We start from the raw sequence: 72,089 nt of genomic DNA, 5'->3' as shown, positions 1-72,089 counted from the left end.
GAGGAGGACTATGTATATCAGCCTAAACATGATATTTATGTCACTAATGTATCATCATAAGTGCTCAAAGAAACAATGAGTGTTGTGCCTTAAAACACTCAGCAAACTCATATTTCAAATTTCTGCTTCTGTGCAATGATGGAAAATGACATCATTGTCGTTTTGTGGGGTGAAAATGCAGTCCCAGAGTGAAGAATACAGCTGCCTGATGTTGAAACCCATTGGAATACGCAGGCCAGTTCAAACATTGATTTCCGACATACGGCCTAGTGAAGGATTAAACAAGGGCCTAGTTCAACTTTCAATTGACAGGCACACAAGTGAAGGAAAATGTGTCTGAGTAATGAAAACTACTAGACAATTTCACTTAGGGTGACTAATAGCAGAGTGTGACATTGACTTCAAGGCAGCCCAAGGCTGTGATTCAGAACTCTAAAGTGAGGTCAAACACTTTGCATTTGTCACAAATAAAAAACACTTACTTTCATCATGCAAAATGACCTGATTTAAAAAGAGAGGCCTATTTTTCTTGTAGAAGTGAAAACTGGTTTCCAATGTTAACTGTGGTCTATGGGTGAATTATACCAAAAGAGAACTTATATCTGTTCAAATATTGTATTAAATAAATATTGTAGTTATGAACAGCAGGCGCATATTCAGTACTAAATGTTACATATAAGCACATTTTGCCAATTCAAAAGGCTAACCTTTCAGAATGATGGTTGCAACATGAGTCCTCCCACTGAACTGAAACTGTGACCTCAAGACCTTTGGCTGAGATCCACTAGGAAAAGGTTTTCAGCTCAAAATGCAAAGAAATATAAAGAGTAGATCAGAATTGTGCAGGGTACAGATAAGACGGGCAGTAGAAAATACCTTTAAGGTCAGGACTCCGCATTAACTGTGTATTAGCTTCGAACAGAGACCTTTCAAGACACTTAATGGCAGGGTGGAATAACAGGAGCCAGGTAGATGTCCATGTCATGTGACTGGGGAGAAATTAAATGTTTGAGGAGAAGGGAGCTGGATGTGAAACTCAGGGGCCCATGCGATGCATTGCCTATGATTAACATTTTACTGCTTTTTCCTTTATAAAAAGGAGAATTGTGTGTCCCAGTGATCTCACCTAGGGCACATATTAAAGGGCATAAAAGACCTGTCAGTTCCATGTGAATATTACCCTTGTGTGATGTATAGAATTTGAGTTAGTAAGAAAACCATGATACTGGCCTTCTCATAATTCAGAGGAACTGAAAAGTTGGTGAGGGGATAGACTGTGAAATTAAGGTTTGAATGGTGAAGTGGCATATTTTTCACTATTTCGGCTCAGGAGCAAATCAAGAAAAACAATATCTCCTCTCAGGGAGGGTGTGCCGAAGTGAAATTAGTAGTTCCCGATTCATCATACAATTTAGAATTCAAAAATATATATGTTCATGCAGTTACCTGAAAAATAAAGATAGTTTCCATGTAGGGAGATTTTAGGAAAACCAAAACTATAAACCAACATGTCATTTGGGAGTGATGCATTTTTCTCCTCCATTCAGTCCCCATGATCCACACCTCCCAACTCCTTGCACTATAAGCAGGCAGTGGGCAGAACTGGTGGGGGGGGTGGGAGAGGTAGCCAATTCATACCGTGGGAATATTGATATTGTGTAAGTGTCATTAGCACTACATAATATCAATATCCTATCTAAGAGGGGATTTTAGCAAGGAACTACCCTGGGAGGCAAGGAGAGCTACCAACACAACTGGGGAACCACATTGCCAGGAGAAAAGCTGTCTACCTGGAGAGGCCTTAAACCTTGCAGGGGAGGCAGAGACAGGGAAACCTAGAAGCTAACCGGGCCTGACATTGGAGGAACCAGATGAGGACTGGGTGCTGGCAACTACCCTTGACAGAAGCCTTTGACCACATCTGTGCTTTCCCATGATGAGCCCTGATGTTTCCTTGAGTGCCCAACAACCAAGGTCTCCCATGTAAGTAGATTGATTTAGATGACAACAAAAGTGTGGGGGAATTCTACCAACCTTTGTCTCCTTCTTGCAAAGTGGGTGGGGGACAAAACTGTGTAGACCCTGGCCATATTTGACTAAAAAGATAACTTAATTAATTCCTCTCAGAAAGCCCCCCTATACATTTAAATGTAATTGTGTTGGGAACTACCCGCCTTAATCCTGTCCGGGGGGCTGGGGGGGGGGGGCTGCAAAACAGTATAGACTCTTAGCACATTTAATTAAAGTTCATTCAATTAATTCCCATATGGAAAAGATCATGGGATGAAAGTTGTTACAATTCGAAACTGACACATTTCATGCCCAGTGTGTTGCAGCCATTATAGTCAATAAAGTAATTGGGTGACCCTATTTTCCTGTAACCCCTGACTTCCTTACAGAAGAGGGGTGTCCCTGCTACCAAAATAAGAATCCCTAACAAATCTACCTTTCAAGCGAATGTAGTGTGTGCAAAACAAATGTTCCCATTTATTTCTGTCGTGGTGATTTTCCGGGGCAGGCAGAGCCGTCCGCGGACCTCCGGGCTGGGGAGGCCCCAACTCCTCCTGCGTCCCAAAAGGAGTATGAGGCACACACACAAGAGCAAAGTAATTACGGCTGTTTAGTATAGTAACGCAGGGATAGTCCGTAGCTCGTATGCATCGAAAGAGACTCTCAGCGTTAGTGGGGCTCGCAGGCCCTTTTTACTGTAGTATGACTTGCGTCACCTGGGAAAAATAGTCACAAAACCTAACGCCACTTCGGGTTGGCTCTCCTAGTGGTAGGGTCAGTATGGTTACATATAGCGGAGGGGATTATTGGATAAGGACCGGTCAGGTGGTACACTTGGGTTGTCCCTAACAGTCGTTACACCAAAATTGTTATAAGGGGGCACTTGGTGATTGGCTAGTCAAAATGGCATCAGTGGTGAGCCCCTCGTATTCTGATTGGTTCCCTCATGAGCCCCCAAGCCTGGGACCATCGCCGTTCCCAGCTCGCGATGTACCTGGTGCTGGCAACAATGTGCAACTATGTGTTAGTGGTGGACAATAGACAGGTCTGACTAGTGGCTGATGTGCATGTCTTTCCCATCTGCATAGGTGTCCAACTTGTCGCTTTGTTGTTGTTGTTCCAGACGTGGGACTCCGGCGACTTTCTTTCTCGTAAGCTTGGCATCTTGTCAGTTTGGCTTGATCACGTGTGGAGAGACCCTGGCTGCAGCGGAATTATGAGCATTTGATTTGTATTTCGGCTCTGAGGAGCGCTTGGTGATGGCAGGTGTAACCTTGGCGCTGGGAGCGCGGCATGTGGGTTGCAACATCACAGCCTTGGCTTTGGGCTCTCGTTGGGGTTCGTTCTGCGTGGTCAGCGCTTTGCATTTTCGTCTGAGAGTATTTTCGTCTGAGAGGCTCCTTCCTGGGGATTCTTGCTTTTTGCAGCCTACTTTGGGCCTTGCTTCTGAGTGGCGTTACACAATCCATAATATGGGGTCGTGAGGGGTGCCAGAGTGTCACCGGCAACAGTAAATACATAGGTTGGCGTCTTCATAGGGATAGGTAGTGAGAAAGCGTCTGCAAGCATGTATACACAAGCTCTTCAGGCGTCTCGCGTTTCTGCAGTGCTGTAGGAGCCCTATGTGAAAAATAACAACGATGCGCGTCTGTGGGTGTACCAGTCTGCTGCGTCATAGCACTGAGTATGTTCTTCGTGTGGGTTGGTGTGGCGAGTGACCAGTGTGCATGGTGGCACATGTGTTCTTGTCTGTTGTCTATGTCTTCATGGCATCTCTAACGATGATGGTGCTTGTGGCTATTGTCTAATCGAGTTGGTGCATGAGGCTGACGTCGGCTTGACCAGGACGTGATAGTGGGCAGGCTCCCCGAGCGTGTGGGCCGTGGATACATGGGGTCTTTTCGTCTGGTGATGAAGTGAATGGGTCGAACTCCTCTCGCGGGGGATGCTTGGGCCTTGATGTCCTGGGCCATGGTTTGGATGAGAATGGGGGAAGGGTATTTTCCCATTTTCCCACTTAATTCCCATTCATTCCAAAATCAGAAGCCCAAAGCCCTACATATCATCTGAATGAATGTTGAAAAAATATTTTTCCATTGAGTTTATTTCCAAAACCTTGCCTTTCAAATGAAAATCCTAAATGATTTCCCCAGTGGGTTTATTTCCCAAAACAGTGCCTTTCAAATAAACAGCCAAAACAATGTTTCCATTGAGTTAATTTTTCAAACCCTGCCTTTCCAATAAAAAGCCAAAACGATGTTCCCAATATATTCCCACTCTCTGTACCTTACCTTCCAACTATAGGGGTCATATCTAATTGATGCCTAGAGGCAGTGCTTAATTTGTGGGGGTGGTTGCCGGTGCCCAACACTGGCACTCTTTTTTGGGCACCGGAACTCATGCAGGGCCAGCGCACATGCAATTGCTTTATTTGTTCTTCCACTTCGCGTTGCTTCGATAATAAATCATTGGGATTTGTCATTCTGATCTCGATCTCTCTCGTGCTTGCAGATTGCAGGCCATGGCTGGCTGTGCCTGGGAGGGGGCAGCAATGGCAATGAACAACAAACTGTTACAAACAGCCAATGAACACTACCATTCTGTTGTTACTATGCAGTATTTGATACATTCTGTATAATAACACAGAATGTGCAGTTTTTATTGGCTGTTCTTCTGAGCCAGTGAAATTACATGGTGACGTGTTGTTGTTGCCACAGGAGGCAGCGTGGCGCCACCTTCATTTCACGAGTTACTGTGAAGTGAGGGTGTCGAGGTGTGGCGTCGTCGGTCCTGACTTGTGAGAGAGAGAGCCTGCCCTGCTGCACTGCATGGTGCAGCCTAGTTGCTTCCTGGGGCCTCCTCTGCCTGCTTTTTCATTTGTGCGGGTGCCAGTGTGCGCACCCAGCCCTCCCACCATGAGGCCCGACAGGAGACCAAGTCCCAGCCGGCAAAGCAGGTGTGTCACTTGCGTGCGGTGCAGCCTGACCTGTCACAGTCAAGTGATCAGGCAAGGAAGGCCCAGATCGGGGCCCGGGCGGCGGCACGGTCCCCTGGTGGTGTCCTGACTGCCCAGGAGTCAGGGGTCCATCCGCACCCGGGCTTCTGTCTGTGTGACCTGTGTGCAGTGTGCTACTGACTGCAGTCAGTGCCAGGCCCATGCCAATTTCTGTGACCAGGGGCTGCCGGCTGCCGCGGGCGGCCAAGCCCATGGATTGTGCCCAAAAGTATGTTTTTTACTTTTGTCTTTGAAAAATATGACCTTTCGTGTGGCCGGTGGCCGGGGTCCCGCCCCACAGAAGGTAGGTTTTAAAAGAAATAACTTATTTTGAGTGGCGGCTGTGGCCCATCACTTCAAAAGTGATGGGCCCCAGCTGCCCAAATATACGTTTTTTCTTTTAAAATCTTACCTTCCGTAGGGCCGCTGCGCACCTATTTTTGTCATCAGGCTCAGCATGGCCATGGCGGTGGTGGCCCCATGGAAGGTAGCCTAAGTGATTGAGGCAAGGCGGGGCAAAGCCAGGACCGGGCGGGGCACGGGCGGCAACGTGGTCCCACTAGTGTCTGTCACAAAAGGAATGAATTGTTTGCAACTTTGGCCACTTTTTCATTGGCGCTGAGCCCAACTCGAGACAATTGTATGCCCCAGTTCGAACTTGGATAGCATTCATCTAAGCGAAACATGAACTGTGAATTTGTGCCTGGGTGTTTCCGTTCTTCCTTTTAATGTTATCGGCCTCATTAGTTCACAAACAAGCTTCAGCGAGGGGACCCATCCGGAACGGTGCACGTATAGGGCCGAAACCGAACTGGCTGCACTTCATGAGAAAAGCCCATGCAAAGACGAACTTCTGAAATGCCATTTCAGGCTTAAAGATACGCACCTGGAAACTAGACGGGGATAAACATGGTGCACGTCCCCACTAATCTGTCGTCATAAATAAAAGCACTAATTAAGTATTCGTGTATCAACCATCTTTTACTGTCATTTTTTTACATAATTCCAGCGCATGTTTTCTATCCTGAAGTGTGGTTTATACACCAGATGTGGACCCTTAACCTGGGTACAATACGCTCCGTGTATGTGCTCCGAATGAGAGTCTGTTACACCCAGCGGTTTAGTGAAGTATGTCAAGAACATGTCAGTGGGAAGGAGATATCAGAATATGCATTCTCCTCTGGCTCCTGAATATTGGGTGACAAAACATATTTAGTTTTTTAATATGTGTTAAGGTGGAAAGAGGCCCTAAAGCAGAAGTAGCACAGGCCGTTGATTTCACAACAATGTCTTGCAGAAATGACTTTTTCCAAGTTATCCAACACCATGCTCATGCTTGAAGGAAGGGTGAAGGGGGATGCATTTATGAGATGTGATGACTGATAAGGGCTTGAGAGTAAATTGATTACACAAAACACCTGGATGAGGTGACTGAAGAACAGGCTGAGGGGAGGGTGCTATTTCTGGAGGTAACCAATTAACAATACTTGGTGTACTTTAACAGACTGTTAGATGGGGCAGAAGGGGTAGAGAGAAATACAGTGCAACAGTGACTGAAACAGAATGCTTTTTCATTTATTTGCATTATTAAAGCACTCACACAGCCCTGGAGCATTGCGGCGCAGTTACAGGAGGAGCATGTCTTAGTTGCGTATTTACTACTAGCCTGTGCCAGCAGTTGCTGCAGCGCCAAACATGTGACATGGAGCAGCAGCAGTGCGATGGGCTGGTGGTGGGCCAATCTAGGTAGGTCTAGCAATGAACAGGCGCGGCCGGCACGCCCGCGCTTATAGTGGCGCCGCGTCCGCACTGATGGTGGCGCTGCGCCTGCGCTGAGAGCAGCGCCGCACCCGGCATTATGGGGCCAATATTTTTTGGGCACTGGCACTTATTTTTTAACAAATTAAGCACTGCCTAGAGGGTGAGGTTTGCTGGGGGAAGGGAGCATCGGGATAAACTAAGCAATCATGTGTGTGTTTTCAAATGTTTCTATCGGTTAATTTGCAAAGATATATGATGTAAGTTGTGACTGCAAATGTCTAAATTCTACCTGTGTTGTTGTAGTAACTGAAAGTCTATTAGAAATACATTTCCATCAATTGGAGCAAGGAGGTTTAAGTTGTGATATTGTATTGTGCCACAGAGTTGGTGGCTGCTGTCCTTGTGAGTGATTAATTCTTCATTGTACTGAAATTGAAAAATATATATATATTATTACTAGGGCTGTACCGAACTTCGGCTTCGAGTCACTATTCTGCCGAAGTTCAGCTGAAAACAGCTATCCGGCTTCGGCAGAATAGTTTCTGCATAGTGACTCGAAGCCGAAGTCCACTTTCTATGATTAGCTGCCTTCTCCCTGTTTGGGAGATGACAGACAATCATAGAATGTTTTACAGTGTTCAGGCTGCAGAAGCCAAATAAGCTGTTTGCTTATTGGCTTCTGCAGCCTGACCACAGAGGAACCAGCCTCAGAATGTGTTGAAATAGGAAGTGAGGGAAGGGAACAGTTCTTCCCCTCCCTCGCTTCCTATACCAACTGACGGGCTCCAGCAGGTGCCAGCAGCACCCGGACCCAGAGAGACCACCATCACCAGGTAAGTGACCCCCCCCTATGCTCCCTCATCATGGTGAGGCCACGGGGCACTTTTCCCACCCCGGCGGCCTCAAATTCAAAATTGCCCCCCCGCCCCTTTAGCACGGTGAGGCTGCGGGGCTACAGGGAACCCCCAAGGCCTCACCGCAATATTATACTTGATGGTTGGGCCACCGGTGCAAAGCCGGTGGCCTGACATTGTTATGCAATGGGGGGCCGCTCCTAATGGAGCGGCCCCCAGACTCACAAGGCCGCTGGGGCACTTTGCCCACCCCGGCAGACTCGAATTCAAATGAGCCCCCCGCCCCTTCAGCACACAGGCACCCCCATGGCCTCACCTCAATAATAATATTGATGATGGTTGGTGACCCGAGAATGTTCTCCCATGTCCCCCCAACCCCTCCGTTGTCCCGCAATGTTCTCCCATGTCCTCCCACCCCCTCAGTTGTCCCACAATGTTCTCCCATGTTCCCCCACCCCCCCGTTGTCCCGCAGTGTTCTCCCATATTCCCCTCACCCCCTCTGTTGTCCCGCAATGTTCTCCCATTTATCCCACCCTTCCATTGTCCCATGATGATCTCCCATGACCCCCCACCCCTCCATTGTCCCATGATGATCTCCCATTTCCCCCCACCCCCTCTGTTGTCCCGCAATGTTCTCCCATGTTCCCCCCACCCCTCCGTTGTCCCGCAATGTTCTCCCATGTCCCCCCACCCCTCCGTTGTCCCGCAATGTTCTCCCATGTTCCCCCATCCCTCTGTTGTCCCGCAATGTTTTCCCATGTTCCCCCTCCCCTCCATTGTCCCATGGTGATCTCCCATTTCCCCCCACCCCCTCTGTTGTCCCGCAATGTTCTCCCATGTTCCCCCCACCCCTCCGTTGTCCCGCAATGTTCTCCCATGTCCCCCCTCCCCTCTGTTGTCCCGCAATGTTCTCCCATGTCCGCCCACCCCTCCATTGTCCCATGATGATGTCCCATGTCCTCCCACCGATCTCCCATGTCCCCCACCCCTCCATTGTCCCATGATGATCTCCCATTTCCCCCACCCCCTCTGTTGTCCCGCAATGTTCTCCCATGTTCCCCCCACCCCTCCAGTGTCCCATGATGATCTGCCATTTCCCCCACCCCCTCTGTTGTCCCGCAATGTTCTCCCACGTTTGCCCCACCCCTCCATTGTCCCACAATGTTCTCCCATGTCCCCCCCACCCCTCTGTTTATAAGTGGATCTCAGTTCTGCTGGCTGTCATGGGACTTCTGCGTCCCAAAGAGTCTCATAGTTTGTTCCTTTTAAGCCATAGAGTTTCTTGATCTTCTGAATTCTATCTTATGATCCAGTTGTCCTGGGCCATTTATTTGTTCTTGTAGACTTGTTGTGACAAAATGTGATGAGTACAAAAATTGTGCATTTTCTTAATCCTGCAACACTTGTCTAGCAGTAACATCATCCTTTTCTTTACTTTAGTTATACCACAGCCCAGAAAAGTCACAGCACCTACCAAGGAAGCTCACCCCTGAGACTGACTTACACCACCTTGATGCAGATGCCTGCTTAGTGCCTACAATCCTGGTGAGTACTATGGGGGTTTTACTATTCAGGGGAAGCTTGAGGTGGGAGGTTACCACTCACTGCATATGCCTGATTAAATGAAAGACTGCTATATTATGTTTACCGCCTTCAATGGATGTACATAATGGCTCCTTCAACTCCTGGCAATTTCAAGTGTGGTTTTTGTCGTTCATATTTTGTTTTTTACATAGTTATTTTTGATAAAAGGCTTTTTCAAAAACATTTTTAAAGGGAACCCCAATACCACTTCAGAGCCCAGAGCCATCATTCGGTACTGCCCTGCCAAAACTTACTCTTAAGTTTGACTTTTGCTTTACATTTCTTTGTCACCAGTATGAGCTTCTGATTTACCTAAAGGCCCACAAGCAACAGCTAGGAGACGTGCCCAGCAGAAACCCTATCCCTCGCCCAGAGATGCAGAACTCCCTTTGTTGTCGGCATGAGTAGCACCAAGGAGAAAACCAGCCCTGTGTGGGATTACTTGACCATTAAAATGGATGATACCTCCAAGGCAGTGTGCTCTGTGTGCCTTGTGGTTTTGTCTCGTGGATCTGCAAACTCGAGACAGTGCAGCACATCAGCACTGACCAACCATCTGTGATCCAAACATCACAATGACTATGTCTAAAATGAAAGGAAAAAAGAGGTCGTTGTTGGGAGAACCAACAGCAATGTGTTTCCCGCAAAGTGCAAGAGGGCATTGTAACAGCTGTCCATTAAAGATTGTCTGGACAAAAAACAAGTGTGGCCTCTAGACAGCCCTTCCGCACATGCGGTGCATCGCAGTATTGGCGAAATGATAGCGCTAGACTTGCAACCATTTTCTGTTGTTCAGGATGTCGGTTTTGTGCGTTTACTCCATAGGTTGGAGCCTAGGTACAAAGTACCATCACGTAAATATTTTTCAACACGCATCATCCCTGACCTGTATGAGAAAGTGAGCCAGTGTATTGCTTCAGAGGTTCAGAGGGCTGAGAAAATTGCATTTACTGTGGACATTTGGACATCTGATAACACTGTGAAATCTTTTATGGGCTTAACAGGGCATTGGCTGGCCAGCGACATGAAAAGTCATGGAGTTTTGTTGCAGTGCGAGGCTTTTGGCAGAAGCCATACTGGTGCCAAAATAGGATTAGCATTCCAAGAAATGCTAGAAAGGTGGCAAATTAGCCATTCCAAAGTGCACGTCATTCTTCAGGATAATGGCGCTAACATGTGCAAGGCCTTCAGAGAAGCAGACTTAGCTAGTGTGGGATGTTTTGCCCACACCCTACAGCTTTGCATTCATGATAGCCTTTTTGTGCAAAGAACTGTGTCGGACATGATGGCACATGCAAGAAAACTTGTAGGCCACTTCAAACATTCTAGTTCTGCCACATTCCGCCTGTACGCACTGCAAAAAGATCTAGGGTTGCCTGAATTGCAGTTGATTCAAGATGTGTCAACACGGTGGAACTCGTCCTTTTTGATGCTGGGGCGACTGGTAGGGCAGAGTCGGCCAGTAGGTTTGTACTGTGCGGAGGACGATAAAGTGTCAAATCTTTCTGCCTGCCAGTGGCTTTTGGCAGAAAATGTTTTATTTTTGTTGGCAGCCTTTGCATAGCTCACAAAGGAGATTTGCTCCCATGCATAAAGCATCTCCTTGGTGGTTCCTGCTGTGAAAGCCTTAAGGACCTACCTGAGCTCTGGCGAGTCTAGGGACACTGGTGTGAAGCTAGTGAAAGCAGAGTTATTGAAGGCTGTAGAGGCAAAATTCAAAGACATTGAGGCTATACCCATCTACTGTGTGGCGACAGGCATCGATCCGCTGTTCAAATTAACATTTTTCAGCAATGATGTTGTGGCGAACAATGTGAAATGTTCTATGCACTCTACTGCCTTAGCCCTCTGTGAGCAGACCTCCACTCCTGAGGGGCAACCTGCAGACCTTGACCCACAAGAGGACAAGCCACCACCCAAGAAGAGCGTTCCACCATGTGGCATATGGGCATTCTGGGGCAGTGTTGTTCAGCAGTCCACGGCTGGTGTGAGTCAGTCAATAAGTTCCCTGGACACTGAGCTCACTGTCTTTTTGAGAGAGCCGCTGCTCCCTAAAACTGCAGACCCGCTGGAGTGGTGGGACATGAACAGTGTTCGGTTTCCATGGTTGGCAAAGGTTGCGTGTGTGTACTTGGCACCTCCTCCTACCAGTGTGGACAGCGAGAGAGTGTTCAGTTCAGCTGGAGATATTTATTCTGAAAACAGAAGTAGCCTCTTAGCTGAAAATGTCAAAAGGCTTGTTTTCCTAAAATACAACATTCCCCTTACAGGTTACTCTTACTAGGAGTGAGGGCTTTTCCCAGAACTTTTTTTTTGTCTTTTGTCATAAGCTTACAGAGATGTGTCCAATTAATAAATATGTACCCATGCAATAGAATGCCTCCTTAGTTTATTCATTGAAATTGTGTTTATTATGCTCTAGAATATGTTTGCCAAAAAAAACAACTATTCGGCTCACTATTCGGCCCTGGCCGAATAGTTGACAAACTATTCGGTATTCGGCCGAATACTAAATATGCTATTCGGTACAACCCTAATTATTACTATACACCGTCCTAGTTCCTAGCTTATTGGTGTTGCAGAGGGAATCTGCAAAATGGTATTAAATAGGTTGGAGGCCTCACTAGAGTTGAATCTGCTAAGCACTTTGTTGTGCACCACCTTGCTTGGGGGAGTGGTTGTCCAATAAACTGTGACAAATTGGGGGCTCATAGCTAGGATTTAGTGGAGAATTTTCACTTTTAACATTGGCAGTAGCAGCAAACTATTCATTTGGGTGTCATTGCATTACAGTGGATAGAAAGTTGTGTTTGCATTGTTAAGGTGCCACTCAGACTTGACCCTGGATCACAGGCGGTGTACAGATTGAACAGTGTTGATTTTAAGTTGTAATTGTTAGTGGAAACCAAGAAGGAAGAGGGTTAAGATTTTGCCCCTGAATAGAGAGTACATAAGCTTGCAGAACACATTTCAAAATGCGCGCTGTAGAAATCAATATGGCCAGGAAGCACCTTGTATCCAAATTATTTATCAAATGTTAATGGGTGGAGGAACAACATGAAATGTGGCAAGCCAAATTATGCAGGAGGTTACCTCTGCAAATGTTGACATGTGGCAGGATAATGGTCTGTTGCATCAAGCTCTAACAGACTTTTATATGAAACAAACTACTAAAGATGAGCAGACTAAATTGGCTCAGCTCACAGCATATATGTACCTCAATTTGCTGATAGTGGAAGAACGACACCATAATGGTGTGGCCACTGTGCAGAACCAGGTTGGGCTTTTGAATGAATCCCAGCAAGGGATTAAAAAATTAGAAACAAAGGTGCAACAGGGCCACATGTGAGAGTTAAAACTAGAAAGGCTCATTGAGCAACTCACAAATGAGTTAAAACACAGCAATGAGAAAATGCAGAGTGTGCAATGCAGTTCTATGCACTGCATGAGAAGCATAAAGAATGTGTTGAAAAGATCTGGGATCATCACAACACAAATTAAATGATCAGGTTAGTCATAATAGAGGACGTGATCACAGTCCAATCGACCAATAAAACAATTGAAAACCAGAAATAGCCTCTCAATTATCAAAGGGATGGAGCCCCGAGGAGATTTTGATCAAATGCCCCAAACTCTGGACACCTTGAAACAAGAGAGGAAAGCAATTGACAAAAGTAAAATACCTATTAAACCAAGAGAATAGTGTCCTCTCTCAGGATGTGTGTCAGTAAAAGACATATGCAGAGAAAAATAAGTCAAATTCTCAGGAACTGACCGGCATTAGGTGAGAAAATACACAATTAATGGAACATGTGAGGCAAGCAGAAATTGACTTAGTGCAGGCAGCCCATGGCAGAAATGCAAGATTAGTCTTCTGAAAAAGAAATGCTCTCAATATGTGTGCATGATCTGAGCCTCAAAAAATGAAAATGAGTCCAATTATGAAGAAATCAAGGGATTATAAGATTGATTAATGGCCCAAAGTAAAGTGTTAGAAGCCACTCAAGCACTTGTTCAGAAATAAAAACCCATTTCTCTTCATCCCACCAAGAGATAGGGACTGATAAAAAATAAGTGTGAGAGGTTGGCAAATGAAATAACTAAATACAAACAGGCTTTGAGGTACCCTGACCAGTCAGGGTATGGAAAAGCACCTGCTGATCATGCAGTGGTGACCTTTCTACCAGGGACCTCAGGCCAATTAGCCACTTCATATGTCCATAGTGCAGCGTACTTCATGCATACCACTTATCAAGAACAAGGAAACATGAGGCAACTGTACTCACCCAGGCCTAGTCATACTGTTCCAGAAGGCCAGTCCTTATTTGACATCAATGAGAATTCAGGGTTACCAAGCAGAAGGGAAGCTGGCCAGACCAGTATGTGCTGGGAAATCAAAAATACCCTAGCTAGTACTTCTGACCAAGAGGACTCCTATGATGAAAAGATCAGGGAGTTGACCTGGCAGAAAATGGCGCTACAAAGGGACCACATCAGGGTTTGTTTTGCAGAAAGAGAAGAGCCATATTTTTGGCCTCAAATGAGTATTTTAAAAACCTTCACACATTCAGGAAAATGGAGGGAATTCTCCAGCATACTTTGAAGGAGGGATGAGGAGGATGAGTAATCTCCTGTGTGAAAAGGGAATTACAAGGGAAATTACCCTGAGAGTTCACAGCACCACAGAGCAGAGCCCAGACCCCATCATTATGGGAGGTTTTCCCAATCTGATAGAGGTAGGGAGCACCTAGAGGACTGGGCTGGGAATGGACCCCCAATAGTAGCAGCTCTGAGTCAGAGGGTGAATGGAGTCAGGTGCAGTGGAAAAGGAAGCCTGCCAAACAGAAGAGGTCTTGTGAAAGACCCAATTCATCAGATAAAGGCCATAAAGAGCTTCGTGACTTCCTACTATAATAATGCCAAATATTGGGTATGGGAGCATCTAGTGCTTTATGAGCAAAATATGACATCATTTGGAAATAAAAATGATAGGAATTGCATGTAGTTTATCAAGTGGGTATTCTCCCCTGCATACCCTAGTTCTTTACAGGGATGGAGAACCAAGATCACCATAAATGGTCCCCCTACAAGGGGGCCTTTTTAAAACACTTCTCCATTCATAGGAACCCACAGAAGGCCCGCAAGGTCTGCAGTGTGTGGAAGACCAGGCGCCTAGAGAGTTCATGTAGGAGTTGAAACGAGCATTTGGCCAGACTTCTAGGTGGGTGAATAACAATGGCAGCGAGTTCCTGAATACATACTTCCATGCGCTCACAAAATATATTATGAACCGATTAGTAAGGGATTTTCATGAGCGTAGGACCCTGGATTTGGTGATTGAAGAGGCCACCAGAATCTATGAGGTCCAAAAGCCATCTGAAAATAAAAATAACCCTAAAACACCCAAACCATCCAACACACCTGCCACTGCAAAAGTGTGCAAAGGTGGCAGAGGTATACAATATCCATCCATTGGACTTGGGCAACAGGCAGAGCGACAGTCAGAGGAAACCCTCTGATTCTACCCAATTGAGGGAGTGTCAGGCATGATACCAGATGAATGATCTTTCTGAACCTGCCTCCTATGTAAGTCCAAAATAAAAAGGTACAAGACCTATACCCGGGTATATATGGACTCCCCCGGCACAAGGGGCGGATACAGTCAGTAAGTACCACCCCAGGAAACCTCCCTCCAAACATACCTCCAGAGGGAAGTAATACTCCACTTCCCAACTTGAACTTCTTTCCCAGGTACCCCCCCCTCACCATAATTTGCAGAATAATCCTCCTCTCTCTCTCCCTGCTTTCAGGACAATAGATTCCTGAACCCCGGAGAAGGGAGACCTAGGATGGAAAGTTATCAGGCAAACTTCCAATACCTGAGCTACTGGGGGAGAAGGGACAGTTACCCTTTCCGGATGCAGCAAAGGTATGAATCAAGACCTCCCTACCAACCAGAAACAGTTTCACAACTGGAGCGACTGGTGCAACAACTACCCAAGACCTGGGTTGCATGCTGAGGGCTCAGGCGAACCCTTAACTGGAACCTGCCACCCAGAATAAACCAACATCCAGGTCTGAAGCCCATGGGGGAGTGACTGGAGGAAAATTCTGACAACCAACAGGTTCCTGAGGAGGAGGGCTGGGTGGAGTTGAAGATGCACAGTCCTAGAGGAAGCTTCCTTTCCCAAAGGAACAAAACCCATGGAAACCTCTGAGTCTGAATATGAATCTCCTACCCCGGAAAAGTTTGAACCTAAAGAACAGAGGGTAAGTAGGAGAAAGCAAAAGAAAACCCACTTTGTGGGGGAAGTCTACATCATCCCTTTTGAAGGAGAAGAATCCCTGGAGGATTCAGGTAAGAAAATATTTTCTTTCGGGGTGGAGGGATGGGTAAGTATAGAGACCGACCCAGAGCAACACTTTCTTAAACCCTGTAAAGGTCGCTCAGATGACTCTGAAATCACAGAGGTATCCTCCCCCACAAACAGGTTCTGGGAACTGTCTCCAGGGAAAGGGAGGCTGCACAGAATCAGGAGAGACAGAGGATCATCCAACTCCATGTTTGTCTGGATGCCAAATCTTTTGTACAGATTCCTAGACTCCGGAAGAAGATAACGGAAGAAGCCTCATCAGCGAAGCATTATTCAGGAAACTTCCAAAAGATCTGACCATTCCCACATTTAAATTGATTGATAAGTGGAAAGTAGGCCTGGAAATTGCAAATTCCAAACATCTCCTGCCTAGCAGGTGTATACTAAAGGTTTTCATTGGCGACAAAAGCATAGAACATAATTGTTGGGTGGTGAGAGATGTCCCTTACGCTTTTTATTTAGGCAGTGACATTCTCAATTGATTCACTATTAATTTGGACCTAATTAATAAGGATGTACGTTAAAATATTGTATCCCAAAAGCCTGAATCACTAAATCACGGAGCCAACTATCCCGCATTTTGTGATTCAGACTTTTCGGGTACTGGCCGTTTGCCCCCGAACTGCCTATAATGTATGCGGGAGACACCCCTGCAGCCCATAATACCAAACTGGAGGCGCACCCCGGTTTGGTATTATGGGCTTAGATCTTATCTACTATGCCAAATGCGCACTAAACATGCATTCAGCCTTTTAGATACAATATATATTTGTCCGATACCATTATTAATGAAGCCGGGTCCCCACTGGGGGGTAGCCCCATCGGCTTCGACAATACTGAAAAATGATTTTGGTCAGCTGAATTGCTGCCTTATGTGTTTGAAGTCCAAATGAGAGAAGAGGTTACCATCCCAGGACAGGTGTGACAATTAACAATTCCCCTAAAAATTAAGCAAGGACAGAACCTCAAAAATCAGGATGCCTATATAAATTTGAATTATCCTCTGCAACAACAAGGTTTGTATTTACATGCAATACCCCTAATCGACCTAGAACATGCCACCATTCAAATATTGGTGGATAACTGCGACACTCGAAATATCACTTTGGGCGCAGACACCATTATTGGAATTGTGGTTAATGCCCAACATTATTCTATTGATTTAGGTAATGAGATCATTGGACCAATCCCAAATGACTGCTTCAGTATCAACAACGGTATCCCTCCTGAAAAGGTTTTCACCAGACAAGGGGGAATTTCTTGGTGTACTCTTCCTGCCCTTATGGAGTGGAAGGAGTGACCTGTGACATAAGGATCGATGAGGTGGTGTTCCGAGTCAACAGTGACTACCTCCCATCCTTGGAACCTTCTGTTTGGGCCAACTCCGTAACAAGAGATCTCTCCACCCAACTGGAGGATACCACCGAAATTGCCAAGCCCAAGGACTTTCCAGGTTTCAAGCAGATGGTCAAAGAGCGGAACAATCTTGCTGATGCCTGTGAGACCGAGGAGTAAAGACAAAAGCTAAAATAGGTGTTTGTTGATTTTCAGGATATATTTTTTTCCGTGGACTCATATGACTGTGGATGCACAGATATACCTTCAACCACCATACCCATGGACCTCAAGATGGCTTTAGTATTTGTGAAACAATACTGGTTACCTCTCGCAACACTCACTGAGATTATTAACATCCTAGGATCCCCTGGGATAATTTGTCCAATCCACTGTACCTTTAGCAACCCAGTTCTAGGGATAGTTAAACCCAACAGCCAATGGAGACTATGTGCAGACCTGAGAGAGTTGAACAAACAGGCCCACAAGTCAAGATGGCCACTTGCCTAAATCAATTTAAGGGCTGGCACAGACCAAAGGGTCAAAGGTGTACACCACCATTGACCTGACTGGACAGTACCCGTGCATAGGGAAGACCAGTAAAAACTTGCCTTTACCTTCAGGGGGCAGTAATACACATGGACCCAAACCCCCTTTGGATACATAAACTCTGGCAATGAATTTAACATCTTCCTGCCCGATTTGGGGAAAAAAGGGCAACCTGGCCTATGTAGATGATGCCATGATCAAGTGCTCAACTGTGGAGGAACATATAGTAGAATTACGCTATGTTCTGACCCAGTTTCAGAAAGATGGAGCAAAACTGTCCTTCCAGAAGGCACAGTGGTGTAAGGCCTGTGTGAACTTCTTAGGGCACAAAATCACCCCTGAGGGTCTCAGTGCCCAGGCAAAAAAAGGTGGAAGCATTATTGAAATTGAAAGACCCTACTGCTCTGCGAGAATTAAGAAGCCTTCTTGGACTCACTAATTATAGTAGAAAGTTAATTCAAGACTACGCCAATGTCACTTGACCCCTGGTCCATTTATGAAAGGCTGGGGTCAAGTGGGAGTGGGGTCCAGAACAATCTGAGGCAGTAAAACAACTAAAGAAAAGACTTTCCCAAGCACCTTGTTTGGCTTACACCATCAAGAACAAGGTGCTCTTCTTAGAGACAGGGTTCTCAGATACTTGCTTACCAGTGGTATTTTACCAAACACACAAGGTCAACAAAGTAATTTTATACACGGGCAAATTTGTCCTGTGTGGAGGAAAAATGCAACGATTGCAAAAAGGCACTCCTGGCAGCGGTGTGGGCGTTGAAGAATTACCGTCCATTCATCCAGGGGGAGCACATCATTGTCAAGACTCCTCACCAACCCTTGCAATATCTCCAAAGTGACAAAATCCGAACAAGGAATGTAAGTAATTCCAGAATTACTTCCTGGATTCTGTCTATGCATGGCTTTCCGTTGCAGGTCAGATGTGGCCAAAACAAGAAAGGTCATTGAGCGCAAGGATTGGCTGATTTGCATGACTGTGCTCAAGAAAACTGTCTCTAAGACAGAGGTCTAAAGGACCAATGACAATGTGGAGGTGTACCTAACTTCCCAGCACAAAGTCAATGAGGAAAACACGTGTCAGGGGCTACCTACAGTTTATGTGGATAGGTGCTCCTACCATGTTGACAATAACAGGTGGAAAGAACTAGTGGATATCAATGGGAATGCCTGGTTGAATGATATCCCAGAACCCTCTACTGGTTAAAAAATAGAACCCTGAAGTAATCAGGTGGCAGAGTTGATGACTATTTATCAAGCCATCCTCACTGCCATGCACCACCAACTCCAAGAACTGGTAATAATCACTAATTGATTCAGATTATGTCAGGAATGGGTTAGTGGAACACCTGCTTAACTGGAGAAATCATGCATGCTGTGTGAACATAATAAACCGCTAAAGCATGGGAAATTAATTCAATCAATCGATGTTCTGGTTACCTCTAATGAGATGACCATGTATTGGAAAAAGATTAGAGGTCAAAATAGAGGGACCAGACAAGACTGGTAATGACTTGGCTGACCAGTTGGCATAAACCAGAGCCATTCACAGGGATCTCATAAAAACCAAATCCCTGTTGGGGGAAATCCAGGTCACTGCTGTCACCAGGTCCCACACCTATGCCAATAATTAACTCTCAACTGCCCAGGCGAGTAAAGAAACCCCAGATGCAGATTTGATTACTGCACAAAAAGAGGGTCCAATTATTGGGTCATTTTATCAACATATGAAGACTCCATGAATTTTCCTCTGACCGAATTAAATTATACCGGAAAAGAGGATCTCCGGGTGTTGATGAAGTTTCCCCAAATGTTCTGAATCCAAGACGGTCTGTCCCTATCTGGATGTGGCCAGTGGGTGGTACCTACCTCATTTCGAAGCCTGATGTTGAGTCACACCCATGACGCAGCCACTGCCGGTCATAGGGGGTTTCATACGACATTAGAAATCTTGTGCGAGGTTACATACTGGCCCAAAATGTGTCAGGATATCGATATCGACATCGACGTAAAGGGGAGTCTTTTGTGTGTTCAATTTCAGACAAGTTCTCTCATACTCAGAGCTCCCCTACAGAAAAGGGGAATGACACTGCCTTGGTCAGATTTGCAAGTCGTTTTCAAAATGGGTAGAATGTCTTCCGGCCCCAAATTGTAAGGCAGAGACAGCTGCTGCACTACTGCTCAACCACATCTTCTCTCGTTTCCGCTTCCCTCAAAGGCTTGATTTAGGCTGAGAATGTCATTTTACCAGTGAGGTGATGACCAAGATCGAGGTTCTAGAGGTAAAAAGAAAACTTCACATTGCCTACTGCCAGCCTCGAACAGAGGAGTTGAGAGGTCCAAAAAACAATTGTGGGCATCTTTTAGAACATTGTGGTGGATTCTGGACTTAGTTTGGACATCTGATTACCGCTCATCCTTCGTCCTCAACAAAATGTCTCAATTTGAGCTCATGAGCGGACAAAGTATGGTGCTACCTCAGCATCTGCACTACAGACCTCAAGAGCAGACCCTGATAAACGTATCCACCACCCATTAATACAATGAAAATTCAAGGAAACACCTTCAGCATGCTTTTGCTTATGTTCAGCGCAATTTTGAAAAGTTGGCAGAAGGAATAAGAACCTGCTACGACTTAAAAACTACCATGAAGGAGTACGAAGTACGGAACAGGGTCTACCTCTACAAATTTCAAAGGTACCAGACAAGGAGTGGAAGTTCCTTCCGTCTTGGCATGGTACCTTTAAACTTGTCGATAAAATTTCAGCTGTTCCCTATAAGATCTGCATCCCTAAAGGAGAACATACGGAAGTGAAATGTGCCCGTATCAATCAGTTGAAGAGCTGTCACCCCAGACAGGCACTACAAATGATTGAAGAGCCCAGTGAGGGTAGATCCCAGGAACCATCTGAAGAATGAAAGGAAAGAATGGAAACCCGGATGGAGAATATCATATGTATACAGGGAGTAAAGTAATTCATACTCATAAAGAATGTATACAAATCAGGATGAGAAAAATTAGGTTTGTAGAAACATTCATGTAAGGGAAATAAATGTCAATGTGTTATGTGATGTTGTGTTTTTCAAATTGTATGTCTATAATACCTGGGAAAGGAGTACTGTATAATATACTTAACCTCTGTTTTTCTTTCTCTGCAGACTTAATAACTCTTTACCTTCACAGCCTTGGGGTAGGAGGTTTCAAACAGGGAAGGGTCTCAGGACCAAAACCCAAAAATCCAAAGAGAGTGGAGTGCAGACCAGAGCACCCACACCTTCAAGATTGGAAAAAGAGCAGACATGCTCCAATGAGGAAATTTATGGAAATAATAAGGAAATATAAAACAAAAACCCCGCTCTTCCTTGCTCTTTTCTATGGTTATCTGAGTCAAAGACCCGGGGGGGGGTCTTGTGGGTTGAAAATGCATCTCCAGAGTGACAGAGACTGAGAGGTCATGCAAGGCCCTATTGTGAGACTAAAGCTGGCTGATGTTGAAACCCATTGAAATGTCAGTTCATGCATTGATATCCGACATAAGGCCTGGTTAAGGAACAAAAACAGGACTAGTTCAACTTTCCCAAAATGGACAGACACTCAAGTGAAGGAAAATGTGCCTGTGAAATTGAAAACTACTGGAGGTGCCCAGTGCATGGAGAAAACACACATGTGGCTGAAATTCTATTTTCATACAATATGGAAAGCTACAATCTCCCTTAAGGTGATTAATAGCAGTGTGTTACATTGACTTTAAGAACTCTAAAGTGAAGCCAAGCACTTTTTATTTGTCACATATTAAAAAGAAAACATATTTTCATCATGCAAAATGACCTGATTTAAAAAGAGAGGCCTATTTTTCTTGTAGAATTGAACACTGGTTTCCTATGTTAACTGTGGCCTATCGGTGAATAATACCAAAAGTGAACTTAAATCTGTTCAAATATTGTATTAAAGAAAGATTGAAGATTGTAGTTATGAACAGCAGGCCCAGATACAGTACTAAATGTTATGTGCAAGCACATCTTGTCAATTTTAAATGCAATCCTTTCAGCATTATGGATGCAGCTTGTGTTTTCCCACTGAACTGAAACTGTGACCTCAAGACCTTTGGCTGATGCCCACTAGGAAAACAGGCCTGGTTTTCAGCTTAAAATGCAAAGAAATATAACGAGTAGATCAAAAATGTGGAGGGTACAGATAAGAAGACCAACAGAAATGACCTTTGAGGTAAGGCCTCCCGAATAACTGTGCATTGGCTTCAAACAGAGACCTTTGAAGACACCTAATGACACGGTGGAATAACATGAGCCAGGCAGATGTCCATGTCATGTGACTGGGACGAAATTAAACTTATGAGGAGGGGGGGAACTGGATGTGAAACTCAGGGGCCCGTGCAATGCATTGCGTATGATGACCATTGTACTGCTTTTTCCTTTATAAAAAGAGAATTGTGTATCCCAGTGAGCTCATCCAGGGCTGATATTAAAGGGCATAGAAAGCCCCAGTTCCATGTGAATATAAACCATGTGTGATGTATAGAATTTGAATTAGAAAGAAAACCATGATACTGCCCTTCTCATAATTCCGAAGAACTGGAAAGTTGGTGAGGGGATAGACTGTGAAATTAATGTTTCAATTGTGAAGTGGCCTATTTTTTACTATTTCGGCTCCGGAGCAAATTGCAAAAACCAATAGCTTCTTCCAAGAAGGGTGTGCCGAAGTAAAATTAGTATTTCCCGATTCACCATAAAATGTAGAATTCAAAAATATATGTGTTCTTACAGTTATCTGAAAAATAAAGATAGTTGTCATATAGTGAATTTTAAGAAATCCAAAATGATAAACCAACATGTCATTTGGGATTGATGCATTTTTCTCCTCCTTTCAATCTCCATAATCCACACCTCCCAACTCCCTGTCCTATCAGCAGGCAGTGGGCGGAATTGGTGTGAGGGGGAGATGTATCAATCCATACCGTGGGAATATTGATAGTTTGTAAGTGTCATCAGCACTATGTAATATCAATTTCCTATCTGAGAGGCGATTCTAGCAAGGAACAACTAACCTGAGAGTCAAGGAGAGCTACCAATATTAGTGGGGTACCCCCTTGCCAGGAGAAAAGCTGTCTACCTGGAGAGGCCTTAAACCTTGCAGGGGAGGCCGAGACAGGGAAACGTACAAGCTAACCAGGCCAGACATTGGCAAAGCCAGATGAGGAAAGGGTGCAGGTGGCTATCCTTGACAGAAGCCTTTGACCAGATCTGTGCTTTCCCCTGATGACCCCTGCTGGTTCCCTGAGTTCCTAATAACCAAGGTCTCCCATGTAGGTAGATTGATTCAGATGACAACAAATGTATGGGTGGATTCTGCCAGCCTTCATCTCCTTCTTGCATAATGGGAGGGGGCGGGGGTAAAACTGTGTAGACCCTGGCCATATTTGACTAAAAAGATAACTCAATTGATTTTTCATAGAAAAAAACCCATTCCATTTTGAATTGTGTTGGGAACCACCTGCCTTAATCCTGTCCATTTAATTGTGAAGTGAGCGAAACTGTGTAGACCCTTAGATCATGTAATTAAAGTTAATTCAATTAATTCCCATATGGAGAAGGTCACAGAATGAGTTTTGTTACAATTCTCAAAACGAACAAATTTCATGCCCAATATTTTACATCCATTATAGTCAATAAAGTAATTGGGTGACCCTATTTTCCTGTAACTCCTGACTTCCTTACAGAAGAGGGGTGACCTTAATCGCAAAATAAGAATCCCTAGAAAATCTGCCTTTCAAGTAAATGTAGTGTGTGCAAAACAAATGTTCCCATTTATTCCCAAATCAGAAGCTCAAACCCTCTATTTCATCTGAATGTTTGTTAAATGTTAAAAAACGATGTTCCCATTGGGTTTATTTCCCAAAACTTAACCTTTCAAATAAAAAGCCAAAACTGCCTTCCCATTGAGTTTATTTACCAAAACCTTGCTTTTCAAATAAAAAGCCAAAATGATTTTCCCAGTGGGTTTATTTCCCCAAAGCTTGCCTTTCAAATAAAAAGCAAAAACGATTTTACCATTGAGTGCATTTCCCAAACACTTTCTTTTTAATAAAAAGCCCAAACGATGTTCCCACTGTATTCCCACTCCCTGTACCTTGCCTTCAGACTAAAGGGGTCATATCTACTTGATGCCTAGAGGGTGGGTGTTGCTGGGAGAAAATAGTATTATGATAAACTAAGCAATCACTGTGTGTGTTTTCAAATTTTTCTATTGTTTAATTTGCAAAGAAATCTGATGTAAGTTGTCACTTCAAATCTCTAAATTCTACTTGTGTTGTTGTAGTAACGGAAAGTCTATTAGAAATACATGCCCGTCAATTGATGCAAGTAAGTTGAAGGTGTTATATTGTATTGTGCCACAGAGTTGGTGGCTGCTATCCTTGTGAGTGATTTATTCTTCATTGTAGTACAATTTAAATAAATATATATTATACATACTATACATCGACCTGGTTCCTAGCTTATTAGCAGTACAGAGGGTATCTGCTGAATGATATTATATATGTTGGAGGCCTCACTAAAGCTGAATCTGCTAAGCGCTTTGTTGTACGCCACCTTACCTGGGGGGGACCACCTGGGTTAAGAGTGACCGTCATTAAACCGTGACAGTCTTCCATTATAAAACTACTGGAGTGCAGTTCCAGTGTACACTGCAGGCACCTACTTCTCCTCCTACCCATATGCATTGGATGATGCACCAAAATTGGAGTCTTTTGACACATTTAATGTGTTCATGTGCACCACAAACTTGATATGGCCTATCTATGTGCCGCTAATTAAATCATGTTTCTTGGTGAGGGACGCGTACCCGGTGTGCGCTACTCTTGCAGAGATACGCTAGGGCTGATCTACAATGCACTTTACAGGCAGCATGTAATGTTCCATCACTGTCAGCCATGGTTTTCATGCCGCTTGGCACCAAGCTTGGATATTCAGTTTCGAGCAGCATGGCCTCTAAGCTACGGAAAGTGGCTGTCGTGATCACCATCTCATGTGCTGCTGCTGTAATGAAGAATGGCACAGTGATGATCTGGCAGTGGTTTAGGTCAGGGACACTGTGGTAGTCCAAGCACAGGGCCCAGTGGTGATCAGTGCACACGTGGTGGATACGTTTATCAGGGTCTGCTCTTGAGGTCTGTAGTGCAGATGCTGAGGTAGCACCATACTTTGTCCGCTCATGAGCTCAAATTGAGACATTTTGTTGAGGACGAAGGATGAGCGGTAATCAGATGTCCAAACTAAGTCCAGAATCCACCACAATGTTCTAAAAGATGCCCACAATTGTTTTTTGGACCTCTCAACTCCTCTGTTCGAGGCTGGCAGTAGGCAATGTGAAGTTTTCTTTTTACCTCTAGAACCTCGATCTTGGTCATCACCTCACTGGTAAAATGACATTCTCGGCCTAAATCAAGCCTTTGAGGGAAGCGGAAACGAGAGAAGATGTGGTTGAGCAGTAGTGCAGCAGCTGTCTCTGCCTTACAATTGATCGGGCCTATGTGGTGGTGCCACAAATACTTGACATCATTCGTGTCATAGTTCTGACCCATATACACACAAATGGATTCATTATGATATACTAAGCATCAACATGTAATTGTAATAAATGGGAGTAGGGCTTCTGGAATTTGCCTCTAATACTGATTGCATATTATCATTATTTTGTGCTAGAGCCGACATCTGCCACTGTAATCTAGGACTGTGTCCCCAGAAACATAACACTGATCTCATTCAGACTGTCATGTTCACATTGTCATGCTAACATACTTACTTTGAGGATAGTTCCCTAAAATACATTTACTTCCCTAAATGAGGATACAGTAGCCCTAGTACAATATAAATCACCATACAACTCCACTTGTCATTTGTCAACAGGTAGAAAGTTGTAGTGACCTGTTTGCTTTCTATCTCCACTGGTGCAGAAAGGGCTGAGGCTAAGACTTGGGCTGAATTTGGGAGGGAAATATATGTATAGCTCGGGAATGGGAGAGCATGTATGAGCTTTGAAGCAAGCAGCAGCTTCATGTAGAGAATATTTATTGAAACTTGCAAGAATTTGAAAAGCCAATCGTTTTGGCTTGTGCAGTTGCTCATTTAGTTGTACATTAATAGGCATGAATTAGTAGTAGACACAAAGAACAGGTCCAGTTCAAAAACCTGCAAGCTGAAGGGCCAGTTCTTTCATAACTATTATTGTGTGAGCTGTTAGTCTCTGCAATTTGATTAATGACTTCTAATATTTCCAATCAGCTGCTTAGGCATGATGCCTGCAGCTTACATATCTTGTTATGAAGGCCCATAAAATGTGTTTAATCTCTGTACCACCATAGTGTGGCATCATTTAAAATGTTAAAGCATACCGTCAAGCCCCAATTACCCTGGGCTGTAAACAATGTCCACCAGAAAAGTATAATACCTAAAATTCAATTTTCTCCAGGCCCAAAAAGTAGGACTCTACCACTTGTAAATAATGTGATGTTATGTTTTTGCTACTTGCACCACGCACTGCTGCGATTTTTCATGGTCTGGTCTCTAGGCACTCAGGTGGATCTGAAAAGGAAGGGAGTTGAGATGATTGGTTAGTAGGTTTGAGAAGGAAAACCGCAAGAGAGCTTTGATGTGCTGTTGGTAGCTTCAGTTCGGAAAAAAACAGTCACTGTGTGCTGGTATGATTTTAGTTGATTGATGTTCCTGTGATGTTTTGTAGGTCGTTGTATGCAGGTGTTTTGTGTGCATCTTGGATATTGTGGAGAGTTGGTAGAGTGCCTGTAGCTTGGGCGTTTTGTGGCGAAGGTCTGCATCATGTTATTTCTGTGTTGGGTGCATGGACGCCCTTTCACCAAAATGCCAGGTGTAGCGTAAGTGACATCACACAACCCTTGACCTCTTATGGCATCACAGGAAGTGTTGTCATTTGGCCCCACCGTGAAGTGACTTCATCAGAAGCGATGGAACATGACCTTTCACCCCTTGACAAAACAGGAAGTAGCATCACATAGCATTGTTCCTAAGTACACTAGGAAAAATATGGTTATAATATCACTGTAATGTGATATACTTTTCATAAAAGAATGGATCATCATATGTATGGTTAATATCAGTGTATATACGCCCAAATCACTGTGAATGCAAGCAGATGTCCAAGGCCAAATGACAATGATGTATATAGCTAATGATTATATAGCACTTGCGCTTAAGCGCTTTATATAGAACAAATATAGATATTGTGTTGGTACTCATTTATCAACCTCAGAACGATGAAAGGCTGAGTTGGCCTTGATGAGATTCAACCTGTTACCTGCAGATCACACACACACATCACAGCAGCAAGCGCTCAACCCACTGAGCTATCTTACTGGCTATAGCTATCTTACCGGCTATAGTAAAATGAGCAATTACATTAATGTTCTCAAAGTCTGAAAGCAAAGGACACTCTGTGGTGGATACCATTAAACTGGTAACTGTGATTTAACAGCAGGACAGTTCATCTGCAGGTCTGGTGAAAATGTGGCCACGTGTCAAGCCTGCGTGGATCAACTTCTCAGGCGTCAGAGGTTGGTAAAATACATACCATTGGGAGGTTTAACAGTTCATAACTGTGTATTAAAGAATTTAGAGTAGTGCAGAGAAAGCAGTGCACTATTTATTTATTTATTTATTTACTTATTTATTTATTACATTTGTATAGCGCACAGCAGCCCTTAGGCATCGAGGCGCTGTTACTTGCAAGGAACTTAGTTACAGGGTGGGAACAGCAGAGATGGCTTTACATTTATACAAAGGGATACATATTTGCATACAGTTGTACATTAGTGTGCATATATACATGATACATTTAAGGGTTAGCTGGAGACCTTGGCGCAAGTCAATTGAAAAGCACTCAGAGGGCATCCCGTAGTCTGGGCACTAGGTACCTCATACATGCAAGCAAACATCCTGAACAGCATGCCATGGAGATAGGACACATAATTGTGGCACAATTAAATCAATGGCCACTTTATGTGCTATGATCAAACATTTCTTCACTGTACACAAGCTTTTAGGCACAAGTATTTTAATAAGGGACCAAGGACACCGAGATGGAATGTCTTGTGATGATCGTAAAAGAAACAACAGCAGAAAAAAACATGCTAAAACTGCAACTTGCGAAAAACAAAATGCATAGTCCAAAATGGATGCTTATTCTACTCTAAATGTTTTTTGGACATTTTTGTCTGCATTGTGAATTTGAGGTGTTTAAGAACAGACTAAATCAATGACTCATCCCCTGAAGTGTACCTGAAATAAACTTTTAATTAGTCTAGCAATTATTGTATAGAATTCCAGAAAGACAAATTATTTGTTATTCCTATTGTTTCTTATTTAGAGCCCCTACTCAAAGTGTTATATTTGTGGAAACCCTGTTTTTTAAGAGCCCTTAAAAAGAAAGCCAGCCACATAGTGCGGGCCACAGTACAGGAGCTTCCATTTAAAAAAAATTTACATTTGTTTTTAAATTTGTTTTAGGGGTAGCAGGGGAGGCCTCAAGGGTAGCAAGGGAGGCCTCAGTGGTCGCAGGTACAACCCCCAAATGACATCCCTGGTTAGGAGGTGGGTATGTGGCGTGCCGGAGAGTTTTTCTTTGGGGGTCCAATTTTGTAGATTTCTCTTGCATTGTGGTGGCAGGATTTCTCCCTCTAGTGTTCTTTCTTCAGCTTGGTGCATTAAAGAGTATTTTGCATAACAGTTTCCTACATTTTAGGTGATCTTCTGTTGTTCGTATTTCCTTTGTGAGTTCCAGAGTTTCACCGCTATGGACAAAAATGCTGATCCCGCGTATTTGTTTGCGTATTGTTGTAGCTTGAGGCGAATGTCATTACTGGGCCTTAGTTTTCGAATTGGTTTGTAGATGGCCATTTTTTCCTGTATGAATTTCGCTCCTTGGCCGTGGATCAATCTGTGTGTTATCCAGAGAGTTTTGAGGGAGATTCGCTTTTTGAGTGGTAATAAGTGCAGTGTTCTTATCGCTGTGGTGATGTGTTCTCTTCTAGAGGAGGAGTCTTGTTGTGGCATTCTGTATTCATTGAAGCTTCCTCGTGAGGTAGTCTGACATTCCGAGATAGATACAGTTGGCATAGCATATTCTTGACATAATGAGAGAGATGGCGGCAAGTGTTCTGTGTGTGAAGGAGAATCTTCTTGATTGCGTGTAGGTGGAAGAAGCATTTGTTAACTACTGCATTGACTTGTGGTTCCAGTGTTCCTTTGTTATCCATTAGGATTCCAAGTTTTATGACCACTTTAGTCATCCGTTTCTGGCCCAGGATTCTAAAATGTATGACCACTTTGGATGGTTCATGAACCAGCTTGGTGGGCCATGGGATGTGATAGTTGTTCTACAGGTGCGATCATGATTTCTATTTTGTCCGGGGTGAGTTTAAGGCTGTTAGTGCTCATAATGAAGACATGCATGTTACGTGAGACCATGTGTATGGGGGTGTGTACTACTTGATAATTATCAATATCAGCAAGATAACAATAGTGTGATGTGCCAAGAACCATCATTAGTTTACTTGTCATTTCCATGCAAAGAGGGCATCAGCCTTTATGTAAAAATGGCAAATATAACGGAAGTAAGGAAGATCTGATAGCATGAAGATCTTAGGCCTATATCGGTGAGAACATTTTGAGCAGTATTCAAGCCTTTGACCATTGATCCCCGGGACAACTGAAGAGGCTCATCTACTCAGTCCTTGACTTCAAGTTTCATGTTCAATAACATAACTTATGTTCCATGCATACCTCAAGCACTCCAACCAAGAGAGGCTCCCTGATACGAGATGCAGAAGTACCACATGAATACATAAGCAGTCTGCGGGGTTGGTAATTTCAGCATAATTGATATGATATGATATGATAGTTTATTTATATAGCGTCTATACACATTGTGTTTCAAAGTGCTTCAAGGCAAGGGAGGAAACAAGGGAAAATACAATTACATTCTTACAGGCCATGAACAGTAAGGATGTGAAATTAACTATTGTACTTGGCCTGACGGCATTTCAGATAGTGCAAGAGCTAAGACATAGATAAGGAAGGGAGGGAGTGGGAAGGAAATGGAAACAGACAGGCGACTACCGTACTAGGCCTGATTACATTTCTGGTAGAGCCGGAGAAAACAAAAGGTGAGGGTGAGGGGTACAGAAAGGGAGGAGAGGAACAAAACAAGCAACTATCGTACTAGGCCTGACGACTTTTCAGATAGTGCTGGAGGGGGTGGCAAGTAAGGGGAGGGGTGGAAGGAGACAGACGAGGTTGCTATCATACCAGGTCGAGGGACAATTCTGATAGAGTAAGTGCATAGAAAAAAGTAAGGGGAGGAGGGGAGGAGCAAGGAAAAGGGAGAAAGGGAGAGGAGAAGAGAACAGAGAGTAAGCAGTCATAAAGAGTGGAGAAGCTAGAGGAGAGAGCGTATACAATTGCAGAGGTCAGTAGTAACACATAAGCCCTCATTACAACACCGGCGCTAAACCATGGCGCTATTAGCACCATGGTTGGTGCCGGTATTGTAACGAGTCCGCCAATGTTCAATGGGGAATTACCACCCCATTCCAAGGTTGGCAGGGCAGTAATTCCCCATTGAACATTGGCCCTGCCCCATTCCCATTTTTGCCCCATAGGGCTCAATGGGACTGGGGAAGGCGGTAAGTACGGTACCGCAAATTGCAGTACCATACTTACCTCGAGAGTCCCTTTGCGGGTCCCTACTTTAACGGTTGGTCTAAACCAGCCGTTCAGGTCAGGTCCCGCAAAGGGACCTCGTAGTAAGGCGCTAAGTGGTTAACGGCACCGCAGCCTTTTACGGCGCCGTTAACCACTTAGCGCCAGGGTCGTAATGAGGCCCATAATGTTGCAAGCCTGGATACAAGATGAAGATGGGAACAGCATGATTCAGGGCCACCATGAGAAAGGCTGACACACCTTGAATCAATTAAGTCCATAAAAGTCAAATCCTGCACTGGCCACAAGACGGTGATGGTGGAACCAGAATATATCAGGACAGATTCCTGCAGAAGTAGGCTGGGGGGCAGGGTAGAAGAATCAAGCAAAACAGGCAACACCTGTGTGCGAGAAAGGGGGGCACAAAGGAACATCACGGGGGGACCAAAGGGGTGGGGATGTCCTGTGGGGACAGAGGGAGTAAACACATGTTGGTGCATGGTTACCTGCTGTCTGAGCAGGGGTTCGGGCCCCGGATCTCCTGGTCCGAACAGGTCCAAACAGGAATTGCCCTTTTCTTTGTCTGCCATTCATTTCGGACAACCTTGATCTAAGAGTAAAGAGCAGTAAAGAGCAGGAAGGAAGAGGAATTAAGCAAAAATCTCATAGATTATATCATGTGTTATACTTTCAACATTCAGCCCCCTTACAAACTCTGTAGTTTGTCTTTATTCTTTCTTCACCTTCCTTTGTACTGTTTTTGAATTGCACTCTACTGCTCAGTAAGAGGAAAGGAAACAGACAGAGACAGCAAAAAAGAGGGAGAGAAAAGGGAGAGAGTGAGATACTGATAGAGTGACAGAAAGTGCTATGTGAGGCGGAAAATAAAAGATAGGCAAAGTGATACAGTGGGGGAAGAGGGTTAATGTGACTGTGGTTGATTGAGGGACTGTGCCAGAGAGATGGTCAGAGTAGGAGGAAGCACAAGGATGAAGGAGAACGACTAGCATGGAAGAGCAGGACTAGAATGATGAAGACAAAGTAAAGTTGAATTAAGAACTAGGAGGAAGGACTGGAATGAAATATTGGGATGTAGAAGAAAGACTGGGATGAAGGAGAACTGAAATGAATGACTATGATGATAGGTTATTTATAACACGCTTAATACCCAGAGGTTTCTAAGCATGGACCGGGGATCGAACCTGTGGTGCTCTGTGTCATCTTGCTTCCAAGGCGAGCACGTTGCCCCTGAGCTATCCTCCCAAGACAATGGAGGAGATTGACTAGAATTAATGACTTGGGTGAAAGCAGAAGTCTGTGACAAAGTGCCATAAAGAAGGCCTATGACCAAGCACCACTGTGACCAAGCACTGTGGAGAAGGACTATGCCAAAGGAAAGGGGCTATGGGGAATGTCATGAAGAAGGAACAGCATAAAGGAGAATGGTTAGGATAAAGGATTATGACAAGAGATTATGATGGATTGACACAAAAGACTCTGATGGAGGACCAGGATGAAGGACTGTGTTGAAGTACCAGGATGAAGGAGAACAGCTAAGATGAAGGACTGTGGTGAAGGGATATGACTGTGACAAAGATCTATACTATAATGAAGGACTATAAAAAAGAATAGCCATCTGAAGGAATATGACGGACTATGATGAGGGATTATGATGCAGGACTGTGATAAAGGATAAGGACCATGATGGAGAAGGACTATGATGAAGGGAAAGAACGATGATGAAGAAGAAGGACCTGGTCCAAGGAGAAGTACTCTGATGAAGGTCAATGATGAAGGAGAAGGACTAGGATGAAGGACTACGATGAAGGGCTAAGATTTAGGATTATGACACAGAACTATGATGGAGAAGGCTTATGATGAATAAATATGTTTATGGGAAAGAACAATGATGAATAAGGGCTATGATGCAAGATAGGATCTATGTGAAAGGAGAGCTATAGTGAAGGACTATGACAAAGTGGAAGGAATAGGACGAATGACAATGGCAAAAGAGAAGGAATATGATGAAGAACTATGAAGGCGACAAAGGACTATAATGAAGGACCATGAATGAGGAGAAGGAAAGCATGAAAGAGAAGAAAATGCGAAGAAATGTGATAAATGTTTATGGTGGAGGACTATGAGGAAGGACAAGGTCAAAAGAATAAAATGAAGGAAAGGGAATAGCAAGAAGTAGACAAAGAAGAAAGACAATGCGGGAGGAAAAAGACTATGACGAACGAGAATGAAAAGGGGCGGACAAATGTGAAGTACTGTAATGAAGGTCTGTAACGAAGGACTGCAACACAGAATAATGAGAAGGACACACAAAATAACAAACTTTGTTGATATCAGTAGCACTGCCGGTTGCCATGCCAACAAAATATTCTCCTGATCAATACACTTCCTCTGCTCGCTATAGCAATGTGTTGGCCACTAGTTGTGAGAAATGTTCTACTATCTGTGCCAAAACCAATACGCAGCACACGAGATGTGGAAAGGCTTCCAGCCTCTTGATTTGTGTATTAATGGTTTCAAAGCCGAGTCCCCCGTCGACTCGCCCGTTTAGATGATGTTTCATTCATAGTTGCCGAAAAGCCGGTGCCACCCTAGATCAGGGGGATGTCTGGAAAGCGGCGTGTATCCTCCCCATTGTTTTCTCCTCTGTCCTCCTGTCTGCTCTGCCATCACCTCATTTCCCCTGGGAGCCGTCTCATCTGCATGTTAAAGATATGCGAACGGACCTTTCAGCGAGGTGTGAAGCGGTTCGGCCTACTTTCTTTCTTCACCGAGTACCTTTTTCACACTGCGTCACAAATTCTCGCAGGGGGCCTTTTTCATTATTGTTTGCTCTTGATGCCCCAGGCTCGATTAAACAAGACTTGGCGTGGTCGTGCGATACCTGGGGGCTAGTGGGGGTGGGGGTGGGGAGGGACGGGGGAACTTCTGTTATGACGACGGCAAGTTGTTAAATCACACACCCCAGCCCTGTCATCAAACGCTCCTTCAGAGGGTGCTCCCTTCAGGTCTGGGAGGAGACAGGCCCGCGGGGCGCATGAGGCATTACGCATATTACTCATGTGTGGTTAGACTTTAAATACAACCTCAATCCCACAGGCAGGAGCCTTTCACATGGAGCATGTTCTCAGAGAATAGAGGCTAATGAGGGCTGTATCATTTAATTTTTCCATGTCACGTTTTCCATCCAGTCACGAGGATCAAAGAGTCTTCTGTGTGAAAATGCAGACATGGCAGAAAAAAACAGCTGACTGCCTGTCAGCTGTGACAATACAAGGCGCTCAATAATCAAAACACAGACCCTGCTTAAGCCCTAACCCGCTCACAAAGCACAGAGCAAACACACAAATGTAGCAGTGCATAGACACGGACGTGCAGTAAGTCTCCGTTCACACAGAGCATGAAAGGCAAGTCCTAGTCATTCTATGTTTGCAAAGTTTCAATTTCGCCTCAATAAAGTATTCATTGGAGTAGGGCTGAAAGTCTCGTAACATGTTCTTTAATTTGTTCACTGCTGTCCACAAAGCCAGTGCGAATCAGTGCACAAGAAGTCGAAACATGTTTCACACGATCTTGTGCACTTCCAATGAGGGTTATGCTCATTTACACTAAAATGTACACAGTCAATCCTGCCATCCTGACTAACCAGGTCCATGCCACCCTGGGCGTCACAGGCCTGGCACTGGACTGGTTGACCTCCGTCCTTTCCAACCGACCTTCCCAGGTTCAACTTGTCCCTTGTCTCTCCCCTGTTGCACTCTACACCTGTGGTGTCCCTCAAGGCTCTATCCTCTCGCTGTGGGTTTTCAACATCTACCTTACCCCTTTGTCCCACTTGATTTCCTCATTCTCTCCTCATTTCCAGTGTTATGCAGACGACAGACAGCTCTCCGTCAAACTTCCCTCCTCTTACTTCTCTCTCATCCCTGACTTTCTGACTGCTATTCAGTCATAGTGTACTGCCAATGATCTCTGCCTTAATGCCAGTGAGGCTGAGATCCTTTTCATTGGGACCCCTCTTCCCACCTTCCCTCCCTCCCTCCATCTCACCGTCCACTATGGGTCCTTCCCCTCACCCTCTTGTGGAACAAAAAACATTGGTGCCATCTTTGATTCCAGTCTCTCCTTCCCTCCTCACAGACCTTGCCAAGAAGGCTCACCATTAGCTGCAACTCCTCAAAGATATTTTCCCTTTCCTCACATTCCTTCAGAAACTCAATGTCTCCAGAGCACTGGTCCTCTCTAGGCTTGACTACTGTAAAATCCTCTTCCTCAATCTTCTTTCTTCCTCTCTTCGTCCCCTTCAACGAATCCAAAATACGACTGCAAGACTTATTCTTGGCCTCAAGCCCAGGGGCCGTATCTCTCCAGCCCTAATTTCTCTCCACTGACTCCCGGGTTCTGCTAGGATCAAATTCAAGACCCTCTGCATCATCCACAAGGCTTTCTGGGGCCTGGGAGCCAGCTACATTCAACTCTCCCTCCCTAAATACCTCCCCGCTAGAGCCCTTCGGTCTGCTAGCTCCAACTCTCTGTGAATCAGACGCTTCTCTTAGCAAAAAGTTGGGGTTAGATGGCTCTCCTCAGCAGAAGCCTCCCTCTGGAATGGTCTCCCTATCCCTCTCAGGCTCTCAGCCGGATCTCCTTAAGTTCTGGAAGCTCCTCAAGACCCTCCTTTTCTCCTCCTCCTTCACTCTGCCCCCACCCCTGCTAACACCTTCTTCTGCCTCATTGACTGGCTGCCTGGTTCCCTCTGATTACTATAGTACCCTAGGGCCCTCTGTCCAGTCCCCCATTCCCTGCGCTTACCTGCATTCATGGGCATAATTAAAGGGGGGATGAGGGACTTTGTCCACCCCAACTTTTGTGGCATGCCCTTTTGTCCCCCTCATCTTTTGGAGGGAGGGCCTGGGGCCGCAATCATCAATTATGTAATTGGACAGCGCCAATCTGCCTGGGGTGCCTAGCAAGGCTTGCACTGTCTCATTACATAATTCTGAGGCGCCTGGCAGCTGCGCTGCAGCATATTCAGGGCTGGCATGCCCCGCATGGCTCAGTTCCTCAGCCTGGCTGGCCTGGCTCAAAGTCAGCAGACAGGGTGCTGAACTGGGCGATGCAGGGCCCCGCCACTCCTGCTGTCACATTAGCAGCAGCACTTCCCCTGGACGCGGCGCAGAGCATTGCTCTCCGGCTTCGCGCTCGTGCGACACACAGATAGGAACTAGGAAGTTCATTCAGCTTCCTGGTTTCTGCCTGTAGGCGCCTGAGTGTGAAGAGTTTAGGTCTGTGTAACTTGAGACATGGCCGGGCGGCATTTGAAAGCAGAGCAGAGGTAAATTTAAAAGAGAAATAATGTTTTAATTGTGTTTGTGTATGTTTGTTGGAGGGCTGGGCTGTGGGCTGAAACCAGTGAGGACCCGGGTCACATTTGGAAAATGTGAGTAGAGCTCACATTACACATTAAGGCCTCAGGTATGAAGATACATTAACAATAACACAAGGGGCATTCTCTGTGGCAAGCCACAGCTCTGCAACAACTCTAAACTTAGACTTGCCACTTTTCAGGTGCTGCTAAAGCACCATTATCCTAATTTCAAAATGAAGTTGACGGAAGGTGCGCCCTCCCCAATCAGAGTGGAAAGAGTCAAGCCGAGAAAACATGTGACCCAAAACTGTCGCATTCTGCACATTTTATGAACTGAAGCTGAGTGCAAACACCTTCCGAACATGGTGAACATTTGAGAATCATCAATCTTTGATACATTTGAGAATCATCAATCTTTGATACTTGGAGGCACCACGGAAGTCACATTAGAATAAGTTGTCATAAGTAAACCAAGTGGCAAATAACTTTGTGGTGCAAAATACCTAAATTGCACTATGGTTATATATGGAGCAACTAAATAGCCATTAGGCTTTTTTTTATTACAATAGCATGATAGATTAACATAAGCTTTGAAGTGAATCAGAATCACTTAAAGAGCTACAGATAAGGCACAATGTGATTAAATGATTTGCCCAGGATCACACACTTTGGTTAAATGGAGAAACTGGGAGGTGGACAATTTAAGCAACTGCGCACATCTTCCCATGTTTAGTTGATATAGATATTAATTACAGTTTTGCTTTACATTTCATGTGCTTAAATAATTATTTATAGCAATGCCTTGGAAGCAAACCATGTTACATAATAAACTAGTCCTTCATAGTAAACTAACCATACACTATATACATTGTCATAGAAATATGTTGAGCAATGAGAAGATGGCTTTAGTTTTATTCTCCCAATCCTGCATGCACGGTCACAACAGCATCATGCAGATTAATGTGAGCCTCACAAATCCCCCTTGGGCTTTAAAGCCATAGTCATTATTTCACAAAGCATTCACCATTATCCACCCTTCTCACTACTAATCACTCCCTCCCATTCCCATTTCTAAAGGGACAAATGTCCCTGCTAATAGTACCCTCCTCTTTCCCATCAGTGCCTAATGGCTCACATTGTAATACTCTTTTGACACAGAGCAACGTGGCCACCCTCTACTGCCCGGAGCTCCTTGGGACATTGTCCTGGCAGCAGGATACCTCTGCCCTTCCAAATGTGTAAGGTGCCAGGACAATGAGTGTGCTGAGCCGGAATTGCTTGGCACACATTGTCCTGCCAGTGGGACACCTTTCCCATAGGGCACCCTATTTGAGGTGCTGAACAGGAGAGGTGTCCCACTGACAAATGAACCCTGTCTGGCTCTTTAAAGAGCCACAGGGGGGGGCAGGTTGCCCCCCTGCTTCTCCCGCTCAGTACTCCACTGCTTAGGGCCATTTGAACACTAATTTTAATCAGTCAGAATCTTGTGCAAAAGATCTATCAGAACACACATCTAAGGTGCTGTGCAGAACCCACGTTTGGAGATATATGGCATTTAAACATTGATACCAAGTATACTTGGCCACCCACTGCACTGCATTAACCAATGGCTTCTGGTTTTGAATGAATGGAAAAATCAAGGGAATTGCTGACATCCTAGTGAATCTGATCCTTTCTGCCAGGGCTTTATAGAGCTAGATCAAGTCAACGTAGCCCAACATTTCAGGGATCAGGGGGTGATGATGCCTGGTCTGCTCAATGGACGTTGCACCAATGTTTCCATGTGTTATTGTGTATGTACATCTATATGTTGTGTGCACACAGTGTATGTCAATGGAGGTGCTGGGTGCATTTGTCTGAGAGTGAGTGAGTGAGTGAGTACAATCATACGTGTGTTGACTTCTGTGTCTGAATGAATTATAAATAATGCATTGTTTGTATGTTCAGGGTGGAATAAAGTTTGTAAATGTTATGTTGTGTCACTGGGTGCATGGCAAGCCCAGCTGAAGATGTGTGGGGGCCCAATTGACTTTTAAAGATACGCCACCAGTCTTATGAAAGTTATAACAGAGCATCAGCAATGGACTCTTGTGGTGTAGTAGTTTAGTGTGATCCCACAGAGCCACCAATCGACCTTCCTCGATCCTACCCCTTTCCTTCAGTTCTCATGTCCCACCCAACATTTTCAGCAAAGTTACTCCACTGCCTGCATTCCCTGCCACTGGCCCTCTGGCCTCCCCTTAACACTTGCACCTTGCCTCTTCACCCTTTTCCATTCCCACCATAGCTCTTATTAGTCGCAGACGACATTTTTCCCCCTGCCCCTCCCTTGCACACCTTGTTCTGCACTTGCACGATTCAAATGTCACAAGGCCTAGTAGAACCGTTATTGTATCTTTCTACCTTGCCCCCCCCTTTTATTTCTTGTGGTGCCTTGGAATACCATTTGTTATCTAGGTGCATTACAAATAACCAATGAATAAATACATACTTAAATAAAAACAGGGGTGGAATGGGAGCCAAAAGAGGCCCTGGAAATAATTTTCAAAGTGGCCCCATATTACACCTTTTCAGCAAGTCCGACCCTTTTCCTATGAGAGAACGTGGAAATAAAATAGGGAACCACACAAAAGAGGCCCAGGGTGCGGAGGCCTACAGGGAAATTTCCAGAGTTCCAAAAGGCCAGTCCACCCCTGACTAAAAAGACAGTGTTTGTGCTGCAAGGTGAAGTTACTACAGCCGGAGTCAACAAGTTTAGCACAGCATGGGTCATAAGAAGGATGTCACAGTGGTCTTCAAACTGTGGGGCTGACACCCCTAGAGGGGACCACATGATGTCCGAGTGGTGGTGATGGGGTGGGGGGGGCTCTTTCAAACTGGAGGATAGCAACTGCTTTTAATAAGAAAGAAAAGTGGGGGGGGGGGAGGGGTGAGGGGCGGTAGCTCGCGCTATTTGATGCATTGAACTCAAGTGGGGATTTCCCCCTGAATTTCTGGTGTTTGGGTCAAAGGGCAGTTACCCTCACAATTTATAGAGAAGGTTTCTAAAAATAAGATTAAAATTGTAAAACATATTAGAAAAGGAATTTGCAAAGGAATGGAAGAAAGACCCAATGAAAAAGTTCACCCATAGCCCAAATGGAAGATTACCCCGATACTGGATTTAGTAAACGGTCACGTGCAGCCCGTCCTTGGAACCGCTGCTATTGTTGTTGCACTGTGGTTAAAAAGTGAATGCGTGCCCTATTGCATACGAAAAAATATACCCAAGGAAAAAAGATATCTTACAATGTTTTTGTTAGCAGATTCAAAATAAAATGTAGCTTTGTGGGAACATTTCACTCCTAGTGCAGAGGGGTACTCACTAATTTTTTTGTTTTGCAGCATCTCTTTAGAGGCCTTTTTGCTCAGACCTTGGAATTTCCAAAGCGTCCCAGGCAGCGCAAGCATACCTCTTAGCTCGCAGGCTTTGGGTTGCAGTCACCTGCCGAAGAGTCAGTTTACTCATACATCAAGCCCTTTCTTTACCGGTCCATAGACTTCAACGGGCACGCCCAGCCAAAACAAAATGATCTATTTTCACCTGCCTTGCCAAAGGGTTGAGGAGTGAGCGTGCGCGCATGCGCTCGGACAAACGCATTCTATGTCTCATGACAAGGAACCGAAGCATGTTTTACTGACATCGGACGGGGTCTCGATTTTGCCAGCGCTTCCTATGGTAAGATTCTACTCAATACGGGACAGAAGTAGAGTATTTTGGCGCAAAAATCTAAGTGTCCAGTTACAACTGCTTTCGATTGAATCCCGTTGCAGCATGATATGGACGTTTACCGGTCAATTAAATAAACACATAGAAACCAACAGACGCCATTAGACAACCATAACCAGTCACAAGATGCACTGGAATCAGATTCCATGTTCTCTGCAGCAGCTGAATAGATGGAATTGATATGCCGCAGAAGCCAGGTGGAATTTCCACATCTTGTATGAGCAGGGCTGGATGCAACCTGGCATGTGAGCGCAATGCCGGACCCTGAAACGAAGGGATCTAATTTATTTTACTTTATTATGGGTTTTCTGCAATGCGTGCAGGCCATGAGTGAGCCACGTTCCGATTCCTTAAGAGCCTGGGGAGGGAAGTATCGCCTGTTGGTGGGATTGGATATTGAAGAAGAGCCAGGCTGCTCAGCGCTAAATGAAGCTTCTAAAATGGCCAGTGTGCCCAATTGACTAAGTACATCATGCATACTTTCTGCATCGGTATTAACAGAGGCAATAAGCCAATATTGCGTTTACATGAACACCAGTGTTAAGAACTGTATTCCAAAACATTTCATCAATGAGTGCTGTAAGAGTTGATCTAACACATCAGTATTATTATTATTATATTTGTTCTTTTGGGGATTCGAACCTGTGCTGCTATGCGTTGTCTTGGCGTTGCCCCTGAGTCATCCTCCTGGGGATCGATGCATAGGTGTATGTGTATTACTAAACTTCAAAATCATTCTTCAGCATAAACATTTTGAAAAAAGTCCTTTTTCACTTCTCTTCACTGGATTTATAGCTGTTGTCAGATAAAACGAATCTATTCCATTTCTTGAAAAACTATGTTTAGCGATTACATAGCAGGTTGGTTACCAGAATTCAATGCTTTACACATAGAGTGACTCGTGTTTTACCATTACGTAAACAAGTAATTATGTCAATTAACCAAACTTTGCTACGTTTTTAGAAAATATGATGGCTGAAGAACAGCCATTGGCCAGCCTCCTTGCCTATGAGTCTTTGCTTTTGTCTTCCGCCCGGCTGTACCTATGAGTAACCCTGGCATCCTAATTATTGTGCTGTCTCACCTATAATGCATTGACTCCTGCTCCTCTTGTTGCTTTTTCTACTCACGTCTTCCTATGCTTTCTCCAATCACGCTACAACTTCCTCCTTTCCTACTCCTAGTATGAAGCTCACATTTAGATGCTCCCCCTACTCCCGCTCTCTTTCACCTACTTCAAACAAAGCCAACCAGATAATCATACCTCCCTTAACACCTATCCACCTCGCTTCTCTTCCTATGAGACTCAACTTCTCTACTCTTCCTTACTGCATCAACCAAACATTACACTCTGGAATGCTCTGTCTGTATGCAACAAAACTTCCTTTATCACTGACTACTTTCACGCCAGTCCTCCTCCCTTAAATCTTCTTGCTATCCTTGAAAACTGGATTTATCTATCTGACACTGCCACCGGGGCAGCCCTACACGACTTCAAATTATCCTTCATTCACTCTCCTGGCTTAACTGGCAGAGGTGTAGGTGTTGGAAGCTTACTTCCTTTCCACTTCATCGCCTCACAAATCTCCAATGCCATGTCCGTTCTTACATCGTTTCAATTCAACATCTCTACGATTGCTGCTCCTCACTCGGTTCACATCATCTCCATCTATCACCCTCCTGGTTCCACTGGACCATTCCTTGATGAACGTGGGCAACTCCTTCATTCTCTTTCCACTAAACATCACCTCAGTGTCTTAGGTGACCTTACCCTTCACTCTCCATTCACTTCTCAGAAATTTAAACTTCAGTCTTTTCTTAGTGGCCTCTCTCTCCACTCTCTCCATAACCTACCTACCCACACCGGGGGTTAAGCTTTGGATCTCTTATTCATTTCCATTTCTCTTTCAGCCACTAATACTACTGTGACACCATCCATATCTGATCACTCCATTGTTTCCACCCCCATCTACTTTCCACCCTCTGACCTCTTCTCAACACTTGCCTCACCTATTACAAAAAGGAAATGTAAACCTTCTGCCATTCCTCCATTTCTCTCTGATCTACAGTTCTTATTCTCCTCCCTCACACATGATGCTTCTTTCACTAAAACTGCTTTCTACAGCTTCCAATCCTTACTCCATGAAACATTCTCCTTTCACTTACCATTGCTAACTTTCACCCCTAGGTCTCAGCATCCTCAACCCTGGGTCACTCAATTCATAAGCCATCTCTGCACAGACATACGTCGGCTGCTGCGCAAATGGAGGCGCACCCACTCGCATGAGGACCTGCAACTTGACCTCTCTGACCTGAACTCTCTGATGTCCTCGCTTGATAGAACATGTTAGGGAGAATTCTCATTCAATGGCTAATTTCCCTTATCTAATGAGTCCCCCAGCAGCTTTGCTGGATTTCTGGAGTTATTTTTTCCACTTGGTAAGAGTGTGAGCTTTTCCCCCACTCTTACCCTTGTTTTGCCATGTGTATTTCATCTGTTTTGGTGATTGTGCACTCTGGAGTACACCACTTCAGTAGTCCCCTTCTTTTGTGTGTTACACAGAACCTTCATTGCAGTGACACTGGGTTGTCTTTTAGACTTCCCACCAACTCCATTTCTGGGGCTGACTACTGTCCCTCAGAAAAGGGTAAAGTTGCCATTAACTTTACCTAGTCACTAAACCATATATCCAGTACACCCCATGTTACATGGAGTACTGGAAAGGGTTACCCCATAGCCCTTTTTATCTGTACCTCCTAGAGCCTTGTTTTGCTCTTTTAACATTTAGGCATGGCTGGTGGCAGTGGTATCTACCCTAACTTTTCTACCGTGTTTGTACTATATAAACTTGGTACTGTTTTAGGCTATTATATTAGCCTCAAACATAAACCCGCTTGACCAAATACTCTTTCTTTTGGCTCCGGACGGGTTTAATCGCCATTTCTTTTTGTTAAAGTCCTTTTTGTGTTTTACTTTATGCGGTAAACCAAGTTTGCCTCCTTTGCTCACTGTCTTTTGGCGGGCTTCTGCCAAGACCCTTGGACTGTAAGGATACAGTTGCTTGAAGAGCCAAAGGGTCTTCAGCAAACAGGTGAACGAGGGCAATTCAGAGGACCTTAGGGATTCGCTTTCTTGCTTCAGTGGAGATTGGAATACAGCACTGTTGTTCTGTGTGTGCGGACGCCGTGAGGACGTCTTTCTTTGATGCACATTTCTGCCTGATCAATGTAAACAGAAGAAGGTCCTTGCCAAACACACGTCGATTCCGCCCCCAGGGCAGCAATGCCCACTCCTCACGTAATAATTACCCAGGACCCAGCGCACCCACGCGCGCACCCACAAGTACTTTAAGTACTGTTTACTGGTGCGGCGTGCTGGGCGCTTCAGAGGACCTTGGGGATTCGCTTTCTTGCTTCAGTGAAGATTGGAATACAGCACTGTTGTTCAGTGAGTGCGGCCGCCGGGAGGACGTCTTTCTTTGATGCACATTTCTGCCTGATCACTGGAAACAGAAGAAGGTGATTGTTTACAATGCTGATGCACAGCACACGTTGTAAACGTTGTGCTACATTGTGCCTACTGACAATCCGACCTTAGCTTAATTGCTTAATCACCTCTTCCTGTAATTTATTCATAGGTCCTTGCCAAACACACATCGACTCTGCCCCTAGGGTGGCAACGCCCACTCCTCACGTAATAATTACCCAGGACCCAGCGCACCCGCGCGCGCAGCCACAAGATCTTTAAATACTGTTTACTGTTCATGGTACGCGGGGCGCAGGGGTCCGCATTGAAATGCTCTTTTCCTCTAGCAGGTGATCAAGCGCATATTTATAGGGTGATCTATTGGTGTATTTAACAATAAATTCTCTGAACACTAATCCTAGAGGGGGCTTGGGAGTGTATGAGACTCACTTGAGACTCATAAGGGTTAAGTAGGTGTAAAGGGATATGCAGAGCTGTCTAGTCACTGCAGAAAATATGGAACAGTGACCCTGAAAACCACTAACGTACTGGATGGGGCTTTCGGGGGCAAATAGTGGGAAGTGACTGTTTATATTGTAACACATAAGCCTTTCACTATATACCTGGTAGCAAGGACTTATCGTGTGGGCTGAGCGTGAGGTTTTCTGCGCCTAGCTGGCTAAGAACAGTCTTTTACGGCTTTGGCAGAGCATGGTCGGCATGCTCCGCAGCATGAGTCTGTTCGACCTATTCAGCTGGTAAAGAAAACATATTCATTGGCAAAACCTGTTTTTGTGTTCAACATGGACAGCATTGAGATGGGAGGTCACTCGTCTGAACCTGAACTTTTACAGAAGGATGTATCAAGCAATGTTAAAGACATAAGCGATCAATTGCCACTACGGAAGTGCAAGGCGACCGATACAGGTCCGGCTCTTGCACCACAGGTGGAAGTGATTATGGGGGATAGAGGGACAAATACAGGCTCAACCTCGATCCCTACTCTAAAAAGTATACTAAGTGTACAGGAAAATCTGGGTAGCCCTGCTATTGGACAAATAGGGGAGGGAGTGAAAATGAAAATAGGGGCTGATACTTCTCTCCTAGCGCCTGTGGTACTTGCTGAATTAGATAGAAGGGTCCGTTTGTCAACAGGGCCATCGACTCCGGCCAGACCCAGAGCAGGTGGCTTTGACAACGTATACTTGCACAAGGCCACCGAGGAGGCACTTCGTTATCCCCTGCCCAACCCTACTTCAGGTGCGCCGGTTTTTGACACCAACTCTGGGGTAGGGGAGAAAGGGTCACCAAACAGGGACAGAGTGGGGTTGGGTAGCCAGGATATTAACCCTTTTAAATCTCCCAGCCCCCCTTCCTCCTCTTCCCCCATACAATATCAGTCCTTTGGCACAAAATATCCTCTCATTAGTCCATTCTTTGAAGGTATCAATCCGGAGGACACAGTTTCAACATATGCCTCATTTCCTGTGCTGACAAGGATTCTTAATCTCCTGGATAAGGGCCATGAGAGGACCCATTTTTATATCCTGGAACTTAGATCCTTGACAATAGCTAATGCAGAGAAAACTTGTAAATTGGAAGGGTATCTTTTGGCCATGGACAGATGTGCTGTGGCAGGGGTGCAATGCAAAGCGCAAAGCAGATTGTATTACCACGACCAGAATTTGCAAAAGGGACCTGAGATTGAGGCGTGTCCCAAATCCTACGCAGAGGTTCTCACAAAGGGGAATAATGCACCTGTCTTGCCTGCCATATTGAGTTGTCTGTCTGAACTAAAACTAATGGTGTCTATAAATGGCACCCAGATTAAAAATTTAGAGGAGAACATCAGAGTAGTGCAAACTAATTTGAGAAGAATAGAAGAGAAGCTGACAACCAGTGACAGTTTCTCTGATGACCCTCAGATAGGCATCAATCCAGACAGCCCTTCAGCACTCTTAAGGGCATTGGGGGAAGGAGGTTATCCCAAGGGGGATGAAAGGGTTCCGGGGCGGGGGACTCTTCCGAAGAGCGCTCAAACACTATTGATCAGCACATCTCTCGTAGGGAGAAAAAAATGATTGCTAGAGCCATCAGGCGTAGAGCTTCCAGGGCGCAGGGCTCCTCTAAAAATCTTCCAAAAAAGCAAGAATCTACCCACCCTAAAAATCTCCAACACTAATGCCAATATAAAAGACATGTGTGGTCTTTCTAACGAAGGTGGCATAGATTTGTAACAACTCGACGAGGAAAGCAAAAAAGCCCTTGAATTGAAAGAATTGGGGACACCAAAAAAAAAGAACCCGGTCCTAGACAATTATCTTGTCTTTCGCCCATTGGTGCCCATTGATCAGAGGGGGGCGAATATGGGGAAGCCTCAGACACATTAATGGAGGCTATGAGCCACAAGGGCCATGAACAAACACTTAAATTAACAAAAAAAGAAACCTCAAAAGAGAATGTCCCGATAAGAGAATAAGGTAACATGGGGAGAAAGCCCCAGCAGGGCCTCAAAGATTGAAATGATGCTAAACCCTACAAAAAATAGCGCAAACAAAATAAAAAAAATAAAAATTAAGCACAAATGACAACACGGACATTAAGCTTTTTTTTACACCAAAATCTATAAATAGTCTAAGTAGTGGAGAGGAATCTATGGGTAAATCACCTGCTCCACACTCCATACCTCCACCCAAAGTGTTGAGAAATATCACCCCAGCACCTCAAGAGAAGGCTGAGTTAGTAGAGCTCCCTGCGGGAGGTAAATATACCTCTAATGTTGGGGGGGCCATTATTGCAGGGGAACTCAATGCCAAAGGAGCACCTATGGGAAGGAGTGGGGAGGGGATTGGACAATGCCTTCGGTACCTATTCTGATTCCTAGCGAGGACATTAATATCCTTGTAAAACAAGCGGTGGAGAAACTGTTAGAAGACTCTAGCATACCCTAGCGGGTTCTCATAATTGGACTCTAGAGGACCCTAGCGGGTTCTCATAATTGGACTGAAGTACCTCACTATCCCACTGAGAAGAAAGACAAAATTGAAGGGCCTCCTAATGTCATTCAAAAACCGGAGACTCCTCAAGATTTTGTTGGGACAGAAACATTTCAAAATGAGTCCTCAACCATGATTAGGCCGGATCGGGAATCTAATAATCCATTTTATAGCTCCCATAATCCTGTAAGGCAGGAGGGCATTAGCAATGCACCTCCAGCTTCGCTAAATTACAAAACGCATCTCATGGAAGGACCTGCAGTTCGGCTTAATTTACCATGACCAGACCCCTTGAAATTTAAGTTTAATTCGATGTCTAAACAACAAGAAATGAGAAATATTCCTGAAAGAAATAACAATCCTCACCCGACTAAACAATGGGAGAATTTGGCACAAGCTGTGCACTCAATAGAAGAGGAAAATTGTAAGCCATATAGGCCCGACACAAGGGCTTCTGATAACTATCCACAGAATAAAGAGGAGTCTTGTGAAGGCCCCGAGTACCAAACAGGTGGAGAGAATCGTAGTCCTCATAGATTAAAGAAACTAGCCCTAAACAACAAGAGGTCCTTTAGAAGTGACTGGAGAACACCACATTTTACTGACTTCCCTAGCATTATGCTATACTTTATGCTTCCTCAGGGAGGTCTGGTTTCTTTAAGCCGCCCAAGAGTCTTATCCCTTTTTAGTGAAATTCCTAGACTCTCTATGATTTCTTCGGGTGATATTAAATTGGTGGACTTTATCCACCCACTGAGGTTTGACTATGTTAGACTCGTATTCTATTCACAGACCATCATGGAACTGGTAGTCTCCGAAATTGATTCTCTCCACTGTTTCGGCTTTGATCTAGAACCCTTTAATAATAGATTTATTTGCCGAGGGGTTGAGGCAGAGGGGATCAGCTCGCTGGATGCTTCTTCCTACTCACTCCTACAAAAGACTGAGGGGGAAACTGCACAGATTACAAGTCCGGAAACAGATCTAAAACCGCTGGTACAATCATTGAGCAAATCTGTAGCTAAAATTCAAGCTCTAAAAGTGAAACCATAGACTACCTCAACATATACAGTGGTATCCTGGAACTCTCGGGGAAACAAATCTCTTAGGGTGGTGTCTGCTAGCGCTAGTCATCTTATCGAAGCAAGTATTTTTTGCCTCCAGGAGACATGGGCAACATCTCCCCTAGTGCTGGATGGGTATTATATGCATCAAGTGCTAGCAGAAAAAAAAGCTATAGGGAGACCGGCGGGAGGCATGCTTATAGCTATTAGAAACTTGTTGCCCTTTGAGTGTCTTAAGCTGTTCACCACACACAAAGATTGTATTGCCATGTTGGTGCATTTCTCCCCCCCTGTGCCATTCGGTCAGCTGTTGGTAGTTAACGTATATTGGAGTCCTGAGCTCGACTTAAGTAAATTTATTGACCTAATTGATGGCATCATACATGAATGGCAAATGTTGTGCAAAGTTCTGAACATCATGGTCTTGGGTGATTTTAATTCTGAAGCAGGTTTGTGTTCAAAGGGGGTACCTGGAGAGCTGATTCTCTGTCCCAATAATGTTGGCTCCTATAGAAAACAAGTCCAAGGATTACAGTGGAATCAATTCCTGAGGAGCTGGGGCCTAAATTGTGTAAATGACTGCCTGAGTAAGGAAGCTATATGTTACACTTGGACAAATGGATATGAAATCTCAACCATAGATTATATCTTTGTAAATATGCATATACTTAACTGTTGTTCTGATTTTACAATAATACCTTCTGTGGTCAGTGATCATAATATGCTTAAACTGACCCTTTTGGCCCCGATGGTGGCCGTTGCTATGGATGTGTACCCATTGACGGTGGAGACTAATACTGCTGGGAATAAAATGAACTGGGATTGTGATAATGTTGAAAAAGTAAATAAGGTCTTCTTGCAGGATTATGACAGTAAAGGTTGCTGAAAATAAATTCTTAGCATGTACACACATGGGGACTTTAATAACTATGTTAAGGGTGTGATAATCAGGCCCAAAGGGATCAGGAGGCCCAAGAAACAAGGTCCCTCTCATACACACGTGTTTGATCCAACCATGTATCAACTTAAAAAAGAGAGGAATTGTGAGATTTGTCGTCTAGTTAAACAGCCATACACTTCAAAATTAGTGTAAGTGATAAAAAAGGCAATAAAACAAGTGGAAATGCAAAGCTCGAACATTAAAAGCAAAAATCTTTCAGCAGGATGCGGAAAGCATACTGGAAGCATTATCAAAAACCAATATGAGAAATGTCTGGACCTTGGTCAATGGGAGATGTGAAAGCCAAGTTAAAGAACAAGGTGGGTTCATCTCATCGACTGTTTGGGAAGGGCATTTTGGTTCTTTATACTGCCAACCTACCACCAATTGGCTAGTGCCGGCACACATATTAAAATATCATTGGAATTTCCCTTTCACACTACCAGACATACAAAGACTCATATCAAGATGTTCGTCCTCACAAGCTCCAGGGCCAAATATGCTTGCCAACGTACTGTTCAAGGGGAACTTAAACCTGTGGGCTAAAATTTTGTTTCTGTTCTTGAAGGACATTGTCATATCCAGGGTATTTCCTACAAGCTGGCATCTGTCCTACGTGGTTCCCATTTATAAAAAGGGCGATAGGTCCTTACCATCCAGCTATAGACCTATTGCCCTGTTGGACGCTGATTCCAAAATCTTTGCATCCTTGGTCTTAGAAAATATCCTTTCCTGGATTGATACAGAGGCAATTTTATCTCCCCAGCAATTTGGCTTTAGGAAAACAGTGGGCACGGATGCAGGGGGCCTTCATTTGTCTATTATGCAGCATCAGACCAGGTCAAGAGACAGCCAACCAATATACTTGGCGTCTGTAGACTTGAGTTCCGCTTTTGATTTAGTAAACAGAGCTACGCTGTGGACCAAACTTTATGCCCTTGACATGCCTGCCCAGCCTCTATCTATTATCTACCACCTCCATGCTGAAACTAAGATTAGAGTCTGACTAAACACGGACGGAACCCTCTCAGAAGAAATTATCACAACTAATGGTCTCAGACAGGGATGCATATTTGCACCAACCATCTTTAATTTGTACTTATCTGATGTGGGTCCGGTTTTAGAAGATGCATCCTTTGCTGCCCCTAAAGTATAGGGTACTAAAATTGTATGGACGGCATATGCCGTTGATGTATTACTTTTTAATCTGACTCCCATTGGTCTGCAGCGTGTGCTCTCTTCGTTTAAGAAATAAACTGATGAAAATTCATTGGCTATCAACTGTACCAAAACATTCATCATGCAATTAAGTTATAAGAAATGTGCAATTAGATTTGCCTGGTTTTCTCAAACTCGTTATATGCCACGCCTTCCACTATCTAGGATGTCCTATTTTTGAGTTTGTAACCACGAAAAATGTATGTACGTTTCTGGATAAGAAGATCACGCCATTGATTGCGCAATTGCGTAAATTGGATAACAAATATGGAAAATGTTCAATGTTACCGTGTTTGAAAGTGTGCTGTTATAAGACCCTGGCCCAGCTTTGCTATGGAATGGAATTGGCCCCTTCATGGTTTAGAAATGAATTTCCAAAGAATGAGGCGCGCTTGCTGAGGTCCTTGGTTTGGTACCTGCCTTAATGTGTCCCATTAGCAGCGATACGCTAAGAACTTGGGCTATTCATTATCAAGTATAAATCTTTGGCGTAGAGTATCGCTGTATAGGAAACTGCTTGTTGGTAAGATGTCCACTATGTACGGAATCATGGGAAGGTCATTGGTAGTGGGCGAGGGTTCGTCCACAGTCCTACGGGAATTAGAAAGGGAGGCCCAGGAATTACTTGCAGAAGTTGGGGTTTCTAAAGATCTTCTTATCAATAATCCCGTGAAGGTTAAGAGGCTCCTGCAGCATGCGGATTGGAATTTGACAGTCAGTATAATTTCCAGCAAAAAACTGTATGCACACTTGGTAAATAACAACAAAAGAATGGGTACCACGGAACCGTATCTCATCAAATTCCCAAGCAAATTGCTTAGACAGGAATTTATGAGATTTCGTTTTAATGTTTTGATTACAGGTCAAATTCTTAGCATAAAACAAGGTCCGCAAGCTGAAGCTGCAGATTCGGAATGTAGATTCTGTAACCTAGATTCCAGGGACGTAACACTAGAGCATTTGCTGACACAATGTGGGACTGAGACCAGCACGTATTGAATATTTTCTTAAATATGTGGCCAACCCAGAATGTGTTAATCTTGAAGCACTCTGGATGGACATGCTGCATGGTTCAAGGGTCAAACTACAACTGGCGGTGTTGCGCTTTCTAAAAACAAATGTGAATTATTAGGCTGATGGATGATTATTAATTAAAATCGCTATGTTAAAATTTGGATTTTTCCTAGGATCTCTGCCGTATTAAGAAATGTACTATAAAACATCATGAGTAAAGAAAAAAGTTATGTTTTAAGTCTCAATTGTACATTTGCTGAAGAACAACATAATGATAAATTTGTCAAAACGTATTGGGATATTGGGGCTTGTTTTTTGAAACATCTTGAGCGAAGAAAAGCCTCCAAGTGTAAATTGCCTGATGAAGAAAGTGTTATGATATTTGTACTTGTTTTTAATCTATTTGAATTTTATGTAATTTTATCTAAGATGTCTATTTTTGTAAAGGTTACGATGTAGCCAAAACAAATAAAAAAAACACCAAAAAAAACATAGAGATGTGCATGACTCAATTCCTGAAAACTCTAGGGAGTATTATGTGGACAGTGTTCTTGTCAATGGTCAGGACACCCCTGCCAGGAGAGACACTGGGGCAGCAGAACAGTTGTAGACGAAAGATTTTTCAGGCCTGAGGATATTGCTAAGGCACCAAAAGGCCCCACCAAACTTTCTGGAAGCCCTGTTCAAATCGTTCCTATTCTACCAGCTCTCATTCAGTACAACCAAATGATAGTGAGGATCCCTGTCAGTATTCAGAGTGAGGTGCCTGGAACAGTCCTGTTGGGGAATGATCTAAAAACTCTAGGAGTAGTATCCAATACCCCCAGGCCTCCCAGTAGGGAGAAGCAGAACCAAACCAAATTGGCTAGAGAGGCCACCTTAAGGGACCACTCTGAGCCTGTGGGAACCTCTACAGAGAACCCCACTACAAGCCCTGGTGTTAGTAAGTTGACCTCTAACCCAGGCACATTTCAGGCTGGTATGTTAGGGAAATGGGAGCAAGCTCCATCATTGTTCCCCAAATTTTAAAGTCTCTGACTCCCCCTGCTTCTGAGGAAGAGGTGGATAGACCAACTGGACCCCTCTCTAGGCCTAAGAGAACTGGTAATTCTCAGTGCTGGTGGAAAACCAGAAAAGAAAAGTCTAAGGCCAAAAACCTTCAGGCTGTTGGACCTTCTACAGAAGACTCCAACTCAAATCCTAATGTTAGGAGAGAAGCTCCTAAAATAGGTAAGGGTAGATCTAAAAGGAAGGGGAAGCATGTACTTTGCTTATCTCCAGCCCCTCCAACCAAGATGCCTGAGACCCAACCTGCTCCCAAAGGAGAGGTGGTGAGGAACTCTGGAGGCCCCTCTAGATCTAAGGGAATCCTTTATAAGGACCCCTTGAAAAAGCCTATCACAGGTTCAGGAGTTGTACCAACTTCTGAGGGACTGGTCAACCAGCTCCCCTATAGTAAAAAGAAAGGTGTCTCTCAAAGGGTGTGTAGGTCATATAGCTTACAAAGGAAAACCTTTGATTGTAACATTGAGCACAGAGCAGGAAGTCACCACCAAAATCCTGATGGTCTCTCTAGGATGTTTATACCCGACTAGAGGTATGAGCACCATCAAGGAGTGGATTAAATCCTCCTGTCCCTTAGTCTGTGCGAGTGTTAGGGAGAATTCTCATTCAATGGCTAATTTCCCAAACCTAGTGAGTCCCCCAGCAGCTTTGCTGGATTTCTGGAGTTATGTTTTCCACTTCGTAAGAGTGTGAGCTTTTCCCCCACTCTTACCCATGTTTTGCCATGTGTATTTCATCTGTTTTGGTGATTGTGCACTCTGGAGTACACCACTTCAGTAGCCCCCTTCTTTTGTGTGTTACACAGCACCTTCAGTGCAGTGACACAGGGTTATCTTTTAGACTTCCCACCGACTCCATTTCTGGGGCTGACTACTGTCCCCCAGAAAAGGGTAAAGGTTGCCATTAACTTTACCTAGTCACTAAACCACAGATCCAGTACACCTCATCTTACATGGAGTACTGGAAAGGGTTACTCCTTAACCCTTTTTATCTGTACCTCCTAGAGCCTTGTTTTGCTCTTTTAACATTTAGACTTGGCTGGTGGCAGTGGTATCTACCCTAACTTTTCTACCGTGTTTATACTATATAAACGTGGTACTATTTTTGGCTATTATATTAGCCTCAAACATAAACCCGCTTGACCAAATACTCTTTCTTTTGGCTCCGGTCGGGTTTAGTCACCATTTCTTTTTGTTAAAGTCCTTCTTGTGTTTTACTTTGCGCGGCAAACCAAGTTTGCCTCCTTTGTACACTGACTTTTGGCAGGCTTCTGCCAAGACGCCCTCCTCTGGCTGAGGTGGTTGTCCGGGCTGGACAACCCCCCTGCTTCGTAATTGACAGCCAGGCTGTGTGAATGGGGGATTTTCGCATAAAAGGCAGGACTCTTGGGCTGGAAGTCAGAGTCGCCACTGGAACTACAAGGAACCGAAGAGAAGTGGAGAAGAAGATGGCTGCTGCAACTACCCCGTCCCGGTGAAGCCCTGCTGCAGTCCTGAGCTATCTATCCTTTGATGACCAGAGGAGATCCAGTCTGGAGTCTTCTTCCCTTGAGCCTGGTGGGGTCAACCAGCTCATTTTACACAGCCAGAGGATCCTCTTCGTGGTCGAAATCGCTGCACTCTGCTGTAGTGGTCCGGATAGCCACCTGAAGAGCCTCTCCTGTTTTAAAGGAGCGCACCTTTTATTCACTGTCGCTGCTGCTGGCTTCATCCCTGTGTGGTGCAGACCCCTCCAGACGTCCTCCTTCTCGCCTCCACGACCGAAGCTCCAGGAACCGTGGGTCTGCAGGAAACCACCAGGAACAATTGCTGTGGCACCAGCTTCTCCCTTGAATAAGGTACTGTGTTCTGCTTTGAAGAACTAGGGTGAATCCCTTTTCTCCAATTCCAAGGCTTGTCCTTATCGTCCCTCCTTCTTATAACTTTTTCTTCCTCTGTTGACAATATCTAAGTACTCCTGGCAATGTTGAATCTTGAACTGTCCGACTGTGTGATCCTCGACAACAGGAACCCGGTTCCACTTGACACTGGCTCCGGCCTATTGACTCTTGTATTTCTGTCAAGGAGTGTTCTCTGATTCTATCTGCCCTGACAAATGTATTGCCTATGATTTTTCCCCCCAACTCTCTCTGGTTAACTCAGGTGCTAAGTGTGTTTTTGCCCCGGTAACATTTCTTGCCGCGGATACGCGTATCTTTAGTAAGACCAAACTGTCATTACTGTCAAAAAGTGTTCGCATATGTATTCCCGGTAACGTCTTTTGTTTCACAACACCGGTCCGTTAAAACATAGGGTACTTACCTTGAGTTATACTGTACCAAGTGAATTGGTTGTGTGTAGTGTATTTTACGTGTGGTTTTGAATTTATAGAAGTGTTGTGTTTTATAACAGATGGTTTAAAAATAAATGTACTTATATTTTTTTACCTGAAACTTTGAGTCAGTGTTTACTTGAGTCACAGTAATTGTGTAATCTCTACTAATGCTCGTATACTCTTGAGATAAGTCTGGCGGCTCCGCTACTGCTACCACGTTAACATAGTAATACAGGCTTGTACCAAAGGTGAACTTGTATTACCACTTGTAGTCTTAATTGTGTGTAGTGGTACCTAAGGGCCCTGCACAGGATTCGGCCTAACAGAGCACAAAGGGAATTCTACTACACCCGCATTGACACTCACTTCAACCATCCCACCACCTGCAAGGCACCCTAAATTCACACCTTAATCCTCCCAAATCTATGACTATCAACTCCACTCTCACAGCCAATGGCTTATCTGAAACCTTTGCTTCAAACATTTGCAAACTTAGAGACTGTCTCCTGACCTTCCTCAAACTCCCCCCTCCTACATTTTACACCTGGCCTACTCTACCATCATCCTCTGCCTCTATCTCCCACTTTAGTTACACTAATACTGAAGATGTCCTTTCTCTAATGACAAGGCTAACCCCATTTGTGTCCCATCAGATCCTCTTGCTCCTCAGCTAGTCAGGGCTATTTCCCCTTTATTTGCCTCTCACCTCACTGAACTCTTTAACCTGTCCTTCCACTCTGCTTGCTTTCCTTCTATTCTCAATGCAGCTATGGTCATCCTCTCCTAAAAAAACAAGGGGGTGACCCGAACTTAATGGCTAACATTTGACACTGTCAATCACTCTACTCTCCTGAATACTCTCTTTCTTCTTGGGATTCGCCATCAAGCCCTTGTCCGGATTGAATCTTACCTTGCACCTTGCCAATTCTCTGTATCCTGGAACAAAAACACCTCTTAACTCATTCCTCTAACTATTGGTGTTTCACAAAGACTATGTCTTGGTTACTGTCCTCTTTACACTCTACACTTCTGCTCTTAAGCATTAATCTCCTCCTTTGGGTTCTCATACTAACTCTTCACGGATGACACCCAAATCTTCTCTTTTCCTGAACTCTCCTCTGATCTCTCTATAGAAATTCCCAATTGCCTCTGTGCAATTAAATATTGGATGGCTACACATTCTCTGATGTTAAACTCTACCAAAACAGAGGTGTTCTTCTTCCCTACAGAAAGCTTGCTCTCATCTCTTCCGCTGCCTATTTAGTTCCCATCTAACACTCTCCCATACTCTTCTTAAGCCAGAAACCTCAGCATCATCTATGACCCTTCTGAAACCATCTCTACTGTTATCTCCAAAACAGCAATGTCAGCTCGCCTCGAGCTCATAAATATTAGGAACATTAGGCACCTCCTTTATTTCAACACCATGAAGCATCTTTTAACCACTCTTGTCTTCTCTAAACTGGACTACTTTGCCAGCATCCTCTTTGGTCTCCCCAACTACGCTTTCTGTCCTCTCGACAAGATCATTAACTTTGCGATCAGGGCTCTCTTTGAACTCACTTCACTCCTACGTCCTTCTACTGTCACATGGAGGGATGGCTGACGATGCAAAACATGGCCAGATTTAAGTAAGACACCACTGTATCTATCTTCCTCTATCCAACTCAGCAAGCTGTCTCATAATCTACACTCTGCCTCCCCGACTATCCTTGTGGTACCTCGCCCTCCCTGTGCTTCCTCTCGCTTCCACTCTTTCTCTCTTCATTCTACACTTGCATGGAATTGTCCTCCCCCGGACATCTGAGAAATAGCCCACATGGATTTGTTCAAAATCAAACTAAAAACCTACTTCCTCGCTTCTGAGTTACCCTCTTAACCTACCACTCATCTCCCTTCTAGCTAACAGTTTCCCCTCGCTTCTAACCTGCCTCTGTCCCTTACCTTCTCTGCCTTCATTCTACCACTTCATCTATCATGGTCACATTCCAAACACAGCTAATAGGCTGTACCACCTTTCTATATGTAAACATGGCTAATGTTGGTTGTCCTTAATCCATGTATGTCCAATTATGTATTGTCCCATATGACTGTTCCATTTGCTCTCCTTCACAACCTATCAGAATGTCACTCAAACTCACCCAGTTGTCAGAGGTTCACTGCTTCCCGTCAAATCTGATTTCTTATCTATTGTACGTTCTTTTGGGATCAACAGAGCATTGCTCCTCCCTGTATATATATATATATATATATATATATATATATATATACATATATATATATATATATATATATATATATATCTGTTCAGGGAACTCGAGTGCGCCCCTCTCTCCTGTTCATCACATTCATGGATTTCTGAAGGGTGGAATCTTCACATTCCAATAGGGTGGTGCACCAGGGCAAAGCAAAATATGCCCTGCTTTGGAGTGCCACACTGTGGGCTACCCCCCATCCCCCTTTCCCCACGATGGGTCTGGGTGTGAGCTTGTTCCTTGATAACCTGATTACTACGGTTACCAGAAGTCCTTGCAGCAGAATCATCATTGATTGTGAACAACTGCACTTGCTCTGAGCTGCACGCTAAGACTGCCTCCCTGATGATGTGAAGAGCACAGAAACAGGTAGGAGAACATCACTGGCTGAGTAGGTTAACTGTGCAGGGAACTAGAGTGTGCCCCTCTCTCTTGTTCATATATATATATATATATATACACATACATACCATTGTAATGTTTTTATGTTAACCAATTGGCACATATTTAGATTTTTTTGATAAGTAGTGCTAGTACCGCAGAAGTAATGGGAGAGCCATAACAAGATTACTACTTTAATTCTGTTCGAATTTTACCATATATTTGTATATATTTTAGTTGCCCAATTGTGTATCCATATTATTTAACTGTTTTAGGTATATTGTGTGTATCTAATTTCCAGAGTGTGAAATTTGTACCGCCCAACAAATGGCACAATCAGATTTTCTTCATTGGAGGTGATGTCCCCATGTTGTGTGAGCATCCGAGTTTAGTGAGGTAGACCAAACTAACATATATATTAGGGATCAAGGCACAATTTCTCCTTGCAAACATTTTTCAAATAATGGGCTGTAATTGTGCATTCTACAGCACAATTATTTGTCGAAAACTGAGTAAATTACAATCAGTTCTGTAGGAGCATACATGAACAAATCTGATAGGTGGATGTCAGGTCTCTCTAACAGTACACAAAATGTTAATGATTTCTGGGCCCACGATATTTGCCAGCAAAGAATGCCACTGAAAAACCCAAGAATAGTACCCATAATATATGCCTGCACTGTTGGTGTATAAGTTCATGTTGTTTGTTTGTTTGTTTGTTTATTTGTTTGGTAATGCGCACCAAGCCCTCAGGTAGACGGGCGCAATAGAAAAAAGAAGTCTTAAAACTTAATTACAGTACAAAGGTAGGAATACATAGAACAATGATTGTGATAGGACCAAGATACAATATTAAAAGATACATTAAGTGCAAAGCAATGGTCATGGTAAGTCAAGGAAGCATTATCACAAAGTATCGGTGTCTGCACACCTGCGTATACACTGCGTGCACAGTTAACCAAGCTATTGAGTAGTTTGGTGAAAACATAGGGTCGTGTAAGGGCTGGAGGGTAGAAATGTAATTTGTCAGTTAGGTGTCATTAGTGTGTAGCCAATAGAGTATCTTGTGTCTGAATTTAGGGTAGGGTTGTACTTGCCTGATGTCAACTGGTAATTTGTTCCAATATTTTGCAGCTTTAACAGGGAAGCTGGTTCCTCCTGCTGTCGAGCGTTTGAACCTAGGAATCTCCAGCATAAATGAGTTGGGAGATCTCGTGGGGCGGGTAGCTGTTCTCCTAGTAATTTCATCCATGAGGTATGGAGGTGCTAAGTTATTCAGGCATTTGGAAGTGAGGGATTTTGTTTTAAGGAGAATTCTGTCCGTTATTTTCAGCAAGTTAACCTCTTTCCTAAATTTGGTGATATGCTCTCTGTAGGGGATGTTTAATGCTGCCCTCAAGGCGTTGTTCTGTAGTCTTTGAATTTTGTCTGTAATATATTTCTTAGCTCCTGAGTACAGGACATTACAGTAGTCTAATCTTGACATAATAAGAGCATTGGCTAGTGTAGTGCAACTCGCTCTTGAGAGGTATGGTCTGGAGTCTCTGATGAGTTTGCAAGTGTACGTTGTGGATGAGGCAAGGGAGTTGACTTGCTTTTTGAGAGTGAGAGAGGAGTCCAAGTAGAATGCTAAAGTTTTAACTACAGACATCATCTTGATAGGGTTGTTATCAATGTTGAAGGATGCGTAGTTTGGGCTGAGTTTTTGGATATTAGCTTCAGAGCCTAGGATTAGTAACTCTAGTTTTTCGTCATTCAGGCAGAGGCCATGGGATGCCATCCATGCCTGAATGAGGGTGTATATTTTGTTCACCAGGTCTGAGTCTGCCTCGAAGTTGCCTGAAAGGGGTATGAGGATCTGAGTGTCATCTGCATAATTAGTGTAAGTGACACCCAGTCTATCCAACTTGTCAAACAAAGGCTTGGTGAAGATATTATACATAGTGGGGAATACGCAGGAGCCTTGTGGGACCCCACAGGTTATTTTGATAGGGTCGGCACAGGCTAAGGTAGAGAAGACTCTCATGGTCCGGTTAGCTAAGAAAGATTGGACCCAAGCTGTAGCATCATTAGTGAAGTTGGCGGCAGATTGGAGGTGATTGCATAACACTGCATGGTCCACCAAGTCGAATGCTGCCGACAAGTCCAATAGGAGGAGCAAAGCTATATTTCCATTGTCCTTTAGTTCTTCAATTTGTGTCGTGAGGTCTTGTCAGTTTCCACAGTATATGCTGACATATCCCTGTGAAACACGTTTCCATGCTGCTTGTGCCCCAATACATATCTACATTGCCACTGTAAAACACTTTCATAATGCTGCCCACAATGAATGCCAGCATGCTGCTGTAAAGTATAAGTTCATGATTCTGGTTTCCACAAAATATGCCAGTGTAGCCATGTCAAACACAGCAATTTTATCATTCTTTGTGCAGTAACCAGCAACCTTTGGTCACCACCAAAGTCAGCTTTGTGACAGTTGCAGCACACAAGACCCCCCTCCTCCAGCTACAGGAACACCCAGTAATCAGAAGGAAATAGATACATGTACCCTGGCCTGCACTAGTACAGTAGGGCAGAGAACAAGTGCTTTTATTTGCTTGTAGTTTTCCATTGTGTTCAAAGTAGATCCACCATTGGGTTCCAGGCAGTGTGAACTATCAGTGGTCCAATTGTAAAATTCATCATCATCAGTGCACTCTCTGTGAGTAGGCGGGGTCTGGTGCAGATGATGCATTTTATAAGATGGTTACTAATGGCCTAAGAGTTGTCTTGGTAGAAGTTTAGGTAAATGTATGTTTTGCCAGCCTTCTAGATTTTCTTTAGTCTGGATTATGCAGAGGTGGTAAGGGGCAATGCACAATTTCAGGGGGTAGAGCTTGGTAATAGAGGGAAAGTTGAGGTGGGAAAGGCTATTTTGAGCTTGCGACCAATTGTCTATGGTTTGATCTTGTAGATCAACATGGATCCCATCTCAAGGTAGGTTAATCATGTGCAATCATGTGGGCGCTCTATAAAACTGGAAGACTCTCTCCTCAACACATTCCGGAACAGCAAATGATAATAGGCAAACCTAGTGGTGGCACGCACTTGCAACAGGAATGACAGAGCAGCATCGACTGCAACGCTCAGGATTAGGGTTTGCTGCATTGGGGTAGATCTATGCAAGCATGCACATGAGTGGAAGTGAGTTTGGTCCTACTAGAACTATCCGAAAACCATCTCACTTGCGTACATTGACGGGGGAGGGATTGGCTTTAATCCACCCCTCAACTTGTATGACACCATCGGCCATATGTTGGTGCCCGCCATTGGTTTCCTGCTGTTTGTTTCCTGTGGTTTGAGATGTAGCAAAGTCTCATCAGCACACACGTCGTACACTGCATTGGGACGGTTGAGGATACATGTAAGTGGTGGCATGCACACGTTCAAGAGTTTCGGTGCTAAGTCCGATCCCTGAGGTGCCCCATAGATAAGTGTGGTGAATGAGGAGGTGATGCATCACATTCTCACTTGCTAGGTCTGTGTGCAGAGCAAAGTTGTTGGGCTGGGCCAAAGGCATTGCTCTCAGGGCAGTCCATTTACCCCCTTTTACCTATGTATTTCTGTACTTCTCAATATTTCGTATTTATTCCAATTTAATTTCACTAGAGGAAGGGAGTTTTCAAAAACATTCAACTACATTTAGGTAGACTCCAAAAATGTTACCTTATAAAAATTAATGAACGTTATTGAAAACATAATTAGAACATTTAGCACTGCAAGTACACATTCCTTTTAACTCTTTCAGACCCAACTCCATAATATCTTCACCATAGTACAAATCGCATCATGCATCAAAACTACAATTCCGCTGTGCCCAGCCCTTCTTCTCTTCTAATTAAGTACAGCATCTACTGCATGTTTTCATAAAATGCTTTATATTTATATATTTTATCGAATTCAGTGGAAATGTCCAAATAAATCTTAATTGGCATATTGAGGACTTGCAACTAGCTTGGCATGACTACCAAATAGTTGTGGAAACGTGCTCCCAATCGCCCGCCTTCCTTTCCTTATTACACTGTTCGTCTCAAGACCACAAGGAATGCAACATCTCTCATTGGTTCATTTACAACAGAAATGATGTTACCCGTTGAAGAGCAGACATTAACTCTTCATAGTCCTGAACACTGTCAATTCTGCGGAGGTGGGTGACGGGGGGAGCCATGCGTCCATGCAAACCGAGGGGCAAATCAATTGGTGCCCAGTGTGCCATCTCAATGCTGTTAAACAAAAATCAAAGGCACTTCTGCCCATAATATGCTGATTGGCAACTTGGTTGGGAATCGGCATTGGAAGAGAACCATTGAACACAAGTATTTAATAGCAATGCTATGGAAATGTCATTAAACATGCACATCCCTTCTAGCATGCCTAGAGTTGGTGGTACAGGCCTCGCGCTACAAATTGCTACCCACGCATGGGGTACTGCTTCCCCATGGTGCACCAGGTGTAGCCTGAGCCACGGGTAAGTGCCTCATCTGGACCCATCGTAAAATCCACTGTCTTTCTACTTTTGAATAATGATATCTGTATAGGGGAGGGTGGGCGACTGGAAAAGAGGGTACACTCATAATAGCAGGGGTATTATGGGTGGGGGTAGTAGAATCGCCTGATAAAAATATACGCACAGTAGCCAACTGAGATGTAATATTAGGTACACAAAAACATTATGGTACATGAGGTTAATAGTGCCTGATCGGTGGCCACTTACTGGATCAGTTACTCACTTTATGCTGTTGTGTCATGTGTACGATGCCCGGAGAGCCATGTTTAGATCAAATGAAAAACGGAGAACTGTAGATGCACTTAATTTTTGCACAACCATGGGTGAGCCTCTTGTGGCCTATCCAGTAGCAAACTATTTATAAAGGGCATGGTTAGTGAGATCAAGAGTTTTTAAGGCTATAGACAACACAACCACTCATGATACCTAAACAGCCTTTTTATCCACTTTTATTCTTTATGTACTCATTGGTTGTCCCGTTTGATATAATTATGTAATGTTGTTTTAAATGCATGATGTGTGCTTTGATGGTACAAATACTGAATAAAGCTTGTAAAACGATGACTTATCAATACCTTTAAACTCACGCCAATTTGGAGGGTGTCAACTGCCTTGGACCCCCTCACACCCTCCAAAAAGATGGGCCTCTTCAGTGGACTCCAATGGCATGACCCAGCCAGAATGCATTTCCACACCTGCCAAAAAGTGAGTGCATTTCCATTGATTTCAGAGAGGTCACCTCGCAAAAGCCACTGACTTCCCTCCACCTCGCAGCCAAAAAAGGTTGAGAGCTATGATGTTCCAGAAATATAAAAGTGGAGGAAGCGTCCCGATGTAGAACAAATTGCAATGTCGTAATGATTGTCTTCACAATCATCCACGTTTATGATCAACGAAGAACATGTAAAACGTGTATGTGGTGTCTTTGCTGGCACCTATTTTGAACTAGAGTGATGGGTGTTTGCGAGAACATTTGCAGATGTTAATATGGCACGACTGGAACTCTTCACAGAGAAGAACAGTGTGCAGCTGATGCCACCAAGCAAGGCAACTCCAGAGGAGCGTGTGAAATGAGGAGTCTATTAAGGAGGCCATGTTTGGGGTCAGATACTCCCACCAGCACATCAACTGTCTTCATCAGCTACCTGGGGATGGGTCAAAACAGATGAGGGCTTGTATGAGCCACACTGGACGAGACTTCCAGAAGCAATGAAAACCTGCCCCAAGCTCATGTCATGCAAGTGCACAAAGGGTTGCCAGACACAATGCAAGTGTAAAAAGACTTGATGGCACAGCTCTATGCATCTGTGAAGAAGGGCGTTCACAAAATTAAATTCGTCACTGGGTGGGAGAATGGTTCTTACTTATACCAACTGTTGGAAACATTTTCTGTTGCAGATAATGTCCAATTCTCACGACTGAGCCTTTGAACCCGAGTCCTCTTCATTACTATTGTTATGGCCTACTGTTTTTCTTTTTTTTAAATGAACATCATGTTCTCCCCATAACAGAGTTGTAGTGTAGACAATGTGATAATATGCATTTACTCATGGGAATTTGTGGTCGTCTAAATGGTTTGTCTCTGCTAGCAAAGGAGGCTAGACTGATTGGTTTTGTTATTTAAAAGGCAATTTAGGTTTTTAAAAATAGTGTGTTGATTTATTTATGTTAATATGCTTGTAAATACAGTGGATAGCTGGCTTTTCTTGTATGGTCCATTACAATGATATCACATAATGGTCAGAAAGCCTTGGTTTTCGTGCATAAAACTGCATTTTAACCTGGATTTACATATTAAAAGGGGCAAATGAGTAGCATAACTCCCTGGAAATTACTTTACACACCATCCTGATAGCCTTTCATTTCCAACTATCCCAGCCACAAGTTATAAAGATGTTCTGCTGTTGGCTATTTTAACAGCGGATTTACCTTGCTCTGCGGCCATTTTAGAAAATGCACCTCAAAGCTGTTCTTGACCAAATATGCTGTGGCTCGCTATCTGAATCTGATGATTATTCATAAGGATATGTGTGTCCCACATTAGGTAATTCTATCACAAAATGCCAAATAGGTTTGCTCAAATGCCCCACTACTACCTAAGCATCTTCTCAGGGAAGAGAACCACCTGACGTTCAGAAACAGCTCAAGACATGGTTCCTCAATTAACTGAAATGGATAAGTATCAATGGAACAAGGTCAACACAATGAGAAATTGCCCAATCCTTGTGCCTCACGTCGTACAGGGACCAGGCGTTTAAACTGCCAACCATTAAAAGTCGACAACAGAGACTGTACAAAATTACAGAGCAAGATTGGCAACATGCATAATCACGGTTTACAAGCAGACAATGAGGACAGAAAGTTGTCCCTCAGACAGGTACAGAAAATAAGATAGGTAGAGGAAGAATGAAGAGTACGAGGAAGAGAATTTCAATGGAGTGGGAAAGAAGAGAAAAAGAGCGAAAGCAAGAAGAAGCACAGGGGGCTTAGAGACAACAACCTAATAGGTAGATTAGGTGCATAAGGCCTGAGGGAGGGAAGCTAGATAGGGTGGAGCAAGACCATGAAGACATTTAAAAGCAATGCAAAGAAAGTGAAAAAAAGATGAGAGTCATGTGGTAGAATAGAAACTGTTGGGATTTGAGGAAGAGATTGAGGAATGGGAAGATAGACCAAATATGTAGACAAATAGAGTTATAAATAGAACATAGACGGGTAAAATGGGATGTTTGGAGTCAAATCAAGAGAGAAGAGCAATAAATAGTCAATACGGGAGAAACTTAAGGCAGAAATAAGATGTTTGGTGGCGTGAAAGGAGAGAAAAAGACAAGCACGACAAAGATTAAATAGAAGAGAGTGACAGTTATGGGTAGTCAGGAGTGCAACGAAACCTATATTTCGGGGGCTAACCCTTCAAATGTTGGGAGAGGTGCTAACTTCAGAGGCGGTGGGGAAGGAGCAATATTATTTGTGTGGGGGCATCTAACCTCTTTACGCATTCTAATGAGACTATTCTAGTGTAGCTTCAATGTTAGAAGCAGTTAACTCTCTCCTTTAAGTCTGAAAGCACCCACTTAAAGACTGGTGTGAGAATGAGCGGCCTCTTCTCCCCTCCCTACCCTTCCAATCACTCACCTGGCATGCTAGTATTAACCCCACATCACGATTTAAATGGCCTAATAATGTATGCATATGATGCAGGTGCTAACATTGAAATGCTTAATGTTAGTAACTGCAGGGCCTTTGTTAACAATGAAGCCCAGGTACCGTTTAACATCTGTGTCCTGTTCTGACCGGCCACGTCTCTGTAGGTCAGCCAGGTTGAGTCAACATAGCCCAAAATTTCAGGAAGGTGCAGCCCGGTCAGCTCAATGGTGTTGTGCAAATGTGGGCAGTAAGAGAGATATGGGAAGAGTAGTTGAGGGAAGAGTCAAAGAGAACACAAAGATTCTGAGCAGAAGAAGAGAAAGAAAGCTGAGAAGGGGGAAAGAAAAAAAGGAGAGGGAAGTGGTGCGGGAGAGGAGGGAGGGAAGAAAAGGTCTTCCATTTTAGATGGGTTAAAATGAAGGAAGTGAGAGCTCATATAAGATTGGACGGAAGAGAGACAGGCAGAGACTTGTAAGTGAAGATAATTGGAGAACTCAGAAAAAGAATTAAAGATTTGGGAGTCATCTTAAGGAACCACAATCCTGCATAGCTGTCAAACTGGAACTTCACTACTTTCACTCCTCATCCCAAAGGTGAATAGGTGGTATATCAAAATCTTAACATAAATGTGGCCTACCATACTTCTCACCTAGAAGTCACAACCAGCATACCTCCAGATGCTCATCTCCTCTCTTACGACGCTACAAAAAGACCACAATCTCTGAAACCAAGGAAAGACTCTACGACTACCCCTTTGCTGCTTCTTATCAACACTGAGGGTGCCCTTACTGGTAACCCGCCCCAAGATATCCCCCCACCGAACACTGAGGGGGTCATTACGAGTTTGGAGGTAACCATGGCGCTACTAGCGCCATGGCTGCCTCCAAACCCATACCGACTCCACCCTGGTGAATGGAGGTATTACCGCCCCATTCCAAGGTTGGCGGGGGCGGTAATTCCCCATTCACCAGGGCCCTTCCCCATTCCCATTTGAGCCCCCATAGGGCACAATGGGAATAGGGAAGGCGGTAATAACGGTACCACAAATTGCGGTACTGTTATTACCTCCAAAGTCCCTTTGCGGGTCCCGTCCTTAACGCCTCGTAAAACCAGGCATTAAGGGAGGACCCGCAAAGGCACCTCGTAATAGGGCTGTAAGGGATTACCGGTACCGGTGCCCTTACCGGTACCGGTAATCCCTTACCGCCCGGGTCGTAATGACCCCCTGAGATGACAGTTGATTGCAACCTACACTCAACAACAGGCTTTTGTATTTGCCTTTATGCCACTAACAACCACAGTCCCTTTTTTACAGGACACTCTATGAAACCACTTACCTTACGGTAGCTGCTACACAAGCACCCATGTTGTCAATGCGTGATGCCCCAAAGTGTTCACCTGACAGCAAAGCATCAAGAAACATAGCCCAAGCAGTTCCTTTCATATCATGTAGCCATCTGCTGTAGGAATGCCCCACACCTAGCCTTATCTGCAGAGGATATGGTAAGTTTAACTATTTTTCAAAAGTAAGCAGAGAACGAGAACGGACCAGCAGCACTCATACGGCATGACGTCTGACACATGCTTCCCAACTCCATCCCTGCTCCTCTTCTGCCAATGCCCCCTTGCTTATAATGCCCTGAGTGCACCTCCTATGTAGCATACTCCATTGCATCCCAGCTAGGTGCACCCTCTATAAAACCTTTACATACATACATACACAGAACACCAATGTCCCTTGCAATGAAGAGTACGCAAGTAATGACGAGATCCTCAAAGTCTGGAGTATGTTGAGCAAGCAATGGAACATGTGCATGAGTTGCAGAAATACGGACCAATGTTCCTCCATAAACATGCACCCCAAAATGAAAGTTCTGCCTTTGAACTTCCACCCATGTTGTAGTGAACACAAGTCCAAATGTTTGAAGCACCATTCCAATGCCTCTATGCAGAGTTTTCAATCTAACTGTTCCACACAAAGAGAACACATCACATGAAGAGTTTGTAAAATGGCGACTGACATGATGATCTACTTTAAATGACAGAGCAACTGAATCCCATCAAGTTGGCATTTAGTGTTCACACGATTTCATGGGAAGTCCTGCTGAAAGAAAGGCAATGTGGTCAGGCTTTACATTGAAAACACCATCCAACACGGAGTGACCATGCAACATGGAGGACTGTTCTATAGAAGCACAAATATAGCAGAACAGTCAGTGCTGGAGAAGGCAGCCTTCATCAAGAAGGCAAAAGGGCCACCCAATTGGTTTCCCAAATTGTAATAAAAAAGAAGACCAAGAAGCAAGGTCAGGTCCGTGTCTTGACAGACCAAACCATCTGTAGAGAAATTGACATCATGCCCATTATCGATGGCATCGCTGTGAATCGGGCACGAGCCAATGTGTTCTCCAAGCTGAAGGCCAGCTATGACCAATTGAATACAAATTGTGCTCATTTACAATATTTCTGTCGTTGTAGGCCTCTGAAGATACTGTTGGACAACGTTGGCATCTTTTCTACGTTTGAGGTATTCTAAGAAACAAGTGACAGCGCCTCTTGGCCTGTCTGCTGAATCATCAACAGGTGATGTAATATTCTGGTGTATTGCATGTAGGATGACCATTTTCCAAGAATGGACCACATGCCACAGTGATTGATAGACTATGGCCTGACCAAGGAGAAATGTGAGGTATTCAAGGACTGGCCGTAATTCCTCAGTTACATATTCATCCAAGGGTTTATCCTAACAGAATCCAAGAAGGTGAAGGTGATCATGGACTATCTCCCCGGCAGTACGTTCCTGGAGTATGCACCTTTCTCTGCATGACAAAGTATTGGAGTTTTTTCATTGCAAGTCTGACCACTCCCAAGAGGCCTTATGTGACCTCAGCAAAACAACAGCAAACTGGGATTAGCCTGATTGACATTACACAGCATTAAAAATAGCATGGATCTATTCAGGGAAAATACCAAAATGTTATACTTTGACATCATCAAGCACACCGAGAATATAGTCGATGCCAATCACTGTTCCCTACATGCAGTCTTGACTCAAGGAGACATATATAACAAAGGACACACAGTGCTATGTACCAGTCACGCTCTCATGCCCACAGAAAAACAGCATTCACAGAACAAAAGGTAAGTCAGTGTTGTGCTCTGGTCAATCAAGTAGTTTTATCTCTACACCTATGCCTATCACTTCAAAGCCATCAGCGATACAAATCCACTGGTGTCCATCTTCCAAGGTACAAACCCCATTCCACCCAAGAGAACTGGGATGGGGATCGAACAATTTTAAACTAGTATGCCACATAGGTGCTGAAAACCCAGTGTTAACGAGGAGAGGCAATTACTGACGGGCCCATTGGTCAGCACTCACCCTCGAAAACCTGTAATACAAGATAGCTGCACCGTGTGAGGACAGGGTGCAGGACTTACATACTCCAGCACAAATCAATACTAGGGACTCAGTAAGTTGGCAAAGGGAAGTCCGTTTAATGATACATACATCAGCTTATGGAAATCTGCAGCATCGCAAACACCTGTCTTGCCCCGACTTCCTCGAACTTCAGTACAACAGCCTCTGTTATGGGCAAACTTCGTCATCAATGACGTACACTTCTATAAAAAATCATCATGCAATATAATTAGTTGGGAAAGGTAACTTAAGCATAGGTGTTATATCTGTATATGAAAATAAGGCATACGGATTGGATAACTCTGATCGGGTGGGCGTCTATGCCCATCCCTCTACACCACACGTGATTGACGTCACTACAAGTACGACGTCTCATTGGTTACAATGTCTACAGGACCCTAGATTACATGGTCCCTTGTGATTGGGCGAGTTACACCCCTAAACATAAATCTCCACTTTTAATTAGCAGCATGCAGAATAGACACCCTGGTGCCTGGTGTCCCAAGATTCACCCTGCCTCCCTTCCATCAATCAGTGGTTTAGGGCTATGTGTCAATTAGTTGGCTGGGTATGGCCTCAGATCTGTAGTCTCTTATCAGGAAAAGTTATGGCACCCTCTGTTTCTGAATAACATCAGGCGGTGGTACATCTTCGCGCTTGTGTGGTCACGTGGTGGTCCACCGTGAATCTGCTTCAGTTCTCAGTCTTTTCGTGCATTTAATTCTGTGTTTGCTTGGCCACCTGCATGGGCCTCTCTTATCTTGACCTTCACGGGCAGGCTGGCGTGCTCTGAAGTTGGAGCCTCGTGAGCTCATGCTCACCTCCCCTTCTCTGATTGACCTCGATTTCCCCGGCATGAGCCATCCTTTGTTAAGTTTCGATCCCGCTCTTTTCCTCAGCTTGGACCTAGATGTGAAACTCTGACAGTTGGGCCTGGGCTGCCTGGGCTTTCTTCTGCTCAAACAAAATGGAGTCGCACGTGTACATTGTGCTGTATTGAGGTAGACATATATAGTTGGTGCATGCCGCTCTATTCTTCTACTTTAGCATTGCAGGCGGTATCGATTACTTAGCATCTTGCGTTTTAAGCTTATTTACACATGTTCAATAAGGCCGTTGCTTCCGTCTTGTCTCATGGCACCATTCTCATATACGTTTCACAGTGTCTCTCCCCTTCGTCCATTACAATTCTCCTCGCAATTGTTGATACTGTCATGCATAGCTTTCAGTAGCCACTTCTGGTTGTTCTCAGGGCTGCCTAGGCCCTTAGTCTATTTCCATTGGCCTTCCATTAAGGCCTTCGGGGTCTCCTCGTGGACAGTCTGTAAATACTCATTGTTTCGTACCAATGGCAGGTACGGTTGTCTGATTGGGTACCGTGCTGCCCAGGGTTGCCTTTTTTTGGGCATTTCAACAGGTATTGATCTTCTAATGTACACAGGGCAGTGGCCCATTGCCGCCCTTTGTTGGTTCAGCTGTTCCTCGTACGTCACATACCACGGCGAGTACCTTACTGGCAACTCGCACTGGGGGGCAGGGTGCAGGTCATATCTGAGACCTCCTCTACACTCCACCCTCGGGTTGGTTCATCGACCACTCCTACTTCCTCCTTTATATTCAGTTTCTTTGATTCCTCAGCTTTTTGCTCATCGTCTCCTGGGTTTACACAAGATGGCGTGAAAGTATGCAATTTTGGTGTCCATATCTTTATCACCCCTTTAAAGCTTTCTGCTGTTTTCACATGCTCATCTTTGTTCCAGGTCATCAATTGGCATTGTCCATTTGGACTGCAGTAAATCCATTTGCCTTCATACCTTCTTCGTTTCTTGGGATAAGTGAATTTTGTTCCCTCTGGTGCAAATTCACTGGCCTTCACGAAGTCCTTTATTTCCTCATCTGTCAGGTCTCTGGGCTTCCAGCCTGGTTCGACTTCGACCATAATTTTCATCCCAATGGCCTTCTTTGCAGTTTTCTGGCACTGTGTGATGATTATCTTGATAACACAGAATCCTAGCAGCACCATTGCTAGCAAAGCTCCCAGGAACTTGAATATATCTGCCATCCATTGCGGGACCCATGAAAATAGGTTCCCAAACCAGCTGTCATCATCTACTTCATCTGTTTCCTCAGTCATCTGGTTTTTCAGGGTCATTAACATGCTTATGACCTCTGTGAGGGTTCCATTTTCTTCGTCGTGTGATGGTGTAAATGTGCAACATGATTCTCCGATTTTTGCACAAACACCTCCATCCATTGTTATGATCATGTCAAGCACATATCTGTTCTGGAGGGTCATCAGTCTAACTGCTCTCAGCTCTTCTTTGATCGCATTGAATCCTTTTATTGTGGTGTTGATGGTCTGCAGTAACTCCCATCTGGTTATCTGCAACCATTTAGCATTCACTCCAATTTGGATGTGTGGCAGGAGCATCGTGGTGAATACTGTTGAAGTGAGGCTGAACAGCCTGTGTTCGTATGGAATCGCATAGAATGCTTCTTCTGATTTGGCAGAAAAGTAGTTTTCTCTCTTCATTCTGGATATCAGTTCTGCGGATCTCCTCCTCAGATGAGCATCTCATCTACTTTCGGGAAGCTGTCCAGATTCAAAACGTTTTTTGGAATCACCAGTGCAGGAACATGAACAGTGACCATTGTACATATGGCCCCCCAATTTCTTGGCAGTCTTATGTACGCTTTGGATCCACACGCCCAATAGCGGTCCATCAGGACTGCGGTTCCTTGTGCCTTTCCTGGTGCCTCATATATTCGTCCACAGTTTTGATTTTCCCCCATTTTCCTTGTACCATTATTTCTGAAACACAGTTTCGGGTTCTCCAACGGTACTATTTTCAGGGGTCCTCCTCTGTCTTCGACCCATGTTAACAGCTTTGCCAATTTTGTCCATAGAGGTTTACATAACCTCTGTGAGTTTTCTACTGCTTTCTTGCAGGCTCCAAGGACCATCCAAGCTCGGCAGATTACTACTCCTTCTTCCCATCCGTCTGGGGAAACCACTGACCCCCAGATCTGCATTTGGCCTCTGTTCTTCCAGATTTGAGCCTCTTCTGCAGTTTTTCCTTGGACGTTCAGTCTTGGGTTTATTTCCCATCGAATTCCTGATCCTTTGACGTCAGGGTTTTCATATCTAATAACGTGATTCTTGGTGTGCGCCCTGTTTCTTGTTTTGATGTCCTGGACAAAACCGTCCTCATCTGGGAAGTCTTTTTCGTTGGCCCATATCAGAAAGGTGTCTCTTCCCATAAACTGCCCTCTGGTGTTGCACATTGCTACGTGTGACATGCAGTGTGCCGTGGGGACGTCACCTTCTACTGCAACAAAGATTTTGGACTTGCCCATGCTAGATGGCAGGAGTGCACAGACGAAACATTCTCCTTCTGATTGTCTTCGTCCAACTTCCTTCATGTGCTGGTACCATATGTTGTTTCCAAGATGGGCTGTGCTGTCCAGGTAGTCGTTTAGTTCAGTGTCTGTTTCATATGGGCTTCTCTTGATTCTTAACGTTTTTCTGTAGTTGGCCAACACTATGTCTCTGAATGCGTCTGTACTGTTCTTTCGTTCAGGCAGTTTCTCTGGCGTTATCCTTGGTGGGGCAGGTGTCACTTCCTGCACTGTCATAGTAGAGGAAGGGCTTGCATTTCTTTTCTTTCCCTCGTACACTTTGTTATCGAACTCTTCCCACCACCATTGGCTCGTTATCTTCCCAATGCGTGGTGGCATTGTAGGCCTGTTGCTTATCGCTGGCGTTGGAGCAGACGTGCTCGTTATTACAGGTTCTGTGGTTTTCTTGCTCAACTCCTCATGTAGTTTCTTTGCTCTACGTATGAGCGGGAACACATACTTGACTACCGCATGCGTTTTCTCAGTGATTTCTTTTGCGGCTTCCTCCGTTTCATTGAGTGATTGTGCTATCACACTTCGTTTTCTCACTTTGCTCCCTGCTTTCTGGAGCTGCTTTTTCCACCGGGGATTTCTCCCTTTCAGTAGTTTGGCCTGCAGTTTTGTAGCCATTGACACTTGCCCTTGTTTGTGTGCACGCAGTGTATGGGTGCGTGCCGTGGACAGTGCTATGTTATCATTCATTCCGTGCTGACCCTGTCTCCAGCCTTTCTCACCATTCATTACGTCAAGTGTGTGCGTGTTGCTGCTAATTACATTCAACTGTAAATCGTTTGTTTTATCATCAGTTTTTCTTGTAACAGGGATGTCAATGTAAGGTCTGGGTGCTTTTGTGGGCCCCAGATGTTCATTACCTGGTGGAAGCACGGACATTGGAATGAGAAAGGCAGTTCTGACAGTTAGAGACAAAATACTACAACAATCACTATGCATATACATATGACGTCCTTGAAAGACATCTTCCAGGAAACCGGGGGCGCCCCTCCACTGGTAGCACAACTAAATGACTGTTTTGGGCCCCCATCTCGAACAGGTTCATAGTCAATAGTTTATTTATTTTCTTATCTTAATTTTCGTTCCTTAAAAGTTCAGCAAACACTAAAATGGCGGGTGCAGTTTAATGTCCCCCCTCTTGCGAGTGATGACGGAAGTCTCTAGTTATGGAGTACAGATCCTTTGCTAGACTATGGAAAAAGGTTAGACTACCGTTTTTAGCACATCACATTCTTCCTGCATTTGTGTATACAAAGCATTTCCAGGGCCCCTTCCCAATTCGTCTTGGTCCTGAGGACATGCAGGAATTTGTTCGCAGTGACACCATAAAAGGATGGCTTCGCTGCACATCACGCATAGATAAACCATTGAAAAAATAAAAACAAAAATAAAAATAAGAGTGAACATATGAGAATGTAGGAAAAAATAAGAAAAAGGTTGAAAAAAGTAAACACGCCAGTGAAGTTCGTTGCTCTGCTCCT

Source organism: Ambystoma mexicanum, chromosome 4q (genome assembly GCF_040938575.1).
Source record: "Ambystoma mexicanum isolate Mex_15411 chromosome 4q, UKY_AmexF1_1, whole genome shotgun sequence".
NCBI lineage: Eukaryota > Metazoa > Chordata > Amphibia > Caudata > Ambystomatidae > Ambystoma > Ambystoma mexicanum.
The sequence above is the reverse complement of the archived record's forward strand: the minus strand, read 5'-3'. Positions refer to the sequence as shown.